The sequence below is a fragment of the Physcomitrium patens genome, chromosome 14, assembly GCF_059467195.1.
Source record: "Physcomitrium patens ecotype Gransden chromosome 14, ASM5946719v1, whole genome shotgun sequence".
Lineage (NCBI taxonomy): Eukaryota > Viridiplantae > Streptophyta > Bryopsida > Funariales > Funariaceae > Physcomitrium > Physcomitrium patens.
In genome coordinates this window covers 9,368,017-9,440,105 of record NC_143423.1, presented here as the reverse complement: position 1 = coordinate 9,440,105, position 72,089 = coordinate 9,368,017, and the positions used below count along the sequence as shown (strand labels likewise).

The following is a 72,089-nucleotide window of genomic DNA, read 5'->3' as shown; positions in this document are numbered from 1 at the left end:
TCTTTCAGTTTTTGTATAATTTCTTTCAACTACTATCAATTGACGACTTGCATAATAAATAAGGTGATCAAAACCTCGATCATCTTTCTGGCTTAATACAAAACCAAACACGATATTAGATGCATCCACATAAACTTAGAATGGTTTTGTCCAAAAAGGTGCTACCAATATTGGTGTTGAAACCAATTTTTGTTTCAATGTTTCAAATGCAATTGTACATTCCTTTGTTCAAACTAGACTGGTCCCATTAGTTAGTGTTTTCTTCAAGAGATTTGTGAAAGAAAGGCATATAACTACGAATAGATAGATAAATCATCGATAATAATTGACATGGCTAACAAATGCTCGAATACCAGTAACAGTGTCTGGTTGCTTTAATTCTACTATAATCTTTATTTTATCCAGATCTGTAGCAATGCCTGCCATTAAAACTATATGATGCAACAATTTACTAGAAGGCACACCAAATTGGTACTTTTTTAAATTTAAAGAAATTCTATATTTGGTACATTGATTCAAACATTGATCTAGATATTCTAAATGCTTGGCTCTCGTACTAAATGTACAAAAATCATCTAGAAATATTTCCATTGAAATTCATAGATAATCTTGGAACACTTGCATCATTACTCTTTGAAATGTAGCTAGTGCATTACAAAGTCCAAATGGCATAACCTTATAGACAAAGGTCCCCCAATCCATAGTAAAAGTAATTTTTAACTGATCTTCATTTATAATTTTAACTTAGTTATAACCAAAGAATCAATCAAGAAATGAATAACATTCATGTCCAGTGACAGCATCAAATATACTATCCATAAATGGTAAAGAAAAATAATCCATCTTGGTAGCTACATTTAATTTACAGAAATCTTAATAGATGCGAACTTTTCCATTCTTTTTTGGTACCATAAAAATTGATGAAATCCATTCACTAAAAGAAATTGGATAGATAAATCCAACCTCTAAGAGTTCATCTAATTCTTCTTTTCTCATAAGTGAGTATTTTGGATTTAGTCGATGTTGTCTTTGGCGTACTGGCATAGCGTTCTCTTCCAATATAATTCGATGCTCACAAACTTTAGCTAGAATTCCTTTCAAATCCACATACGACCATGCAAAAGTAATTTTATGCGTTAAAAAGTAATCCACCCAAATTTCTTTCTTCTTGCCTTTTATACCGTCATAAATCTAAATGATTTGGGAAGCCTCCCCTATACCTAAATTAATTGATTCACATCATGGAATTTTAGGAGTCTCGAGAATAATATTCTGCTCAATTTTAGAATCTTTTATAAAATCTGATAAATTAAAACTTTCCAACTCTAGTTCCATAGCACTAACATGATTAACATCCTATCTATTTATTTAATATGCAATCATATGATCAGAATCATCAATAACATCTGAAGGAACTAAATACTTTCTCGGTCCCCTGCATTGGTATTTCATTCTAGTGTGCTCGACAACTTACCTTGTATCAGCATAAATTGGGTCAAGTGTACCAATTTCTTCTTTTGTAGACTTATCTTCACAATCCGACGTGAATTCTAAACTAGCAAATTGAGTTTCTCCATGATATTGGTCAGGGTACATTTGAAGCACAATTTAATCATTACCTTTCCCAATTGTCAATGTACTACGGCCTCAATCATTTCGAGCTTTAGCTTGATACAACCACGGTCGCCCCAATAAAATTGGATATGACAATATAGAACTTCGCAATCAAAAAATAATATAATCAATTTTGTAGGTAATTCCTACAATTACTATATCAATACTTTGTAAAATACTAATAGGTTTAACTCGACTGGAATCAGCCATTCTCAAAACTATTGTAGTAGGTAATAAGTGATCCAAACCCAACTCCTCTATTGTAGCAGCATTCATAAGATTTATAGTAGATCCTCTGTCTACTTGCACTTCCGATACTAACACTCCATCAATTGAGACATCAATCAATGGTGCACCCGGATCGAGATTCAAACTTACTTCTTGGATTTCTTTATTTTCAGATCTGCAACGAATTAATGAGGAATTCAAGATAGTTCGGCACTCAGGTGCTATTGCCAATAGTTGCTTCATAGACATCATAGGTTGTATGGTGTCCAAATCTTTTAGAATATCATATAGTTTTGTATTAGTAGTAATTCTCAATATCCGTTTCTTCTTCCCAGTGCTAGACACTGATGCAAGTAAATTGGTTTTTTCTATATTAGAAATTAGTAAAGCTATTAGAACTAAATTTGACGGAGCCTCTAAAATCAGTTCTTTGAATAGGTAAGATTGTTCTCCCAATTGGACTAATATTGGTTCTTTGGAATTCACGCCTTTGAGAGGATATTTCCAAAAATTATGTAGAGAATGGAACAGCTTGAAACGAAACCGAAGCCTCCATAATCGGTATGTCATTGGGCTCCACAACCGATTCAAGTCTTATACTGAATAAGGGGCCTACATCAGGACCTAGATTGGATGGCCTCGTAATTGAGTCCAATTGGTCCTTCGCTTCAGGATCACCTAAATATTGAATTGATCCTTTTTCTTTTTGCTGACTTCTTGTATGGACAGCTTGGACTACTTCTACTCGATGAATTGGTGATTCCTGTGTCCCGTTATTTTTTTCTCTATAATTTGTACAATTGATTGTATCTTTTGATCATAATTATTAGGATTAAATGGAACATTGTATTGATAATAAAAATGATCTGATTGCTTATAATTTCTACATACTAGAGTATATTCGTCTATAAACCTTGGATTAGGGCATTCACTGGCATAATGACCAATTTATCGGCACCGGTAGCAACGTAGTGGTTTTCAGCCTATACCATCAGGTACACTTGGAGTCTCCACTGGAATATATCTATTAGGCCGATTTCAGATAGCCATAGTAAATGATCTTGGTTGAGCAGTTACTACTGGTCGAGAATTGGACTACTGAATTGGTATACTTTGGAAATTACTCCCTTGATTATTTCCACCATTCTGCATATTTGTTCCATAAATTGAATTATAATTAGTAATTTGAAAATTTTCAAAGCCACGATTAGGTCAATTTGGGCGATTATTATTCCAACTATCCATATTTCCAGTCTATACTTGATTAATATCCCATTGAGTTGACTGTATTAACGTCTAGTTATTGAACTGTTGTTGCCTTTGTAAATGCCAACAGTTTTGGGTAAGGTGCTTTCCTCCACATAATGTACATTGAACACCCGTTTGTCTAGGTAATGGACATTTCGTATCAAAATGACCTTGTTCCTTACAATTATTATACCATACATTAGGTCTTGTATTAGAAGGCTTATGTCGTTTCTCTTTAACTTTAGCTAAATTCATGGCCAATTCTTCTATCTTCTTTGTTAGATTTAATAACAAGGCTTCATTTGGATCTTTAACAGTTATATTTTTGAACAACTCCAATTGTTGATAGGTTGGCGATGTAAAATAAGATGTCATTGTTATTGGCGCTATTGCTTGGAGTAGAGTAGCATTAATTGGTTTTTGCAACATAACATTCTTCACATTGGAGGCAGCTATTTGTGGATAATTATCCATCAATACATTTCTCGGTTGTATTTGTTGGCTTCCTAAACTTGGAATCATCATAGCTCCCACTGTTAACAATTGGTCATAATGACATTCTTTTCACACCTTTGCTCGTGCCAACGATACTTCTATCGTAGCTGGTCGAGCCTCTTTTACAAACATTTTCAATTCTGATGGATGCAAATCGTTAATTAATATCGACAATATAAACACATCTGGTATTTGATTATTTGGCCATTTACAAAGTATATCTGTGACTCGGCCATAATATGACTCTATTGATTCCCCCGCAAACATCTTGCTCTTCATAAAACTTTTTCTAAGCCGATCTTCAAATCCAATTGGTCTAAAATGAGTTAAGAAGGCATTCCTCAAGGCCTCCCAATTGGACCGCAATTGGTACTTCTGGCACTTCCGCGGCCATTGATGTTATCATTGGTCTCCTTGCTATTTGAATTTGAATTTTTCTTCCTTTAGTTTTACTTGGACCTAAAATTCCTTTTTGTCATTCCCGTAGGAGATTTCTTATGCGTAATCGCTTCTATCTTTCTTTTGCTTGTCGATTAATTCTTTGATAATCTTCCTCTTCATGATTATCACTCATAATCTTTCATTCTTCTTTACAAAATCAATACTGCCTTGAATTATAACTCACATATTTGTAATCCTAAAATTGGTTCTTCTCACGTTCTCCTTCAACATATAATTCCATCTCCCATACAATCAATTTCTAACATTTCATATTGTTATTATTTCCTCGACAGCAGCACCAAAATGTTGTTCTCGTTGTGTTCAAGCTTCAATATACCAAAGCAATTGAACTAATAAAGGTGGGTTCGAACACATGGAAAGACTAGTTATATGAATTGGATCTATTAGTATCACAATTGATTGTACTCTAGCTATTTGAAATCAATTATCAAACTACAAAACACCAAGGTTTACTACTTCCATCTTAATTCAACACATAATCCATTCTATGACTATCAATTCAACAATACTTCCATATTTTTATCAGTTCATCTCCCACTTATTCTCTTTGCGGTTTATATATATTCAATTATTGATCTCCAGCTTACTTATTATATTTAATTTCTCAATTCATCACACAAAATTCAATATCTTTACTTAACACAACACAATTCAATAATCTCAATTCTCAAGGTCAGAGATTTTTTCCAAAACAGTCAGTCCAAAGTCATATTCCACAATATTCTAATCACAGTTTCAACAATACTTCTCTCAACCACAATTCTTCATAAACAAATAATAAAAGCAAAGAAAACAAAAAGAGGTAGCACCAACCTTACCACAGCATACGACTCTCACAGTCTGGCCCTCATAAATCAAACTTTGATTTATTCCACAGACTCACTTCTTAGTATTTAGAAACTATCCATTACTCTTCAACAACAAAGAAACAAAAAGAGGTAGCTCCAAGCTTACCTCGGCTTACAACTCTCACAGTCTGGCCCCGATCTCCTTTTTCTCAACCTCTTTATTCTACCAAAAGATGGACCGTCGGCCAGCAGATTCCAAAGGTTATGACCCTTTGAATTCTTAACCATTTGTTTTAGTAACAACCTACTGTTACCAACTAAACTGCTTAACTATAAGTCTAATTTTCAAGGTTGTCAATAACCAACCAATAACTTACCACAAAGTTTATTTACATATTCTACAATTATATTCTAGCATTTGATGAATGGTATTTTTTGAAATTTTTTTGACAAGTTTGTTGTCTGTTATCATGATGATATCTTAATCTATTCTAAGATTCTTAAAAAATGTAAGAAACGTATATAATTGATCTTGCAAAAATTACAAGATATAGGATTATAAGCCAAATTGGAGAAATATATATTCTATGAATAAAAAGTAGAATTTCTTAAATATATTATATCTAATGAAGACTTATTGATGGATCCAAAAGAAGTTCAAGCTGTAATAGAATAGGAAACTTCAAAGATAGTAGGGGATGTACAATGTTTCCTTGAATTTCCTAATTTTTATTGGATATTTATTAAAAATTACTTCTAAGTTGCTACTTCTCTCATTTGGTTGATATCTAAAGATAAATTGGAATGGAAAACTGAATCACAAAGAGCTTTTCAAGATTTAAAGGTAATTTTTATTACAGCTCTAATTTTCCTACATCTAAATTTTACAAAGGCCTTCTATTTGAAGATTGATGCTTTTGACTTTGTATTAGGAGTTGTACTATCACATATAGAAAAGAATAGATAGCATTATCCAATTACATTCCATTCTAGAAAGTTTTCAACTACAAAAATCAATTATAAGATGCATGATAAAGAGCTTATTACGATTGTAGATTCTTTTCAAAAATGGTGTCATTTATTGAAAAGCACTACACATCCTAAGATTATATATATAGATCATAAGAATTTAGAATATTTCATGTTAGTTTGAATTTTGAATTGTTACTAAGCTTATTAAAATAAATCATTATTTTTTTTTGATTTTGTGATTATATATCAATTAAAAAAGTAGAAATAATTATCACACTTTATCAAAGAAATTATATCTTGCTCCAAAGATAAAAAAATAAGTATTTTATTATTAATATACCACTCTTTTGAAGTTCAATTTTTTTTTCTATGTGCTACTTCTATGATTATACCTATTGATTTAAATTTTCTTGAAAAAATTTGTGCAACATCAACCAATAATTCATTAGTTTATAATATCAAGTAGCATCCTAATAACAATAAGTTCAATTTTGTAGAAGATCTTTTGTATTTTAAATCTCATTTATATATTCCAAAAGGTTTGATACGACTTTGTATTTTTCAATCTCATCATGATTTTTTAATTATAGGGCATTTTAGATTTAATAAAATATTAAAACTTATTTCTAGAGATTTTTGGTGACTTCAAATATGGAAGACCATAAAAGACTTTGTCATCTTGTATAACATCTATTTAAGATCTAAGAATTCTTAACATTGTCATTATAGACTTTTATAGCTACTACAAATCTCAAAGAGACCATGGTCTTTAATATGAATGGATTTCATCATTGATCTATTATCATTAGATACATTTGATACTATTTAAATTGTTGTAGATTGACTTATAAAGATTGTATATTTTTTCCCATGCAAAAAGATAATTTCAAGAAAAAAATGGTAAGATCTTTCTTGATAATATATATCAATATTATGGCCTACTTGGTGATATCATTTTTGATCAAAGACCTCAATTTATATCAAATTTTAAGAAATATTTTTTTGAGATATTGAAGGTGCATATCAAATTATCCTTTGTTTTTCATCCTCAAATAGATGGTCCAACAAAACAAATCAATCAGGTTTTGGAGCAATATTTATTATATACCATTAACTATTAGTAAGATGATTAGACCTTATATTTTTTTTAATAAAGTTTACTTATAATAATATCTTTCATGCTTTAACTTATCAAATATCATTTTACTCTAATGATATTTATAATTACTACGATTTAAAGCTTGATTTATTACGTATATCAAAAGATAAAAATCTAAAAATTGAAGATCTTATAAAACAATTGTCATAGCTCCAAACAACTTTAAAGCTCTATTTACAAGCAACTCAAGATTCTTATGAAAAACATCTTCAAACAAATTTAGAAAAGAATCTCTTATTTTTTAAGTTGGAAATAAAGAATGGCTTCTTCGATAAAATATCAAGACCAATTGGCTTTGCGATAAGTTAAACTACTAAAGATTGGAGCCATTTTTTATTCAAAATTAAATCAATCCAAGGGCTTATTGGTTGAAACTACCTACATCTATGAACGTACATCTAATCTTTTATATGTTTTTCTAAAAGCTTATTCAAAATTAACTATTTTAAGAAGAATATCACTATCATTGCCTTGCATTGAAATAAATAATCATTCGGAGTATAAGGTAGAAAAGATCCTTGATTTTTGACAAAGAAGAGACAAGTTAGAATATTTTATTCATTGGCGGAGCTATAATATCAATGAGTATATGTGGGAACTAATAAAAAATCTAATGAATGCATTGCAAAAGAAATAGGAGTTTCATCAATGCTATCTTCAAAAATCCAACTTTATTTTAGGATGACTTTTTTATGAAGCTATTGTTAGGATGTTGTATATATATATATATATAAAAAATAGATATGAAATTAATACTCCTTATAAAACTCGAAATTAGAAGAGGAGGTGATATTATGGACATCTAATAAAAAGATTCTAGAAATATTATTAAAATATTCTATTATATTATAAAATATTCTAAAATATTCTTAAAATATTCTTAAAAGATTTTTAAAACATTTCAAAAGGTTTTAAAAAATTTCTAGAAAGATTAAAGAAATTATCCAAGAAGCTTTTTAAGGTTGCTTGATCTTCAAGCAACATAGAAATTTCTTATGAAGCTTCCTAAGATTGCTTCATCTTCAAGAAACATAAAAACTTCTCAAGGAGCTTCTTAAGATTGATTCATCTTTAAACAATATGAAAACTTCTTGAGAAGCTTTCTATTACCTAGTATATATAGAAATCAAAGCTGAGGAGATCTTTAATCTTAATAATACATCTCTTGGAGTTCTAGCTCATTTTTCTTGGTATTGGTCTTATATTCATTTAATTAAATCAAGTTCTTATTATTTTTTTTAATTAAAACTCTTCCATTCAACTTCTTATTTAGTCTCTTGTATAATGAATATGTGATATCTATAGCAATCATAGTTCATAGAATATTAAATCATTTGTTAAAGTATTTTTAAAAACTTGTGATGCATATGTAAAATAAAAAAATATCATTATCTTTAGATGAATTATAAAGTCGATTGTATGTGAAAAAAACTAACATAGCCTTCAAAAAATCTCAAAAACTTATTGATAAAGCTCTTCTCATGTGAATTTGAACCATCTACTACAAATGACTAAGAAGAAGCCATTTGCATCATCAAGGCTGAAATTGAGGCCGAGCAAATGGACTTCAAGGACCTCACCACCATCAACGCAGACTACTATAAGGTCCATTCATCTATCAGCAATATCGTAAGGAATGACATATCTCAAATGTTTGTTGTGCATCTACAAATATGATTATTTACCAAGGCTATATAAATTCAAATCACAAAAAAATTTCAATTACTAATAATCAATTATAAAAATTATAATAACTAACTATATATAATTTTGATACTAATACTAATTCAATATACAAACTTAAGTAGGACATAGAACTTTTTAAGTTAAAAATATCTCATAAAATTATATATTCTCTTACTTAGCTCTAATACTTATGTTTGTGGCATTTAAATTATAAGAACCTTAAATATTCAAAAACAAATTATCTAGTCTTATGACTCTCTTCTATTCTTATAAAAACTCATATGTTGGTTGAAAAGTAGACCTTCAACCATTGACATTCAACCATTCACTTGTATATGTACAAATTCATATTTTAGTTGAAAAGTAGACCTTCAACCATTTTTTTTCTATTCCTATACAAGTATGTAGTCATTGTTACTAAGATAAATAAATTAAAAATATAATTTATAAAAGAACAACAATTAAAGCTATAAATTCATTAGAATTCATATCTATATATATATATAAGTGTATATGTATGTATGTGTGTATGTGTGTGGATCTTTTTTAGTTAAATTTTTGGCTTATTCATATTATTTTATCATATTTATTGATTAAAAAAATTAAAAAATTCTATATCTACTTTATAATCTCAAAAGACTAATTTCTTGACATGTTCAAGAGATTGCATGTGTTGATTGAAAAATAGACCTTCAACCACATCTTTTTGCTTCAATATAATTAGAGTAGTAAGTTGTTGTTGCAAGAATTTATTATCTACCTACAAGAATATGAGATTACTTGTTAACTATCTATTGCTTATATACTTCAAATACAATGGAGTATTTGAAAGGAAAAAACTAGATAATATTGAATAAAATCAAAAGTATACTAATCAACAAAATTTTATCTTTATTCCTTTGAACTGAAATTACTTACATTGATATTCAACTTATTAACTACATTCTTATCCAAGTTAATTAAGTTATGCCTCTTAATTATCTATCTTATCAAAAAAAAATAAGATGTTAGTTCAATAATGGTGTTTGGATTTTTTTTCTTTCATATGCAAAGTTAATACATAAAAAAATAAACTTGAATATAGATAAGAATTTGAAATTTGTCTAAAAATTAATAATGAATTTAAAGGTTACAAAGTGTATCTTTTTACTCATTATAAAATCTAAGTCACTTAGTATGTCTTCTTTGATGAAATATGCTTTTTCAAATTAGATCATATAATAACAATATTTAGTCTTGAAGCCCTTTAAACAGTCTATTCATATGATGTCATCTTTAATGACAACAATGACTATAAAGATGCTAGACTTAATACCACAATATTATCTATGATTACTATACTATTTCTTAATAGCAATAAAGCCCCAGACATATTTATATTCATTTCAAATTCTACTTCATCAAATTGCTCTACATCAAATTTAGATCTCATATTTGTTTCAAAAGATACTCCTATCTCAGCCATTATATCCAACTTTATGCTCTATCATACAAAATTTGAAGATATTGATATTTAGTCTTCTTACAACATTAAAAATACTTCTTTTATTGAAGCAAATCTTACTATAGACTATCTTGATGACTTAATAGAGAATCCATGAAGACTCAAACATTAATAAACCAAAGTAAAAGTTTATAATAAACAACACAAAAAGGATAGAAACTCTGCCATATAGATGTCAAGATTGTGTTTTTAATGGTGATTTGAGGGAGGAGATACATATGACACAATCATAAGGATTTGTTAAAATTTAAAAAAAAAAAAACACCTTCTTTGCAAACTTTAAAAAGCTCTTTATAGACTCAAACAAGCATCTGAAGCTTGGTATGACAAAATCAACTTTTCTTTTAAATAATAGGATTTTTTCTAAAGAGAAGGCAATTACAATCTATATATTGTCAAATAAATTGACAAAATACTACTACTTTTTTTATATGTAGATAATTTACTATTCACTATCAACTATTTAAATTAAATAAATTAATTTAAATAATAACTTATATATAAATTTGATATGTTATGACTGAACAAAATAAATATTATTTTCTACCCCAAAAAAAAATATATCAAACTACTTGAAGATATCTTTATGACTCAACCCAACTATGTGCTCCAAGTCTTGAAATTTTTTAGAATGAAGAATTGTCCTCCTACTACAATATCAATGCTAGAACGGCTAAAATTAATGATCAATATGAATGCTAAACCATGTGCTTTTACATACTATCTATCTATGGTTGAAAAACTAAATTATCTCACATACAATTGCTTTAACATCTCCACAATTGTTAATATTTGCTTAAGATTTCTTCTTCTTCCTCAAAAATCTCATTTAATAGCAACTAAGCAAATAATTAGATACATCAAACATACTTCAAACTATCGCATCTTTTACCTATCAAAACTAAATACAAATATTATTGGATTTGTTGATACAAATTAGATTAGAGATATGACAGATGGTCGCACTACAATGAATTTTATTTTTAGATCAAGCTCCAATTCTATTACTTGGTTCTTAAAGAAACAACCTACACTGGCCATAAGCTCATTTAAAGTAGAATATATCAGATTATCTAATGCTTCTAAAGAAGTTGTCTAATTGGCCAAGCTCATTAGAGATTATAGCCTTCAAATCACAAGACTTGTTCTCATATATTGTAATAAGAAAGAAAATATTTGCATAGCAATGAATTTTAACATCAATCCCATAACAAAACTTATTTGTATGCATTACTATTTTATACAATAAAAAAATCCAAAGTAGCAAAATCATATTCAAAAAAATTCTTTGATTAGAACAAATTTTTGATATGTTTTCAAAAGCTTTGAAAACAAGTCTATTCAAAAAGTACAAAACAAAACTAAATTTTATCTTTTATTCTAAAGCTTTATATTTTAAGCTTCAACATATGCATTGTCTTACTTATCATCCCTAATTTTCTAACTAGTCACAAGGATCCTCATTGTTTATTAATTGTTCTACATCTACTTATAGCTAAAATTGAAAAGCTTCAATTAAAGCATCTTATTTATTGGTAGTTTATAGTGTTTCTTCTAGGTTCATCCTCTAAACTCTACCTTCATTGTTCTCCTTGACAAATCTTCTCCTCTAATCTTCACATATTGTTTATAATGGGTGCAATATTTTTATAATCCTATTATCAACCTTGAGTTGTGTGATTAACCTATAAATTAATATTTTGCCATTGATACCTTTGGTATTAAAATAAAAAAATATAGTTTTCTTCTTTGATTCTTTAATTTCCTCCAATAATATATGTTCTTCTTTTACAAACATCTCTATTTCTTTCTCAATTTTTTTACCAACTCTTTACTTTCACTTCTTTTTCCTACTCCAAAATTATTTTTGTAGGAACTTTCACTCCTAAAAATCCATAGAATTGAAACTCCACATGCTTCTCCATACTCCAATACAAGAGCATTTGGATTATAATATTGACACAGACATCAAGAAACCTACAATACTTTCTTGATAATAACTACAACAACTTGAATACAATCCTAGCAAAACAACATCAACAATCTCATCTTTATAACTCTCATATGACTTATTGAAGCATGCAAGATTATTTGCTTCGTAAACTCCTTGTTCTTCCATAATACAAGTAACAATTGTCAACCAAGACTAAAACACTAACAAACCAACTTGACACATGAATATTCAAATTACTCAACATAAAAGGAATCACAACAACACAAAGTTCATATAACTCCATCTATATGCAACTCACTTACACTTTCCAAAACCTAGAGCATCGGCACCAACTTACTTTTTATATAACATATCCTAATATGCAAACTTTATTTGTTTCCTTCCTCTTCCAAAAATGATTGTTTTAGCAAACACAATGATTAATTTGCAAACCAAGTAGAGCCACTCCTTTGTCACTATTCAATGTGACTATTCTTTGAGAAAAAAGGCAATTCTCTTACTAAAACAATGTCACTTGTCATCATGTCATCATTTGCTAAGTGACAAAACAAAAGAAACATCCATCTTGGAGATTTTCAAGGAATCACCATGATAAAAATAAAATTTCACTTCTAAATTTGATTTAAGCCACTCACCCTCAATGCAAAGTTTGAAGCAAGAGGGGATGTAGAACAATTAACACAACTCTGCCATCTCTCATCATCCATCCATAGATGAAGACTATAATTAGATCAACCTCATATTGTTGCCGTTGAGATCCGGAACTATAGGATCTCAACCCATGTACTTATACCCTGTGGTTTAATAGTGGTAATGAGTTGAATATATGTTATTGGTTGGTCTCCTTGAATCACTCTCTTGGTTCTTTATGTTTATCTTGTGTTTATTTCCTTACCATTGCCTATTCATATGATTGCAAAACCACTTCCAAATATCATGTTGAAGTTAATGCGAAGTGAGACTAGGGCTTCTCAGATGCAATGTCAAGAACTTTATAGAGTGGGTGCTCAAGGTGTAGTTTAATTGTAAACAGTGCAATTTATTAATTTTTTTATGACAAGATTTTGTTGAAACTGATTCCCTGAGCTCGAAGGAGGAAGCTTCTTATACTGCTATTTCCTGCACTTATTCAACTCAATGCATGTCACCATTTAGACACTGTTGATCATAGATTTCTTACCTTAAGAGATTCTGCCAAAGTCTGGCAAGGTGGAAGAGGAGGTTTCACATGTTGGCTTCATGAAAGGTCCTGTGAAAAAATTGCCACCTTCACAAAAAACCTTTCTGAAGTTTTTATGCAAATGGGCAGTATTCTCTAGCATTCCTCTAATTGATTACTGATCAGTTCTGGATTGTGCTTGTGCAATACTTATCAAGCAGCCTTTCACTACAAACCCTTTCTATTCAGATCAAATTAAACATATTGCAAAAAGCAATAAATGGTTGCTTAATCATATCAAAAACTACCAAGAACCTGTAACCTACTCCAGGGAGGACTGGCACTACGTTGACGTCTCAGGGAATACTTCACTTGCCTGAGCTATGAGTCGAATTACAAGACCACTGAGTGTTTGGCGAAGCTTTCTTCCAAGTAATCAAATGCTACCAAGCTCAGAATGTTGTGAGATACGGCTCTCATCTATGTTGTCAGGATTAGGAGGGCAGGCATAACAAAATTAACATTGCAGCAGCTTTGAATACACTGAGCATGTCATGACCCATACGGAAATTTTCCACCGCGAAGTTTGCCCATAGTCTTACCAGTGAAATGGGAGTTTGTGAGCTGGTTTAGAAACACTTTCTCATCCACCTCCCAAAGCCACAGCAGAGTGCAACAATATTCGAAGAAAGCCTTTTGCGTGCCCCCTGTTTTTCAGTATAACTCCTCCAATCATTCAAAAACTTCATTGCCAATGCCCTGCTTTGTATTTTATTTTCCTATAAGTTCGAAGTGATTTCACCCCATCCTGAAAACCCAACAACGTTTCCCACCGCTCATCATCATCGGACTAATCGGCACCTTTGATGAAGTATGCAGACAGAGTATGTCCATAATCTGTGTAAGCTTAGGTTTTGTAAACTATTTGGTGTTCGCTGAAGGATGGAAACCTGGTACTGTTAACAAAAGTTCCCTTGTCATGTTGTTCTTGAAACAAGCCAAACCCCTCCACGGATTCTGAGTTTTCATGAATCTACTTCCAATACGCAAGCAGAGCTAAACAAGAACTTAAGAGCATGAGCAGGTGAGAAATTATTTATATTACAACCATTAATTAACATCTTTTTCTCAGAAGTCTCTTGGTCCTCTTCATATTAACGATCTTTTCACATGAGACCCATTTCTCAAACAGTGAAATTCAGAATCCAAATGCTCACGATGTTCTTTCTGAAAATTAAGCACACTGTGTACAACTGTAAAGTATTCATTTCCAAACTAAATTGTGGAGAAATGCCTTATTTCATTAGTAAAGCAAAGAAACTCACCAGTTTTGCAGAACACGGAGGTCTCACACAACAGAGATCGTTGAAATGTCGAGAGGAGGAAGACATGGGTCTTGAATGGTCATTCAAAGGGACTTGCTGTAACAAGCGAGCTATTTAAAATTTGAAAGCTACAACTTCACTGCATGAATGTACACCACAAGGCTGTATTGGTTGATCAGACAGGTTGGAGTTGAAGTCGTCACTCTGATAAATTAATAGCAGTCCATTACCACGAATATTTACATTGAAGAGTCGCATATACATAACCATACCAGATATAACACAGGGGATACTTCAGTTCACACCAATGAATCCTAACGTATTATTACGTTACCTTGGAACAAAGGTATGGTGGTGCTATGCTGCTGCATTGATGGTTCTACGATCACATAATTTTATTACCTTAATTTCGCACTTGTAACCTTTATCCCTCAACCAGCACACACAAGGTCTTACAAATCTATCATTTGTCTTTGTACAAGGGAATTAAGAACCTCTGGTTTAATCGTAACGATTTTGAAGTTCCGATTGTATATCCTTTACAAGAGAAGCCATTCGTTGTTTGGCTGTGATTTCTGTGGTCAAATTCAACCACTCATTGCATTGTTGTTCCACCTCCTCTCGCTTATGCTTAAAATGCTCGTAGATAAGGTTTGAAAACATGGAGTCAGGCTTTCGTAATGGTGCTAGCACGGCTAGTGACAGTGTGTGTTCCCGATGACGCATATTTTCCCTCTCAGCTTGATCTGTGCTTTTCTTTTTCTCATACCCAGGTTCATTGTAGTATGGGTCTCGTACAAATATGAGAGATTGGATAGATACCAACACTTGTAATAAAGTAGATTTACCAGGAGTCCATCCGGGTCCACTCCATGTACCCAACAGACTTAAGCAGATCTTACCCGTATCGTAAAGATTTGGATTAAATCGCACTTTGCCACCTCCAGTAGTTAGGAAGTGCACAGAAGGTGGAACTTGAGGATAATCTGTACAAATCAAGAGACTGAATCACTCTCAATGTTCTAGCACAGTTTTCCACAACAAAGGAGATTACAAGTATAATCGAACTAAATAGTGAGGCATGAAAATAAAGCAATTCAAGTGTTTCAAATCAATAACTCGTGCTTACCCGCAGGCAGAAATATGTCAAAGAGGAAAATCCCATTCTGGTATGGAGTACCATTCGGGCCTATGATCAAAGCTCGTAAGACATCCATACGATTTTCGTCAACACAAAGATGAATCCCAGATTCCCATTCCAAAGGTAATGTTGTTGATAATGATGACACCTCCTTCACCATATACAACATGCGCTTCTGGTTGTGAATTCCTCTCTTGTCAATAACCGTTGATTGGGACGCCTTTCCTGCAATTTGATCTCTATAGTGATGCCTATACTGCCCATTCTCATCCACCATTTTAACCTCTTGAAACTGTAGTGGCTTAAGTTTCTCTTTATAGATCGCAACTCTTGAATCCCCGTCTTTTACTCCTGATCTCTTTTGAGTCGGAACTGTATCATCTCCCAAGTCTGAAGTTTCAGGAGTCATGGTCGTATCTCCTTGCAGTAATTCGTAACAATCACATATGTCTTTGGCGAGGTTGATATCCATTTGAGCAGCCACATCAGTGGTTTCGTTAGCTTGAAAGCGCTGCAGCATGACCTGCAACATGAAATCGCATTGAAGTGGAGTTTTTTCAAAATTCAAGACTTCTAAATAAAAAGCATGAAAAAATTTGCATCACTTTCCAGCACTGGTCTTACCTTTGCCTGCCTGTAAGTGTTTTTCATTTTCTTGGGAACTGTGTTCTCGTCATCAATCACCTTATCACCATTCAGGTTGGTTTTATTTCTCTTGGATGCGACAGCACGGTTAGCCACCCAGACTAATTGATCGTCGGAAACTCCAGTCTTGTTCGATTCCGACAAAATGGAAGCCAGTTCCTCGCAAAGCTTTACTTCTTTCAAAAGTGTAATCTGCATTAAGGTCTGATTAGCAACTCTTCCCAATATCAACCAAAATGACTTCCAACAAATGAATCGACCACGAATTGATTAAAATGAAAGTAGATCCTACCATTTTGTTGTACAGGTTCCTCCTCTCTGAGATGTCTAACATGGAATCATTGGTGGCCAAATGGCATAACACGCTCCTCAAAGTGTTTCCCACTCCAAGGAACACACAAATTTCTGGGGGCAAAAGAGAGCGACGCCCTTTTTCGTCATAACATTTGTTTTTGTTCAAAGTAATGCCTAAATAGTCGAAGGCAGCCGAAACTCTAGTATCAAGTTCAGACTCCTTTTTTTTAGCTGCAACCAACATATGCTCTGCATTTTTATTGTTTTCTGTGTTATCTCCACCGTAACCTGTCGCATAAAATAAGTTGAGTTAAGAAAAATCATGTGGAAGCAAAAAAAAAAAAAAAAAAAAAAAAAAAAAAACTCATAACTTATGAGTGCGGACACTGTCTTTCAAATTCATTGGCGATACACATGCTCAAAAGAATAGGACCTGTTCCGGCGGCCCAGATTGTAGAAATACTAGACCTTGATGAGGTCTTGCGTTCTGATGTATCCTGCATTAATAAAAACCCATCTTTCATTGTGTAATGCAAAAAACCAAGTCGTGTAGAAATCACAAAAATAATTCATACGACATATTGTCTGTCAAAAAATCAACACATATGTTATCAAAAGACACTTCGTGACCGGATCAATAGCACAGAAATGAGATGAACTGAAACAGCTGGAGATTAAGATAAGCCAGGAGAAAAACTTGAAGAGATGATTAACATCATTAAATTGCAATAAAAGAAAACTTGGATCACCTGTTTTCCTCGTGAAAGGATTTTACAAGCCTCCTCGAGCTCCACCATACATTTGTAAACCATAAATCTCCATTTTCCCGTACAATGCGTATGCAATTTGTTTGGATCACTCTTGATTCGACTTACTGGCATTTGCTTCCCACAAAAAGCACACCAGGCAGAGTCACAACTTGTGCACAACCAGAATACTCTGCTTCCTTCTTCGATGTATCCCACTGAGTGCAAACACGATGCCACACACATTAGCTATTTTCATTTCTTTCTTTCTTCTCCTTCTTTTTCTTTTCTTTTTTTAATTTTTTAACCTTTTATTTTAAAAAAGCATTTCTACAAGTATTATTATTTATAGCACAAACCTTTCCCTTAAATTTCTATATTCCAACATCTACAGATAAGCGTGCACGTCAAGGACTTGTTGTACAAACCTTGCTTTTATACTCTTCTGTTAATAATGACCAAAATTAAGCAGCTTAATATAGATCAATTCAGATTTTTTCATCGCCACTTAAACTTCAATTCCATAATGCACAGCGTGTGCGCCCATTATCCTCTCAAATTACTCTATTCAACATGATCATTAGATTAGGATTCTCATCGACAGAAGGCCATAAAGAGCAACTCAATCAACCAATCGTTAAAAGTACCTTCAGGTATGAGCAGATCTTTCATGTTTTTCACGGATAGGATTGCGCTAGGCTTCTTCTGATCACATTTAACATTCCAACAATGCATGCGATTTTCTTGAGATAACGTCGGCCTCGTAAGAGGCGCAAAATAATTGCTATAATTCGAGCCAAGCCATCTTCCATAAGACCGCACTCTTTTTTCTCCAAGAAGTTCCTTGAAGTCTCTCCAGGAAAGTTCCCCCGAGCAACTGTCCAGAGAAAAAAGAATTCATGAGTGTTGTGAATAATCAGTACAAATTTTTACTGGAGCTACTCAAGCCTCTATTTTGATGTAAGGAGAATCTAACAACATCTCCCTCACAAATTTGTGCAGGACATCCATCACATCAGAAAATAGAGAAGGGAAAAAGGTTAGGATCAATCGCATCCCAGCCACTGTCAGATTCTTCAACACACAGCGCACTTCCCAGTGACACGATTACAGCAAACTTTTAGCTTTGTATCTCACTTGTTTGATTTTGGATGAAGAAACCTGATCGGATGTCAACTGAACTCAACAATTGGAAACTGAATATTATAAAGAACCCACATGCAATGACTGAGATTAGGGCATGCAGTTGTGTACCTGGGCTTGGGACAGCGGGAGCGAGTTGCAAGAACCTCTAAAGAAGGGTTATTGGGTTCTTTCACAATCTTAGAGACGTGTTCTTTGATACAACTACGACAGAATCGATGTCTGCAGCTTGTAATGAATGCCTCCTCTGCTTTTGATAAGTGACAAAGACAGCATTCATCAACATCTTCTGCGCACAAAATGTGAAGGTTATTTAACTTCAATCGACACCCACCAATAGCTCCATACATCGATCCTAATCATTGACAACCTAAAATAGTTATGAACCTGATTTCCCAAGAGCAAATACTTCTTGGTGCAAATAATTGACTGAATATTTTTTCTATAGTTTGGAGCAGTTCTTCGTTTAACTAGATAAAACTTCACCGAAAGAAGCAAGTATGCAGATCAATGAACAATTTCCTTTCCAGATGACCACTACTTACCGTCACCAAAAACATCGATCAAGGTGGACTTGAATATAATCATGGTTGCAAAGATTATTGATTTGACGAGTATGGTAATAATGGACCAATTTCTCAAATTTTTCTATGCGAAGCTAAAAACGAGTATGACAAAAAACATAAAAAAATAAAAAATCTGACGCTTGGTCTTCTTGACGAATCAAACACGAGAGGAAAATGTAGGAATTCACTGTATAGAATGAACGTATTCTTTCAGGTAAATTGATCAGCACCATTGACACATAACTTCCGATTAATCATACCCTCATTACTAACAAAAATTAACCATTGTATAGGATAGAGGACAAATTCTCAGAGAAACTGAACACAACGACAGCAAAAACTCACTGATAGCATGTTAACTTGCGTAACATGCTAATTTCGCAAAATAGCGCCTGCACAAGTTTCGAGACGAGAGAAGTGACCAATTTCATGCAAATTGCGAGTATAACCACCAGAAACTACAACGTAAGATGAGAGTCGAAATCCCTGCACTATTTTTAACGTCACCAGTCATATGTGTTCGATTCCACTATTCAATATGAACGCTGTGCAGTACCACTCTTGTTAACGTCACACGTCATATGCATTCGATTCCACTATTCGATATGAGTATTGTGCACTACAACTTAGTGCAGTGCGACTTAGTAAACCTTATAATATTCTGATATTGGTACGGTCATGTGCAGAGTATCAAACCTTGACTCAAAACTATCATGTATCAATACACGCCGAACATGTACTAACTCGTGAGAGCTGCACATGCGTATAATTTAAAATGCTCAACACCACAAGAGTTCTATTCAACGAACAACAACCTATGTGCAGGAGAGAAAATTATTATGCGTGTAGAATCAACTATCCTTCAATCGATCCGTGCAGAAGAGAAAGACGACTAATTACTTTTACGGAGTCCATGCGAAAAACAGCCAATTTACAATTGTGTGCAAGCGGTTCAGATGAGATACCTTCGGCGTTTCCTCTAGCCGAAAGATAAGTTTCTTCAGCCTCGCAAGAACACTCAACATCGTTCCCGTCCACTGCACGCTGCCGACAAGTGCTCAATCCCGTTTCATCGCAGACATCGGCTTTCTTCGCCAAATTCTTCGACGAGATACTGTCGAAATGCTCTATGTCGTTACCGATCGCGGATAATTTCGGCCACGCGCCGTCTACCTCTTTTGTCACGGGTCGATAACAGCAGGAAATGATGTTACGCAACTCCACGAACAAGCCGCTCTTGCCACTCCCAATTCCACCTGCATGCATCAGGCCTCCACCTTCCTTAGCCCCTTTCTTCAATCCTCGCCCTCCTTCCATCATTTCCGCACGCTTCTTGCCCCTGTTAATTCCGCTCGAGCAAAATTGAGGACCTACCGCCATAGCCAGAAACTGAGCACACTGTGTACAAGTCCCTCGCGAAGCCCACTCCTACGTTCTTGGACCAAAAACAAGTTGGCTCCCCAGTCTCACTAATCCTTTCATAACTCCCTCGTCTTCACTAATTTTAGGTGCCAAGCCACTAATCTTCACTTGCCACTCCCACTCCTCAAAACACCCGAACGGTTTAGTGAGTCATGAGCTTCAAGCCGACTACCAATTACCCATAACTTTCTCCGACTGATATCTCTGACTAATAAGTAGTTACCGGATAGCGACTTCAATTGTGCAGCGTTGTGCCGACTAGAGCTCCATCCCGTGCCGACGCAAAAGTATTCCTTGGCTTTTTCATTGATTTCACCGAAAGCATAAGATCATTCCCGACGACGGTAAAATTTAACATGGGAATCGTTGAATCCACGCCCGGAACGAGAATAGAAAGTGTTTTTAAAGAACAACGTGGCCGATTTATTTGGGAACCCTGGTTTGACAATGCAGACGCTAATACAGACATTGGGAAAAAAGCATTATTAGTGTTCATCCAGCTTCTCTGTAGGAATCATACCCTAAAAATAAAATAATATAGATCTCTGTAGCATTGAACATTGAACTGACCTCAGATGTATGATTTTTGCAGACAACGTAGACTTTCTTCCAGAAATGATGTTATGATCTACCGCTTCTCTCTCTCTCTCTCTCTCTCTCTCTCACACACACACAACCTACCTACAACTTAGACTTCGTGTATTAGATATGCGTGTGCTTGAAAATCGATTTTCATGTTCGATCAGCTTACCACTTCATCTGGCTCAGCTTCTGCTGTTCCCGATACTTGCGCTGAAAGGCAGGAACCTGTTGTGAATATTCTATGAATCAGCCTCCAATATCAGGAGAAATATCTGCTGCGGACTTCGAGTGCCAATGTGCCTTCATCCATGCAGCTTGCTCACATCTACATGTCTAGGTTTACTGGAAAAAATCTTCCATGATAGTTTTTTGTTCGCAATGCATCAATCAAATCAAGTGTTGAAGGTGATTGAAGCTGATTTGAATCGCTCTCTCTATGTGTCTTCCTGAAAGACAATTGTCATTCCAAATGGTTGGTCGCACATGTATCGGGCATTAAAATCTGTATTGTAGGTAATGATGTCAGGTTCATAGCCTCTTTATTTCATAATCTCACTGATTTGCTGAACCCTCTGTCATCTCCCTTAGACAGCAATTGCCCCAAAAATTCCATTGAAAAGATGAATCAGATTCAGATCTTAACCTTTCCAAGTAGTATCATCACAATCACTCGTGAAATGCGGAAGCTGGCCATTTTAAATAGAGAAGAATGTCACCGCATAATATACACCTGCTGTTCAAGCCAATAATCAGAATTAAGATACCAAATTGCAAGATGAACATGGTAACATTGCAAACTGAACTGAAACTCTAGATGATCATTCGTATTCATCCTGACAGCTTCAAAGCCTGTAGGGTATCGATTGTCAAATATTGGTAAAATCGAAATGCTATTCATAATCTGCAGACACTATAAAAGGCCAAAAATAAACATTACTCGAAAAGTCAAAACAATAAAAACAAGAGTGGCGTAAGAGTTACAAGCAAGTGGCACAAACACACTTAGACATGGTCGGTTGCGAGCTTCCTTTCAACTCTGGAGGAAACTGCTCATGCAACTTTCACTTAAGTTGTATCGAGAACCCCAAGCACAAATGCAAGCACGTGAATATTATCAGTGAAACATCTTCGGAGATCCAGCCACTCGCAAAGCTCCAGCTGACATTCACTCACCACTTGAAATCACGCAACCAATGAGACCCCAAATTCAAACAGAACGAGGTCACTATCGTAGCATGGGCTCACATCCCGATCTCTATGACCGATGCAGACTCCAATCGCAAGCGATGAGCGGGGCAGCGGTCGATGCGGTTGCAGGGTTTGCTGCCCCCGATGCGGCGATACTTTTGCATATCCAGAGACTCCGTAATTTCTTCAGGCAGCGAAGCTCCAAGATGGTTAACGTTAGATCTCCACTCCCGAAATCTGCACTCTGTTGTTCTATCAGTGATCACCGATGGTCTTGTCAAATGCAAGGCGACTTAGATCGCGCTGCCGTGCTCTCTAATGCATTGCGTTTCTGTGTTTCATTTACTGTGGTGGTGTTGATGCGTGAAGGAGCGATTCGATGAATGAGGGCGGTGCATCTCCTCGCCCAACTGTGCTCCGATTCCTCGACGTGGATTTTGATGTATTTGTGTAATGGCAGGAAAGCTCCAACGCGGGGGACGACAGCGGACGACAGTGCCGGGAATCTACGAACACTCCACGGGATGATCTTCGGAGTGCCGGGAATCCGCGAATCTATAAATCTCTTGGAATCTGTTTTCCGGAATGAAGATTTGAAAGCACGTTTAAGTTGCTAACTATGATTCTTCATGTTTTTAAATTTGTTTCTACAAAACACTAATTGATACATTATTGATGTATAGACAATATAAACTAGCATTGGAGTTCCTTTCTTTGTTTCTAGAGTGACATGTTTTATTTTTTCATTCATGAAAGTAAAATAACATGTCATAAAAAAATTGAAATCCATTTTAATTACATAAGCATATTTCTTATTATTTTCGTGTGTAATTTTCATATGTTTTCAAAAATTGTCTACATGTGTTCATGTACTGGCTTTTTTCTTTTTTCTTTTCCCTTATTTTTTCATTATTTTTATTATTTTGGTGTAATACAAACTGGATATGTTTGTGTGATTCTTAGTTGTATTGTTTATATTGTCATTCATTGTAGCAACTAGTAATGAATATTGATTCATTGCATACAAAATCAACATTTGTAGCACCAAAAGCACCTGTTACAATTCAAAAATTATCTTACATACAAATAAACACATTTTTCCTTAACACACAAGATACATATAATTAATTTAAAAATAAAAATCATAATTATATGCAATATAAATGATTTTTTTATTCTCATATTAGTATGTATTATTAAAATACTTTTTGTTTTAAAACTTGGTATGAATGAATTCCAGATTTTAATACTATATTTTAAACAATCCTAGAAACTATATAAATAATCAAAATATATATATATATATATATATATATATATATATATATAATTTTAAATTACAAATATATATCTCTTTATTTAAGTAATCGTCTATTTATATCATAAAACAACTTTTTTATTACATTCATATATATATATATATATATATATTTATATATATATATATATTTATATATATATATATTTATATATATATATATTTATATATATATATATTTATATATATATATATATTTATATATATTTATATATATTTATATAATATCAATACATAATTTAATTTTTTTAAGGTGTCTAAATGCCCTTTTTCACTCTAACATTTATTTATTTATTGCCACAATAATCACATACACACTCACAACTACACAACTACACATATCCTGTTACTAATGGTTTGGTTAATAATGCTTTTATTTAATATGTTTCAAATATATTTTTGCTTAATAGGGCTTTTTCTTAGAATCAATAGAATTTTGTTGGATTTTATATGTAGATTCTTTGAAAGATAAAAAAAAAAAAATACAAAAAAAAAAAAAAAAAAAAAAAAAACTATTGTATATTGTAATCATAGTTTAGTAAAAATAATCACATCTAATATGTTTTTATAAGGTTTTGTTGATTAAATTACACTTTATGGAATATAATCTTTCTTAAGCAAATCCTCAAACTATCATAATATTTAAAATCCGTAATTTGAGGTTTAGTATACTTTTTAAATGTTTTATGATTACCTTCATTACTATCTAATACATAAGTCTAGTTTTAGAAATATATTGTTTTAAAATAATTAGAAAATATGTTAGATAAATTATTTTACTTGCCACTGCAGAAATAAGTAATTTAAATTTTCTTTACCATATAACACATTACGTTTTGCCTTTAACCGTAATAAACTCTTCTTTCAAAATTTACAACAAGTTCTTGTTAGCTTTTAAAAAAAACTAATCTTTTTATAAATATATATATATATATATATATATATATATATAAATTTAGAAGTGTTTTAGTACTTGTTCAATATACTTACATCATGTAATTCTGATGGATTCTTTATTAAGTTTTTAAAAAAACTATTTTAAATCAATTTCATAATTTTCTCAAACAAATTAACTTATATTATTTTTTAGGTTAGAATTTTTTCTTTTTTATATTTAAGAATGTGTAGATATATTTCTAAATAATTATCATGTCAAAAAATAAAAAAATAAAAAAATAAAAATTATTGCATTACATACAAGGAATAATCAACTTCACTCATAATAAAAATCTTCTTTGACAAAATACATGTTTTTTTAGTCAAATAGATGTCATAATTTCTTAAGATTAAGTTAAGATTTTTGATAATTTAATAATATTTTAAAATTTCAGACCACTATTTGATATTAATAAATAAACATATAAAACAAATATTAGCATTTTGATTACTTACTTTTGAAAAAATATGACTTCTTTACACTTTACGAAGTGACTCATTCTTTCTTATAGAATATCATCTTTCACTCAATAGTTGGTCTCTTTGCTCAACATCTTGTCCAACTTTTATATCTTAAGTGGTATTTTTGTTTATTTTTTAAATAGAGAAAATCTTCTTATTGTTTAATCTTTTTTTTTTTTTTTTTTTTTTGGTTTTAATTCTTTGCAAAAAAACGTTTTTCAATATCTAGATTGGAAACAATAGAAGATTTAATTACAAATGCTATTAATCTTACTTTGACACATTTCCGAAAAAAATAACAAGTTCTTATTTGCTTTAAAACTCAACATTATGATTTTTAATAATCTTCTTGTTGTATAATAATATTAACATATATGCCATGGTATCTTTACAATAATCCAAGAATATTCCTTTTGTACCTTTTGCATAAAATTTCACTATATAAAATTTAATATCTTTGTATAAACAATCTGTAAATTAATATTTTTTTAAAGAAAGTAAGGTGTTTTTTTTTTTTTTTTTTTTTTTTTTTTACTTTAATCTTATATTCAAGACAAGTGTACCAATTAGGCATATACTTTATATTTTGTCTTACTTACATAATCTAAGTATTGAGCACAGAGAGTCTTTATTATTATTTCTACAATGGTCGAATTTTGTCCTTTGAACAACTCCATTATATTGGTAAGTTTATAGTCTTATGATTACTACTTTAATAAATAAATAATACATGAAAATTCTTAAACTTATATTCACTTCTATATTCTATTTGTGGTAATTAGATATTTATATATAATTTTTTATCTAAAAATATTGTAAATTTTTCAAATATATATATATATATAATAGTATTGATAAAGATTAGAAAATACATAGATCTTTATACTAATTTAGTTTTATAGCCCTAAAAATATTAAAACAAACTATGTTCAATAACATATTATTATGTGTTGCTACACTATTTGAAATTTAAGTTTTTAATTTTTTTTTACTTAATAAATTCTTTGTAAAATTATGTCTAGTATAATAAATATAAAACTGAGTTATAAATTATTTATCATAAATTAAAATTAATTTCTGTTTTTAATATTTGAATGACTATAGAAATAATATTGAAGTCTATATTTGTCTTTATGTAACACAAACTTTGCACATACCTTTATTTATACTCTATTCACATTTTTTTAAATAAAAAAATATTTTGTTATTTTATTTATTTCTTAGTAAATATATCTTAATTTAAGTTCTTTCTATATAAATATATTCAATATGGAAATCAATTATAAAACCTCCCATAAAAAAATTGAATTTATCTTAGATATTCAATAAAATAAAAATAAAATAAATAAATCTTAAATTTCATCTAATTTTTTGTCAAATTTACAAAGAAAATTATTATAATATAATATACAATTACAGTAACAACCGTGCAATCTACAAGGTTAGAAGTAGTTGGAATTGTCATATAAGTGTCAAATAACACACTCAAAAAGTAATACCTAAAACTGAAATCTATTAGACATAACAACCATAGACATTTTTTCACTTGACATAAAAATAGTTATCCTTAATCTTATAAGAAAAATATATCAAATATTTATTTTAGAATTTTTTTTTACCTTAATTTTGGTTATTTCTTGGATTAATCTTATTATCATATAGTTCATAGTAAATCCTTTATATTTATAGATTCCAATTTGATAATCAATTTGTCATGGGACTTTAAAAAATTTATCAAGAAGATTATCACAACATTAATATCTTCTAAAAGTTTGCCTTCAATTGCAAGTTGAATAGCAAGGGTCTTTTCCTTGTTGATGCATATTATCAAGTCTTTATATTTTATTTTTTTATTTTAAAATAAAAATTAAATATATTAAAAAACATATTAGAAAAAAGATTTCTCAAATAAATGTTTCAAATATTCATTTGAGTTTCAAGAGGCATTTTACACAAGAATATATAGGCAATATTGATTTTTTTCTAAATTGATAGAAAAAATATCACAATCTTTTTTAATATACCAAATTTACATGTTCTTTACCTGTCAGGGACAAGAACTCGATGAAAGCTAAAGAGTAAGTGAGACTTTTCTCAAAAAGAAATAGGACAAAATAGAAATATGTATATTAAGAAAGAAACTGGAATGGCTATTGCCAAAATACAAGAAAACTAGAGACCCTTGAAACTAGACTAGAAGCAAGAAAGGAGTTGACAAGAGTGAAGAGGGCTTCACTCTTGCCTCTATATATACTATCTAACTAGAAGCCACGTGGCGATGTTCTATAAGACCTCCAATATATGTTGACTTTCTAGGCCACATGCCTTTGCTTGCAAGGCAAGTTTTCTATGGATGGACCACGTAGTTAGCTTGTTCTTTAAGCTTCCAACATGCGTGGCACATGGCTAACTTGTTGACCAAGTTTCTAACCTAAAAGTCAACTATAGACTCCTATAAAGTCAAAGCAGCGTCTATGAAGCTTCTAAGAAGCTTCTCTAGAAGATATTACACAATTAACCTACTTTTACATACTTTTATCTATTCATATAGGTAATTATATGTATGTCCGTGACATTACCCCCCCTTCTAGGGACGAGTTCCACGAGGAGCGGTGATTATATATTGAGAAAATCTAATATGCGGCGAATTGTATTTGCTACATACTCTGATCTTTGTTCTCTTCGAAGATAGTTGATGGGTCCTCTTAGCCATCGATAGTGTCCCATTCCAGGGCGAGAAGACCACCCTGTTATTTGATCACTATTGAGGCCTTCATAACTTCCTCAATCTTGTGTCTTTTATAAGAGAGGTTTTCATCTTGGTTTTGATGGATGTCGTTGATGAAAAACTTTGACTTTAGCTGATGCATTTGCTAGATTCCTGGATGGCTCCCATGTGCGCTCACTAATATCATATCCGCGCCAATGAACAAGATATTCCAGCTTATTTCGGCGCCGCCTTGAGTCTAATATCTCTTCTACCTCAAATTCTTCATTATTATCTACTTCTATAGGAGGCGGTGGCATTTGTCTTCTTCCTTGTATATCCACTGTCTTATATGGTTCAAGAAGAGACACGTGGAATACAGGATGGATCTTCATTGACTCCGGTAGATGTAACCGATATGCAACTGGGTTGATCTGTTCAGAAACAGAAAAGGGGCCAAGCCTACGATAGTCCAATTTGTCACAAGGTCGAGTGGTCTTGATATTGCGACGAAGTAGCCATACCTTATCACCCACGTTGAGTTGTGGTTGCTCTTTACGATATACATCTGCATTTATCTTTTGTCGTTCTTGAGCTTTCTTCAACTGCGCCTTCATTATTGCATGTAACTCTGACAACCGATTTGCCATATCTTCTGCTGCAGGATTATCAACTTTGGAAAAATCAAAAGTATCAAGTCGTGGATGATAGCCATAATTGGCAAAGAAAGGTGTTTGTTGCGTGGAGGAATGTACCGTATTATTATAAGCAAACTCTGCCAATGGCAGAAGGTTTGTCCAATCATCTTGTTGGTAGTTGATGGTACACCTTAAATACTGTTCCAAGACTTGGTTTACGCGCTCTGTTTGTCCATCAGTTTGAGGATGGAAAGCTGAAGATAGCTTTATGTCCACTTTTAAAATCTTGAAAAGAGTCCTCCAGAATCTCGACACAAATTGAGTTCCCCTATCCGATATGATATCTTTAGGTAATCCATGATAGCGATAGATATTATCAATGAAAAGCTTAGCTGTTTCTTCACCTGTGATAGATTTTGTACATGGCATAAAAATTGCCATCTTGGTGAAACGATCTACTATCACAAATATAGAATCATAAGATCTTGAATTTGGAAGATCTGTGATGAAATCCATAGAAACAGAAGACCATGGTTGTTCTGGTATAGGTAATGGCTGAAGAAGTCCGTAAGGTCGATGTCGAGGAATTTTTGATCTTGAACAAATATCACATGATTGTACAAAGTCTTTGACTGACTTCCACATTTGTGGCCACCAAAAATCTCTTGATATGAGTTCCAGAGTCTTATTATATCCAAAGTGACCTGCTGCTGGAAAGTCATGACGTGCTTGAAGAACACGCAAACGTGCTTTTCCTTCTGGAACATATAGGCGTCCTTCAAAATATAATAGATTATTCTTGAACTCGAACTTAGAAGAATCATGAGACTTGGAAGAATTATTCTCGATATCATGAACAAGAGGGTCTGAGGACATACTGGACTGGATTTGCTTGAGAAAAGTTGAATCAACAGTCAGTGTTGATTTCACTGCTCGGAGATGAAATTGCTCCGGTTTCAAGAGGACCGTTCTTTGTTGCTCAAAAGCTGCATCTCCTTCTTTTGGTGCAAAATAAGAACGTCTAGACAGGGCATCGGACAAACCTTGTTGTTTTCCTGGCCGATAAGTGATAATGAAGTCGAATCTTGACAAAGACATACTCCAACGAGCTTGACGACGATTCAACACGCGTGCTGACATGAAATACTCGAGGTTCTTGTGATCTGTATACACAGTGACTGGACTAGAAGCACCTTCTAGATAATGACGCCATTCTTGAAAGGAATCCACGATTGCAAGAAGTTCTTTATCGTGGATCTCATAATTGATCTCGGCTGCTGAGAATTTTCTTGAATGAAAAGCTATCGGATGAAGTTTGTCATCTGTTCCCATTTGTGATAAAACTGCACCCAAGGCAAAATCCGATGCGTCTGTTTCCATAAAAAATGCCTTGGAAAAATCAACACGATATAAGACTGGTGCAGAGACAAACGATGTCTTCAAGGCTTCAAATGCTGCTTCCGCTTCTTGATTCCATTGGAATTTATCTTTACTAGTCAAGCGTGTTAGTGGAGTTGCAACTCGTGAGAAGTCTTTGATGAAGATCCGATAGTAATTGGCAAATCCCAAGAAACATTGGACATCTCTCACAGTCTTTGGAATCTTCCAATCCATGATTGTTTGGACTTTCTTAGAATCCATCATAAGACCATCATTTGAAATGATGTATCCTAAAAAGTCAACTTGAGTAGTGTGAAATACACACTTTTCCATCTTGGCGTACAATCCTGCATCTCTAAGTTTTTGTAATACTTGACGAACATGTATTTCATGTTCTTCAACATTCTTAGAATAAATCAGGATATCGTCTAGGTAGCAGACGACAAAATTGTCTAAGAATTCACGAAATACATCATTCATGAGATGTTGAAAAGCAGCTGGTGCATTCGTGAGTCCAAAAGGCATGACATTATATTCAAAATGCCCGTACCTGGTTCGAAACGCAGTCTTCCATTCATCTCCTTCTTTGATCCGTACTAGATTATATGCTCCTCTTAGATCTATTTTTGTATAGATCTTAGCTTGATTTAACTGGTCAAGGAGTCCTGATATCAAAGGTAATGGATACCTGTTCTTGATGGTGATCTTGTTGAGTCCTCGATAGTCAACACACATTCGTAAAGATCCATCTTTTTTCTTTACGAATAAAATTGGAGCTCCTGCTGGAGATTTTGAATGGCGTATGAAATTCTTCGCTAAATTCTCGTCAATATATGTCTTGAGTTCAGCCAACTCATCTTGTGATAAACTGTAAATTGGTCCAAATGGTGGCTGAGTTCCTTCCTTGAGATCGATTGAACAATCGTATGGGCGATGCTCAGGAAGAATATCTGCATTCTTTTTCTCAAAAACGTCTTGATAATCCTGATATTGACTTGGAATGCCACTTGAAGTCTTTACGCTTTCAGAAATAGGTGCAGCATAAATAGCAAAAGTTGATCCTTCTTTTGCTGCGTGTATAAATGCTTTTGCACCTATAGGTGTGAGTTTTACTATACTAGACTCATGGTTTTTTACTTTGTTAATAGAACTGTTACTAATGCTCTGAGGAAAATCAAGTTTACGAGAAATCCAATCTATTCCAGGATTATACTTTTCTAACCATGATAAGCCTAAAATTACTGGATTAGAGGGAGATCTAATTATATTAAAAATTACGCAACTACTATGACCATTTATTACTACATCTACAGGAAGTGTTTCGTGAGTTACATCTCCAGAAGACAACGGACGACCATCTATGACTTCTACGTGTACAGGTTTAGTTTTTTGTATTAATGATATTCTATGACATCTAGCAAATTCTTCATCTAAAAAACAAGATGAGGCTCCTGAATCTACCAAGGCAGAGGCTTTGTAATTATTAGGTCCTAAACGCACATCTATTATAAAACAAGGAGATGGTTTTGAGGAGAGGATAGGACCTTTATTAGAAGTTGTACAAGATTCCAGCCGCACGGTCCCTATTGTAGCTGGACGTACTCGTTTTCCGACATACTGTCTTCTTTGACAGCCGTACTCCTCATTTTGTAGTTACGTCGCTTCTTTGGACAATGTTGAGCAGTGTGCTTAGGTTCTCCACAATATAAGCACAATCCTTCTTGTCGACGACGAGACTTTTCTTGCTCAATAAGAGGTTTGAAACGTACCGCATCAATTTGCATATCCTCTACTTTCGAAGGTATGTGTTGAGGAGACGTCGGTGTCGCCATTGAATTGTAGTAACGTTGAGGCCCACTTGTGCGACTCTCGGATCGAAATTCAAAAAGTCGATTGTCGCACTTCACAGCAAAGTCAATTGCTTGACTCAATGTTTGAGGATCAGGTAAATTAAGCATCAATTTCTTTACCTCATATTGTAATCCGTAGAGAAATTGACTCACAAGTGCGGCATCATCCCACTTGATATCAGTTGCAAGTTGTCGAAATTGCAAAGCATATAATGTTACTGATCGATTGCCTTGTCGCAAAATACGGATCTTGTTGGTTGCAACACGAATTGCATCATGTTCTCCAAACATGGATCGAAACTTCGCCAAAAAAGCCTCCAGATTATCCAATATTGGATCTCGTCGTTCAAAAAAAAGATGAAAACCATGACAATGCTGAACCTGAAAGAAGTGTACCAATGAATCTTACTTGTGACCCTGGAGTTGGATAGCTCTGGGGTTGAAGTTCAATCACTAGTTGGACCTGATTGATGAATCCTCGAAACTTGGATCTGGTACCATCAAACTTCTCCGGTAAGGCAACTCTTGGTTCTCTAACACTCGAAGGGTGTTCCATTCTGGGAGAAGGGACATGGTTTGGTGCAGATGTTGAAGCAGCCCCAATCATCTCTATATCTTCACTTCCTACCATTCTTGTTGCTCCTTGTGGTGGTAAATTGAGTTGATGCATCGCAAGCATTAACTCCCTCAATTGTTCTTGCATCTGTGCCATTGCACTCTTCATTTCAACAAGCTCTGCCATAGTAGCACTTAGAAAAGAGAAGATGTCTAACAACGCTCAAAACAAATAGAAGAGAGGAATTGATAACAAAGAAAATACTAAGAACAATATCAGTTTAAAAGAGGGTAATCCGCAACTTCTAATGCGCTTATGTCTTATCAAGAAAAAGGGGTAATCCACTCTTAATCAAGAAAAGACAAAGCTCTGATATTGTAAGTGTACTCTTGTCAATCTGTCAGGGACAAGAACTCGATGAAAGCTAAAGAGTAAGTGAGACTTTTCTCAAAAAGAAATAGGACAAAATAGAAATATGTATATTAAGAAAGAAACTGGAATGGCTATTGCCAAAATACAAGAAAACTAGAGACCCTTGAAACTAGACTAGAAGCAAGAAAGGAGTTGACAAGAGTGAAGAGGGCTTCACTCTTGCCTCTATATATACTATCTAACTAGAAGCCACGTGGCGATGTTCTATAAGACCTCCAATATATGTTGACTTTCTAGGCCACATGCCTTTGCTTGCAAGGCAAGTTTTCTATGGATGGACCACGTAGTTAGCTTGTTCTTTAAGCTTCCAACATGCGTGGCACATGGCTAACTTGTTGACCAAGTTTCTAACCTAAAAGTCAACTATAGACTCCTATAAAGTCAAAGCAGCGTCTATGAAGCTTCTAAGAAGCTTCTCTAGAAGATATTACACAATTAACCTACTTTTACATACTTTTATCTATTCATATAGGTAATTATATGTATGTCCGTGACATTACCATTAGTTCAAAATTCTTTCAAAAGATATTTTATTTTTATTAATAAATTTCTAACAATGTAATATTGTTAATATTTTTATATTGTTCTTTTAATGATAGAATTTGTTTTTTAAATATGTTTTAATTGTTTTTAAGCTTTGTTTCTTATTAAAAGTATATTACAGAAGAAATAAAGACTACTATATATATATATATATATATATATATATATATATATACTTATATATTTTTGAAAAAATTATAAAAATAATTTTACTCAAAATCTCTTTAAAGTTCTTCAAATACATTGACAGTGACCAAAATAAATTCTTAAAATATCTATTTACAAATATTTTAAATACATACACCTCAAAATTTCTATTGTGTCTACTTCTTAGCAACATGTCTACTATTTAGTGCTTATAAATAAATATTGGTTTCAAAAATTCATCTTCTTATTTCTTCTCTTATAAAGATCCTCTTCTCACTGAGAGAGATCCAAGAAAAAACTCAATTTATTTTTAATGTAAAATAATATTCTTTTAAAAGATGAGTGAATTGATAAGCTCATATTACGAATTTAATTTTAAAAAAAAACTAAAACCAACAAATACTCTTCAAATGCTTTCAAAACATGGTCTAATAACCATAAGATTCTTTTTTTTACAAAAAATATAAAAAATTAATTACTAAACTTTTTTACTCATCAAATATCATTTAAATTTCTTTTAAAAAATAAAAAATAATCATAGTTTATTTTTTTATATTCAACAATCAAAAATTGTACCTATGTTAGAAGGTTTAGTCAATCTATAATAGAGCCTAATCTTATCCAAACAAAATGTTTATTACTAAATCTAACACTTAAGATTTTTATTTTAAATTCGAGTATCAAAATATAAAATAATAATAATAATAATAATAATAATAATAAATAATAATATATTTTTAATGATATATAACGACAATACCAATAATAACAACAATAATACCAAAGTTAAGATTTTTAAGTCTTTAAAAGATGTAGAATACTATAAAATCATATTTCTAATCAGCTTTACTTATAAGTAGCTAATACATTATTAATGTATATGGATTTTAATTATAAAAGATTATTTCAACCATTGCATAATCATAGATTGACCCTTTCAAACTTTATTAAATGCCAATTCCACCTATTACATAAACTCTTGCCATAATTGCACTTAATTGTTTCTTTTCCTATTATTTTTTGAATACAAACAATCTAAATTGCAACCACATTAACATTTACTACTTATACATATTTATTAATTTAATTTTTTGCAAAAAATTTAAAATTAAAGAAGTTGAAAATATTATGTTATAAATATACAAAATAAATTCACATACACACAAATATATATATATATATATCAAATCAATAATAACAATCTTAATACTTTAACAAAAATATCTATCAATTAAATGCCAAATTTATATAAAATTACATAAGATAAACATAGAATTTAATGATTCAACATAGTAAAAACATCAAGGTTTTATTTATTTATTTATTAAAATCCCATCAAATGATTCATGATTGCCATCTCAAAGATTTGTTTGAATTTTTTAGTAGAACCTGAATGTTATACAATAATACATAAGACATTGAAATTCTTTTATCTATTAATCTTAGAAATTGTTGGGTAGACACTCCTCTTTTACTACATGGGTACCTCCTAAATACTCACAGTAATATCTTTCCTATTTTACTATTTTTTATGATGATATTTTTTGTTGATTATATTTTTAGTACTAAGAAGGATTATGAAAAATGAAAAAAAAGAAAAAGACTGATGTCTTATTTGTGTGCTTGAATAATTGATTTCATATATTAAAATTTCGATATATGTTTCATGTAAAAGAAAATAAACTGTAAAATTATGAAATCAACTTACAGACATGCTTGGGAATATAATAACATTCTTTTGTTTTTGTTTATATTTTGAAATACTAATAAATTAAGAGAACCACACATTGGTGTCCATACTATATTAAAAAAAGGGTGTCCACCTAGCTATCTCCTTAAACTTTTGTTTGTTTGTAAATTATGTCCCTACTTATAGCAAGTGCATACACTTAATGCACACACATAACTCTCAACACACAATCCATCACATTATTAGGTCTTATCCAAGCACAATTGAATTATAATAATTATCACTATAATTCGTTGGAAAAAGGGTTCATGAATTGTATTCATCCACTTCCAAGGCAAAGAAAGCACTCACTCAGGTAGTCATGCCGCACCAATCCGACAATGGATCTGGCAACGTGTACCACGCCACGTAAGCAGCACCCGTGGCGTCCGAGCTGGAGTCTGACGTGGCCCAGAGCCAATCCCAAACGGGAACGGAAAGGAATGCTGTTGCTGCATGGCCCCGAAAGTCGCACCCACCGGCGATAGTATTTAATGTGGGGGACGGCGCACGAAAGGCAACTCAACCAACCCGGCCCCGGCCCCCCGCGAGAGGCGGTGCAGGAAATAGCCGTGACACCGAGGAAGCTACAGCGCTCCCATCTGGAGCTCGATGGATTTAGCAGCCAGCCAGAGCAACTAGGATTCCTGGAATTCGGAATGGAGCTAGCACGTCAATACTCACTCACTCGCCCCACCCTCCCGACCCTCCTTCGCTTCACCACCCACTGAATGAATCCCTCCCTTCTCCCCTCCCCTTTCCTGGATTAGTACTACTGTTCTCGCACTGTTGCCGAAACATCTGCCCACTCCGTTCAATGTTTACCGTTGTCAGCGGACGGTTCGAGGGAGGATAGTTCTAGTTCTATCCACCCCGGTGTCGATGGAGTTGGTCGTGGAGTTATCGGGCTGCGAGCGAGCATGCTGTTGGTGGTGTTGTTTCTTTCTCCCCCCCAATCCCCAGGGTGAGGGTCTGGTGTGTGTGAGTTGAGAGGTGTATTTGGGACCGTTGTGGTTCAATTCGTGCTGGTGGGGATGATATAGATCTGTGGACCGGGGGTGGTAATAAGCATGGCGGGAGTGGGAGTTGGGGATAATTGTGGACAGAGATTTGTTGTTGGAGGTGCCTGCGCGTTCCCGCGTAACGTTTGATCTCCTGTGCGTTTGCGGTTTGGAGATCAGTGTGGAGAATGGCGGCTCATGATGGTTCGTGTCCTGTGGGCCTCACTCCCACATCGTCTGGGGTGTCAGACTGCCTCTCATCCTCGGACCGCACGGTGGAGATGATTCAGAGTGAGGAACTGAGCACAGCACTGCGCATCAACTTTAGCATGGATCTGGTTTTCGCTGCCAAGCGTCAGTTGGGGTTTCTCCGCACCATTGATAGCTTGCCCTGCCTGCACAAGGGACCAATGGTTCTTCGTGCTATACGCAGGTAATTTGCAAACTTCTCCTGTTCCAGGGAGAGGCGACGATTTGAAAAAGAAAAGTGTGCGGGATATGGTTCGCTTTCGTCTCTTCGGCATACATTGCGAAGAGAACAGTGACCTGTTGAGTTCTCTACCGTGTCCTGTCTTTTACCGGAGACTGGGACTACGGCTGTCAGTTGGGAACGGTGCCAGATGGTCCGTGAAACCCACGAGTGGTTGCCACCACATCCATCAGTCCCATCTGAAAGGGAATTGGCTCTAGATACGAAAAATTGGGTGAACTTGTCAGTATCTTCATGGATCGCATGTCTGAGATCAAGTAGTTTTAGATGTAGAGAAATGCAGTTGGACGAGAGGACTAGATCGTAGTGCTGTATTTCTTTTCGTTGCACGAGGTTAGTCGAACTTCCCAGTCGTATTGTCGCAGTATCCTCTATCGATAACTAAGCTTGATTCTAGATTACCAGCCGCATGAGTAGAGTCTCCAATGCACGAATTTGATGTCACTCAGGTACAAAAACATGTGCATTTTCTTGGAGAATCTCATGGATAATTTAATGTTGTTAGAGAGGAATAATCCATGCTGCGGGTTGACCTCAACATGCCGTCGCTTGGCAGGTATCAAAAATTTTGGATGCCTTTGGTAGCAGACTCTCTCAAGTTCGATGCGCTGTTGAACGTCGATTCAACAGGGAAAAGTCTTTTGCCACCATTGGATGTACAGTGGATATGGCACTGCCATCGCTTGAATCCGGTCAGTTTCCAATCGCTTCCGTTTCTAACCGCACTTTAAAGTTGAGGGGGTTTTGAACAATGAAGACTGTCCTGTCTAGCAGTGTTAAATGGAAAACTGATTTACGAATTGGACGTTATCAAACTGATTCTTGACTACTATCTCTTTGCAGGTGGTGTACAGGAGGTATTGCATTGCAAAGTTTGGCAGGGTAATTGATTGCCCGATTTTTCCCGACGTTGCTAGCGAGAGCTTGGCAACAGAAAGGTGCAAGAGACTGTGGACAATTGTCTATCTCAAAGAGCCTTACGACGTTATGTCCACTTTCTACAAATTTCCAGGGAGTACCAGTGGTTCCGGTCAAGTTTGTCCCGTTGATGATATCGATGGCTTGGAGGAGCTCATTGCTGCCGTTACCAAACAAAGCAGTTTCTATTACTACGTAGGTTCCGATCAGTTCGTTTGATTTTCTTCCGTCGTGTATACATTTACTTTCCATTTACATTGTTCCTTCAGCGTCACAGCTAGTCATTCTGTTTGAATATAGTTTCTACCATTTGCTATCTCACTTTTACTAAGTTATCCTGGAGTCCTCGTGTTTTCCAGGTTTCGCAGTCTTACATGTGGGAAGACAGCTCCTTGCAAGCTGCAGCTGATAGATATAAGTGTTTCTTGCATTTACTGTACAAATCAAAAGGAAGGATCACCTGCGTCCCGACTTTTGACATTGATCTGATTTGGCACGCACATCAGGTTTGCTCATACTTCCCACTTTCTCGGTGATGTGGTTCGTATGTTCGTGCTTCGAAAGCGAATTTCGCTAAATACCATCGTGGAGATATCATTAATTTTTTCGTTCGTTGTTGAGATAATTTCGTGCGTATCATTTGCAACATGAAACTACTCGGTTTCCATTTTGTTTTGTTGGATTTATATCTGTGACTGTTCCTCATTCACAACATGTTGGCTGCCAGCTTTCACCGGTGTCTTACGCGAAGGATACGAAAGCTTTGTTAGGATGTATTGCGGATCACGACGGCACCTTAGCCGAAAGAGGTCCTGGATCTAAATTGGAGAAAGATTTCGAAGACACAGCGAAGCTTTGGGAGAGTACTTATGGTCTCTCATACGAAAGGGCGGGGTGTATGTATCGCAACACCAAGCCTGTAAATGTACCACCTCCTCCCGTCTCGGATATCAGAACTAGCTTCGTAATTGAAAGACCCCCATCCATTTTACCGTGGGATTACCGCATGGCTGACCACAATCCCACCAAGTATCCCATTCTCACTCCACGACACGTCCTACAGGTACTCATCAGTTTCTAGTTTAACTCACAACGTCGTCCTCCGTCAATCGAGTTTTATGTCATGTGACTGTCTTCTTCATCAATATCTTCGTCATTCCTGTAGTGGTCATTATAAGTGAATGTTTCCAAATGTTCGCTCAATGCCACCACGATGAAAGGTTTGAACGCCCTCAGTGCGTGTGGTAGCTTACTTGGATCGCACCTAACATTATGGTCCTCCGTCCACTTAGGTTTGCATCTTGATCAAGTGTACCACGGCTATGGTGCCAAATGGTAGAGAGGGTGGGGATCTGTTCGTAAGGCTGAGAACGTTGGATGCATACACGTTACTGAAGATAGAGGCCCCCGTGCTTCCTTTTTCACACGAAACCCAATGGCAGAAACTATGGGTTCTCCAATGTGAGACCAAGACCAAAGGCATGGTGCTTGAACTACGCTACCACGTCGAAGGATGCATGAGGACGTTCCGCAAAACAAAATGCATAGGTCGTGCGAAACTTACTTGGCATGAACTTCAGAAGGCGCCGATGCTCTACCACGATGTCATGTTTCCCCTGTCGGCGAAACGGTTTAACTCGCCCGAAAGCAAGCAATCCTGCCAAGTTGGGCTTGAAGTGTCGATCACTCCACCAGTACAGGTTAGACTCCCCATGACCAATTTTTATTGAAAGTACGGGAGTCTTCTTTTTGTTAATTTTTTTTCTTTCCGCAAGAACCGGTGTTGTCTTACATATTTGTTCATATTCTTGTATTCCTTGAATCATGTTTTTGATCTTAAATTCTGTCCTTGACAATACATTGAACTCGTTGCCTCAGGCAGCATACCTGTTGAAATCCGTTCCAGACCGAGTTACGGATGATTCGGGGGCCATGCTATCCAGCGTGATATTGCGCAGGAGGCACAATGAACCACAATCTGGGCGATGGATCTCACGAACTGTCCTCAACCACGCTGGGAAAGAGACTTTTGTGATCCGCATTCGGTAATTGTGAACATGTCTTTAAGTTCATTTGTTTGAGGCTTGTCATCATGTAGAATGATCAAGTACAGAGAGTTGCGTTGCCATCGGAAATTAGGATTCCGGAGTTGATCTCTGCCTTTCAAATGTTATCAGGGCTGCGAAAGGAGCATGGACTAGTCGTGGCGATCGGCCAGTGGGTGTGGATTGGAACGAGCGGGTCATCAACGTGCATGGAGGAGGTTGGAATTATGTCTCCAACCACGTTGGTACTTCCCCCGAGAAAATTGTAGGGAGTGCAGTGCCTTTGGCCCATGAACTGGAAGAATACAAACTTAGCTGGGCGCTTTCTACCGGAGACACGTTGATAGTTTCGAGACAACTGAGTGATATCAACTGGGAACGCCATCTTGAATTCACCCTGAAAACCTCTGGTCGTGGAGCAGGCTTGGTAAGTCTAGCGGCCAATACACATGCTCATTGCTCATCATCAGAAATCTCTCGTTTGTTGTTACAGGTTGTGGCTTGTAACTATCTTCTTAGTGTTGTCCTTTGTCGTGTGATATACTCTGTTCTAAGAAAATCCTTGCATTGCCCGATGCTTTGTTTGATGAATGCAGGCACGACTGGTGAACGGTCGCAAGCAACAGTACGAAGTGCCGAACGCTTCCCCTCAGGAAGAGGAGGGTTTCGTCACACTCATCCGGTATGGGCCGCACACTCCTCAAGGAAAAGCAACTGCTCTCTTCAACTTCAGGATCTCGGCGATGGAAGTTGTCCCAGAGGAAGATGTGGTTCTCGTGCTGCTCCTCTGCACGGCTACAATGCGATCTATTGCTGATTTTGGGGGCTTGTCTGCTGGAAACGATTACACCCGGCGACGAATGAAAGAGAATGCTCTTGGATCCAAGGATTGGGGATCTGTCGTTCTAGAAAACACCACCTGCCACTCCCATTTGGCCCATTGGCACTGGAATGGTGGCCATATCGGAGAAGAAGAGGAGGTTGATTGTGAGAATCATTCAGGTGTGATTAACTCCACGCCGGATTGGAGCGGTTGTGATACATTGGTATCAACCTCGAGCCGAATAATGCCAACCCAGCCACCAACAGCAGCAGCGGCAGCTTCATCTGCTGACAAAGTAGTTGGAGGAAGAGTCGACTTCGTTCAGAGAGCTGGCAGCTCGCAAATGAATCACCACATCAATCACTCGAAGAGGCCAACATCTATTCCATAAGTACTCTGTATCATATTCGGATATTGTGGCACTCCGTTTTTTCCATTCTATCTGTCCGCGTCATTCCTTTACTGGTTCGGTAAACTTGCACTTCAACACCAGCTCCTGCAGAAGAGACACACAAAACTGGATTCCCCTCATGTACATTGATTGGGTGGGATTCAGCTGTTGGCACGACGACGCTTTTTCTACAATGATCCATGGGTAGAGCTGTAGTTGGGATCATCTGTAATGTAAATTCGTAGGGAGTAGAGGGCTGGAAATGATGGGTCAATTGTCAAGCCCTTCACCACTCACCTCATTTTTATGAAATTCATCAAAATCGCGTAGAGAATATTATTATCGGTAAATTAAACACCAGCAGTTAATATCACATTCAGCTGGCAGGTTATACGCGCATTATGTCAGGTAACTAGAGTAGATTATATGGACAGTGAAATCAAGGTGACTAGTCTTTTTTCACCACTCGAGAATTTGATTGATTGAATGCTGGCATTCAGGTTTAAATAAATTAAGAGAAATTGTCATTCAGAAGACAACTCAAAAGCTTTACTGTTGGCAATGTGCCCAAAATTTTCACATGCTTTTTGGAACATGTTCTGAAGATAAATGCGACACTTAAGCGGAGCATGTTTTCGTTTACTTAAGAACTTTCAATTGTCAGCAAATATTGTGTTATTTGCTGATGGGTGCAGGCCAGAAATGCTAGGCTGTTTTCCCAGTGTACATTGGGAGTGGCTACATTCACAGTCGACCTGGGTCGAATGTGAGAAATGGGTAGTCCTACATTCATATCATGAGCCTCAGTGCAGAACTTTGCATCTCTCATCCAGCACTCCACCTGTGAGGACGATGAGGCTTCTCCGGAAACCTTATATAATTGTACTACTACCAGTATCTGAATCATCAACAGTCGGTCATAATAAATCTTGCTGATTTGATCTATCGAGAGTAGCTCGTGCATGTATGGCACGTTCTCTCATGAAAAACACCCATTTTCCGAAACGATTCTGTGTAGTGGCCTGTAAGTTGCAGTACATACCATTTGCCTGTTATGAGGAATTCCTTGCACCAATCATAAAATAGGTACATCAGTGGTGTACAGTTGTCCAAGCTGTGACTAGGACATTTGAGTAAGCTATAGTTTGTTATTAACCCCTTTCGAAAACTTATGTTTTTCGAGGAACTCACATACTGGACAACTTCATGAAACTTTGACAGTTTGAAAACGATATGTTGGACGAAAGTGGCTAAAATTCCTTGATATTCCGACTATCCTTCGCTCCTTCGACGCGACGGTGGATTAAATGTAGTACGTCTATTTCGTGCAATTTGCATGCCAGCTGCACGTAAAAATTGAAAGCACAGCTCCTAATCGATCCCTGAAGCTCCGTAGCATAAGAACTATTAAGTGTGAAGAATATACTCTTGTTGTGAAACCCTTAAATTCCCGCCAAAATCCCACAATATCAGAAGGGTTTTAACAATGCGATCATTGGCAGCTCTCGCACTTCATCTGATCTATCAAAGGATCACTTAAGACATAGAGCAACTGGTCGCATCGCGCCACTTGAGATACAGTAATCCACCTTGGTAATGAGTGTAAGCCCCTGCCACAACCAAGATGTGAAACACCTGATGGCTGTTACCAATGATATCGAAAGTGCCGGGTCTCCATCGCTCCGGGATACGGGTCGCATAGATTAGGGCACCAAGCCCATACATGACACCCATAGCGATTTCCATATATAGTGTTTTGTACGCTATAGGCTCGTCCTGGTATAAGAGAACTTTGTGTACGCATGGGATGATTCCTGAGACTCCCATTGTGAAGAACAAAGAAGCACGGAACGCGCGGTACTCTGATGTCTGAAAAATGGGTAACAAAGAGGCTAATATCGTACCAATCCCCATCGTGGTAATGAGACCGAGGTACATCTTACACAGAACGGGATTGCACATGAAACTGTAGTACACCTGCCGAGTCATCCAATCCAACAAACAAGGAAGAATCAGTGAAATAAAATGTTAAACTGGGGACAATATGCAACATCTGGGTCTAACAACGGAGAAAAGCAGAAAATTCCAGCAATAGGGGATACTAGTCAACTGAGTACGTTGACACATTATGACTTAAGCCCCAATTGCTCATGCGACTAACCTAATGATGAATGACGACGTGCTCATTGACAAACGGTATCCACGAACTATTCACCATAAGTGCAAGACCAATGTAACCCCTCTGTAGGCAAGAGTTTTTGAAGCCCTAATGTATCTCCGATAATTCATTCATCTTCTAAGACAGTGAGATACATGATGAAAGTATTCAGACCACTGAAATGCTAAAGCCACCTGTATACGATGTATCCAAAACACGTGTGTATTGAATATAAAGTACGCATGAAAGATACGATTGAACATGTGGCATTTTAACCAAAGATTAAAAAAATAACGCGATTGAAAGTGTAGAATTTTTTCTGCACAGATTTTCTCACTTGAGAAATTGCAATGTGACTCTTCTGGAGACATGCATCTGAAAGCTGCCAATAAAATTTCGTTTCCCTGTACGATTTACAAGCATGTTGATTGAAATGAGGAGATGCTGAAACAGAGCACGTACAGGTGGATAAAACGATGCTGCTATAAGGGTTGAAATTCCTGCGTAGTCAATCCGCATTAATGCATAGAAAGCTGTAGCTGAAAGACAGCTGAAGAGATGACATATTGCGCTGGCCAATAAGCAAAACATCGCACCTGCCAGGAATACGAAAAAAGGCCATCGTGTGATGGGCCTCTGCACCGTCACTGGATCTTTAGTAACCTAAAGAAATTGTGATCTCTCTGTGTTATTTGTTCCTTTAAATATCATAGCGAAAGCAAGCATGAACCAATTGAAGTTGTGAAAGGGATAATGAGGTTACAAACAGAATCCGTCTCATTAGCGGTGATAGAAAAGGAAAGGGTGGCTTAGGTGAAGCTTAAACCTCACCTGTACACATCGAGTGCCGTCAAAAGTGCCAGGAACACAACTCGAGAGCGCTTCCGGTAGATGCAGATAGGAGGGCAGAGACTCCATGATTCCGGAATGCCATCTATGAAGAGTGTTGGGCTCCACAATGTTCGGCAAATGTGTTGCTGTATAGATAGTGAGACCCAGAAAGAGAAGAAATCCAACCAAATGACTGGCGCACCACCGCCACCAATCTCTCAGCATCATGAAGCAGGTTTAGAAAGGGACAGATATACAAGCAAGCTCTTTAAAATGTTCGTTCAGGAATGAATCAATCAACATTTGGAGACCTATCCGCAACCTAAAAGATTTCCGAGACTTCGTGTAAGTTCAGCATCGCAGATTTCCATGCCAAGCGTAATTCAAACCCAGCATTTAGTAGCGGGAGAATGGAAGGAAAGAGTACGTACGTCCAAACGTTGAAGGTTTCGTTGTGCATTTCAAAGATGGAGAAAAGGGCGCGTTTCACAGACCAATCGACACGATAATGACCCAGAATATAATTGTTGTCCCGAAGGTGTGCTGGTAAAGCTGAGAATTCCACGAGTTGGTGTTTAACACTGCCCCATAATTCCAGCACCGCCTTTCTAGGGCTACCCAAAGGGCTCCGCACCGCGTTCATTTCTTTCACCGTCTCAACCTTGTTTCTCCTCCTCGTGACACCCATCGAAGATAATTCCCCCGACTCGTCCTGACCTTCTGATCCCATTCTCCAAAACGATCAGTGTTCCCTTCCTACTCAAAACTCAACTCCAAGATTCCACACCGCAACACTCCAGACCAGACCACTCCCTACCGTTTCACTCCAACAGCAACACTCTCCGTTGCCGTCTATAGATTGCAAAACAAACAACCCCCCTACAACTGCCTTCAATTGCGTGTTGTCATCTCCGCGCCGCCTGAGCTGTACGTGTCGGACGCCATGATGGATACATCTGCTTCTGATTGACAAAAACACACTATCCCCTTCAAAAGCCCCACCCAGAAGAAGAAAAAAGAAAAAAGAAAAAAATTGACACCAAAGATCTCAAATCTCAAATCAAACTACCGACGAAAACTCATTCAAACCTCCACCAAATCCCTTCGTCGCCGCAACACACCATATCCCAGCCCATAACCACATCCAGAAAAACTAAGGCAAAGCGGAAAAACCAAGAGGGCGGAGGAGGAAGAGGAGGGTGGTGGAGTTACATACAAGCACACGATGCATCCATCGCTCTTTTTGTCTTTCCCTACGTCTCGCAATTCTCCCCTGCGGCGACAATCCCGATACGAATCAGCAATTCGAGGGAGAGAGAAAAGGGGTCGCTATGATGGAATCGGGCTCTACTTACGTTTACGATTGCGCTGGGAATATTATAATAGCAACATCGGAATACGCGAAAGGAATGCGAAATTGGCACAAAAAACAACAAACAACAACAGCAACAATAACACGAGGCAACGTGTGTGTGTGTGTGTAAGTGAATGTTAGGCAGGCCCCGCAACGCTAATGCTCCGCGCGGGAAGCCCCGAGCCACGTAGGTACCCGCCAGAACCACCATGGCCACCCACTGCACTGGCGCCATTGGGGTCGCCCGTGGAGGATATTATAATATGTAAATATAAATAAAATATCCTGCAGCCTTATCCCAGTGCCTTGATGACACGAGTCGCTGTCCCTTGCCTTTCTTCATTGTGAGGAGGAGGGCCATCCAAGTTCCCCGGGTAATTAGAAAGCAAACATTGGTTGTGTTGCCTTTTTTTTCTTTAAGGCTTCAAAATAGCATTATTATGTTGCCCACCCACTGTACTTTCTTGTACGTTTTTTTATACCAACTTGGAATGTTGTGTTTTACTTTTTTTTAGAATTGTTAACGCTACATTCCTGGTTGATATCCTTACACTCTATGGGACCTCCTCTTAGACAACTAGCTAACAACATGCCTCTTTCTTTTGCACGTTTTTTCCTTTTTATTTTTTGCTTAGAAAAGGGTGGTGGTTGTGAGAGATAGACAATGAATAAAAAAACATATTCCCAGCTACTATTTTAAAAGAAATCATAATATTTGTCTTAAAAATTATTTAACTCAAAATCTTGTTTTTTTAAAAAAAATTGGCAGATAAAAAAAAAATATATATATATATATATATATATATTGTAAAGTCAATATTAAGGTTACATATTGGGCTACTAAATGTGCCTTAAGCACAAAAGTGCTTTTTTAAGACAATTTAAGTTGTGTGGAGGTCATGTAAGATGTAGCAATATCAATTAGGGATGTAGTATTAACAATTTTATTTTTGGTAGTTTTCTTTTAAATTGTTAAAGTTATTAAGACACATATTGACATTAAGAAAAACATAATTAAAATATATTAGTATTTAAATAATTTATCTAGTGGATAAAAAAATTTACATTATTGGTTAGACATTATTAGTCAAATATTTATTTCAATGTCAAATCTTTAATGTTAATAAGAAGATTGGATATTTGTAAATAATGCTGGTCGTAATGATGAAAATTGAGAGTACAGAACCATATTTAGGATAAAATGCAAAAATTCATAAGAGGTGTGGTGGCCCTCCAATAATATTATTTATTCTATCAAAGATGTAAATAATTTTTGTCTTTTGTTGTTATTAATATTTATCTTTTCTTTTAAGCAATTTTTTTTAGAATTATACAAGCCATTATAGTTTCAAAATGGCATAATAGCACAAGAGATTTAAAGATGCATGTAGTGGTGTTAAAGTTGGCAATTACTTTTGTCATTAAAGTTTTGAAAGTAGATAATGTGTACAATGTGATTAGATATATTATTTAGTAGATGTTAAAGAAGTGACCTAAAATTCTGGTTTTGAGGTGATAAAGTTTGTATAATTACTATTCTAAATGACTACCATTGAATGCTTAGATGTTCTAGCTCATGCACTTTTATTCATTTAGATTATATTCAATTACTTGTATTTATAAAGAAATTATTTTGACCAAATACATGTGTATTATCAATATAGAGGTTCTATATTTATTAAAATAGAATATATTATTTTTGAAATGTATATTTCTATTTTACTTTATATATCATTTTAATGATTTAAAAAATTAATATCCACCATGCCAATGACTTCAATATAATGTAAGGATATGTTTGGAATTTTTCTAAAAATAATAAAGGTAGAATTATTTTCAAAATGAATTAAAAAGTTGATAAGATCTCCAATATTAAAATAAATATCCAAATTAGGTTAAAAATGGAACTTTGTGCAATTTGTGAATTTATTAGTTGAACTGTATGAAGTAAGTTTTTTTTTAACAATCAAATGATGAAGACAAATGAATATTAAATTACATGTGTACACAAAAGGCATTAAATAAACTAATACAAGTACTGTAATTTTTTTTATTTTTTATTTTTATTTTTATTGAAGTAGACTATCTTAGTTTAATATATTATTCTTTTCTTTTCTTTTCTTTTTTAAGAACCTAAAGAAGTCTTTTAAGTTTTTAGACTAAACCACTACTTCTAAGATTACAAGAGTTTATTTCAACATATGCAATGGAGTCTGAGAAGAAAAAAATCATAAAAAGAAGAAGTTATCTTTGCATATTATATCTCCCGATGAAACATTTCTGAAGAAGCAAAGAATTATCTACAAGTCCTCATGTATAAAGGGAAACTAATCTAAAATTTCCATGATTATTGGTACCAATAACAATTATGCCATTGAAGGACATCAAATCCAAAAACTATTGGTATTTTTTATTTTATTTTTAAATGTGTAACAAGCAAGTGTGTGTCTAAAGATTGAATTTATGTAATCTTTACAAACTATTGATATTTTTAGGTAACAACATGAGTATAAATGCTCATCTTTTCTATGTCAACTACCATTAAGGAAGTCCACCCAATTGTATGTAGAAAGTTGTTAATTATTATTCTTTATCAATGCCCAAAATAACAATATATATATATATATATATATTTATTTATTTTAATGACACTTTTAGGTCCTTTCATCTTTTAAACTTGCTGTGGAAGAGAGAGAAGATAACAAAAGACACTTTTAAAAGACCCTAATTGATGATGATAGAAAAGAGCCATATATTATGTTTGAAACAACATTTTGACAAGTTTCTCCAAAATTTATTGGTAGAGTTTAAAAAATAAGCCTTATATTGTACTATTGATGTTGTTAAAGAACAAGCTTTTGTTTAAAAAAGTTTTCATGAGCTTGGAGAATGTGAGTGTATGACACTTTTTATAAAAATATGTAATTTTATTACAATAATATAAATTCAATGCTTTTGTGTGGATAATAAAATCATTGATGTTGAAAAAGAAAGTCTCAATATTAAAATGTAAAAGATGTAGTAGTTATGAATTTCTAATTATTTATTTTGGAAAATATAAAAATTTATTTAAATTTTTATCAATAACTTTTGACAATTAGAATAAATCAACAACTTAAATAATCTTAGAAGTTGAGATAATTAGTCTTTGTAGGTAACACAAAGTTATTTTTTGTTTATAATTATAAAGACATCAAGAATATATTAGAACATATAATATGCAAGTTCAAATTTTTTTATTGATATAGATATTATATGACATCAATTTACATTGAACTTGGAATTTTAAAAAATTACATTGTTTATTGATGATGAGAGATAATCAGTTAAACACATAATATTAGATGAATGTGTCAATCTAATATTGAATCACATGGAAATTTAATCTAATATCATGTTTTAATAAGAAGGTTATTACTAATTTTAATAAACAGTCGTTATTATTTCAATGACATGTTATGAAAGCCTCAACATTAGCTTAATAACGTAAAAGATGTGACCATCTGCAATAATGTATGCTTTTAATTAACAAATTGAAAAAATATAAAAATATTGTTACACTGTAATATTATTTGTATATAACATTTTATTTAAAAAATAATCTTATATAAAAACGTATCATAAAGAATGTCCTTAATTATTATATTCAAAGATTTACATATACTTCTATATGAATATGTTACCACAAAAAAAGAAATACATATATATATATATATATATATGCATGAATTAAGTACTTGAATTCAGAACTCAGAACATATCTAAATTATGATTGTAAAAGAAAGATAAATTTTTACTAGGTTTTGCAAAGATTTAAAAGATTACATACTCATATACTTAACTTGGTATGAATTTCTTTTGAATATGAACATCGATTTGGTACCTACTACAAGTTTATAATTAGATACAGTTTGAATATTATATTGATAAGTCATTCAATATTGTGTTTTTGAGCATTTTGGGTTTTATTTTTTATTTTGTATTTTCATTTTTATCATATATGCAATTTTATCGATAAATGACTCTTGGTTGGTAAACTAAGTTTCATATCATTTATGAAAAAATAAATTGTGTTTTAATTCTAAAATTTTCATTTGAGTTAGTTTTTAAATAAATTCTCACCATTTCATGAAAAAAATACTAAATAAAACACCTGTCCCTGTGATTTTGTAACATATTTAAATTCAAATTACAAGATTTGGATACTATTAAATTTTATTATATTAAAATATGATCTAATATAAATAGAAATATAAATAGAATCTAATTTTGGTAGTATGTCAAAAGATCAACATATAAATGAAGCTAATTATTTTTTGAAAGTAACAAAAAAATTGAATTTTTTTGGAGATTAAAGAGAAGAACTTCTACCATAAAAAAAAATGAAAAATAAAAAAATAAAAAAATAAAAAAAGAGAAAATTAAGAAAATGCTCATCAAAGATGCTCTCCTTGCAATAATACGGTTGCCCTGATTCCTGAAGGGGTGGGGGCTAGCCGACTGTTCCAAAGCAGAATCGGGGTTCGAGGAGCTGACAGGTTCTACATCGGAACTGCTCTCGAGGTGAAACCCTAGCTCTGTATGTTTGGTTCGGGGGTGCGAGTTGAATTATATTACGAGGTTTCCAAGCTCGGCGCCGTTGATTTGACCTCGCACTCGCGCACTCTCTTATCGATCTCTATTTACAAGAACGTGTGCATCGGAGAGCAATCCGGCGTCAAGCTAGTGGATCAGTAGAATGCATTAGCATCGTGTCTGTATAGAAATTTGGAGAAGTGGGCACTATTCATTCGAGGGGCCTCGACGAATTTCAATTGATCTGGTGGTCTCTATTTTGGCAGTGAGGAGGGATTTCGATCGAATTAGGAGGATTCTGATTGAGCGGGATGACGATCAGGTTTGTGTTGTTGGTAAATAAGCAAGGTCAGACACGGCTGGCGCAGTACTATGAGTATCTTACCATCGAGGAGCGGCGAGCTTTGGAGGGGGAGATTGTCCGAAAATGCCTCGCCCGTCCAGACAATCAAGTTAGTAGACCACTGTTCTTTATTCTTGGAGGTTAAGTTTTGATTGGCTTGCTTGTTTGTTCTAGTTTTGAGGTGTGTCTTGGTAGGAAATTGCTACATATACCTCAAAAATGCCGTGATACTTTACGCTCGCGGTATTGTTATTCGTGTTAAACTTGGTGCTCTCGACTAAATCTTCTAGTTAGCTGATCTTTGTCAGCAGTATTGGTCCCATTAATTCAGTTTTTGGTCTACGTTAGGGTGTTTGCAATAAACAGATCAGGACATGGTTAAGCATGCTTAAGTTTAATTTAGAATAATTCGTAATACCTTGGGTTGTGTTAGTGTTCAGTTTTGAAATCTCGGAGAAACTTCTTCTCAATGTCAATCTTTGAGTAATTTCTTGATGATTGCGCTTTATTCCAGTTTCATAAGCGGTTTTTATCCAAATCTAGCAATCAAGTGGCACAAGAGTCAAGCATTATACGATTGATGCATCGATCATGTTGCTTAGACTTCTTTGTCGAAAATGTTGGGAGTCGGAATTAGTGGTGCCTGCAAATTCCTCTTTAGTTTAGTGTATGTACCTTTGTCACTTAGAAGGAAAGAAAATGGAACGGTTTCAGGGCAAATACGAACATACAATAATTCCTAATCAAATAACGCTTAGCTATCGAGTTTTTACATGATCTCACTTCAACGCTTTTGGAGGTAAAGTACTGGAGATGAGAGTGTTGATGTGGAAGGGCGTACTAACACTTGAAACATCTCATTTTCAGAGTCCTATCTAGACGGGTGTGATTCTTTTGTTAACACCCATAACATTATGGCATTGTACAGAGGGCATTAATTGTGCATTATTGTACATCTATATGTTTCATCACTTTCAGTTTCCGAAAAGAACATGACTTTGCGGTCAAGTAGAGTTAACTGGATTCTAGAGTTTATGTGTATCTGCGAGCTTACTTCTACAATTTCTTTTTGAGTGTAGTGTTCGTTCGTGGAGCATCGCAACTACAAAGTGATCTATCGCCGATATGCATCGCTCTTCTTTTTGGTCGGTGTTGACGGTGAAGAGGTACTATCAGCTACATCATAACGTGGTGTTTTGTTATGGCTTCATATTTTGCATTGTATATTTCTCTGCTTATTTATTCAGGCATGCATGGTGATCAAATAATTCCTTCCTCCTTCCTGAGCTGTTTTTTCCCTCTTAGAGTGTTTCCTCCATTTCTCTGAGAACACATCTTAACCAGTAAATTACAAGCACATTGTAAATCCTTTTGTTAAGGTACAATCTGTGTTAAAACTCCAGTGTTTTAGTTTCAAAATTGAGAGCTTCCCCACGTGCTGATTACTACATTCTATTCTCTGAGTCGCATGAGCAGAATGAGTTAGCGATCTTGGAGTTTATTCACTGCGTGGTGGAAACAATGGATCGTTATTTCGGAAATGTGGTATGTACTTATGGCTTCACAGAAGTGATTCCAATGCTTAAATGGATTGATAGGTAGAAAACTGTGATTGTTGTTTCATCTGTGTATGGTTCAATTCAGCGTCATCCATGTTATAACTCCTTTGTGCAATTCTTGCCCACCATTATGATTCTAGTTCACTGTGGCTGCGGTTATCTGTATTTTTTCTCCTGTTACAGCTTTTTGTACCAAAATGGTGAATATTCACTACTGTTTTTTGGGATGTCAGTGTGAGTTGGACATAATGTTCCATTTGGAGAAGGCGCATTTTATGTTGGAGGAGATGGTTATGAATGGCTGCGTAGTTGAGACCAACAAGCAAAACATTTTGCACCCTATTCAACTTATGGACAAAACAACATAGTGGACGTACACATTCGCACTGCTGTATCCTGAAATGTGCGCTAACCATGTTCTTCTTAATTACTCTCGTTCTGCGTTTCCATTATGTGAGATTCGTAGTTGCCAGACATGGGACGCATGTGAATGTGTTGAAGGGTTTCTTTATGCTGGTTTGTAAAGAGCTAAGTTGTAGATCGAGGGAAAGTTTGCATATTATTAGTCACTTTTCTCCAACAATGTATGTACTGCTTGTAATGGTAGGGAACCATTTGTCACATAAACCTCTCTGGGCCTTGCTTCTTCATGGGTATCATGTTGAACTTGCAGAGAACCTAGGTCTTGTTGAAATATTGGGTATGTCTGAAGATGCTTTGTTGAATATCGAACAAACGCTTGACCCCGATCATGTAAAATATCTAAGTTTACCGTGAACGTTTTTTTGAAGTGAAACTGAATAGTTCGTTCGGAAGCCTATGAAGTATAGTAAATTTGCATCACATGTAAAGACGTATTAAGAAAGCTTGTTTGAAAATGCTTGTATAGATACGGAGTTCAAGCAGTGTACAGTCTTCTTACTTGGTGTCGGTAACTTCTCTGACATCAAATAATGAGACCTAGTTTTCTTTCTTAAAATAAAAGGGGTGATCCCTTTTGTCCATTAACAAGGCATACTTCAGATTGTGGAAGCTTTAATTTGTAGTTCTATCTGTTGATTAGGTATGTGCACCTTGGAGCTTGTGATATAATCTCGCATATTATTTTTAGCCGAATTCATTTTTTCAAGTGAGTTCTTTAATCTAGCTATAACCAAGCTCCAGATAGTATGTTTCATAGGAAGATTAAGAATAATGTTTCCAATAGATTTATTCATAAAATAAAATATATAAATCAATATCATATGATTCTATTTTTTATTTTATTTTTCATTCACTTTCATCATTTTGTACCTCATTCAAAAATCATTTTATCATATTGTTTTTATATCTTCAAAAGCCATGTTCTTATTATATAGCGTCATAATACTTTTGATATGATTGAGAATTTTGCTACATTTTATTTGTTAAAATATTAATATTGGTCATGAAATATTTTAGAGATTTTGTTTGTTTTCTTTTTCTGTACTTGTCAAAGTTTGTAAAATTTTATTGTTGTTAATATGTGAACTCTTATTAAATAGGGTTTGTTGATCTTCGAAGAATATTTAATATGTTCAATAATGGATCTTTTCTCATTAGGATATTTATTTTATTAGATGCATAAATATTTTGAGTTATGTCATTAGCTATTGTAGCCATGTCATAATTTATGTGACCAATTTTGCTCAAAAGAACTTAGAAAATCTAAATTAATTAGCAATGGTTATTATAGAATTAGACTCTAATCAAATCATATACTTGGATTTTTTGGAAGCAATGTAATAGTTTTTTTGGATCCAATATAGAATGATTTAGAATAATATAAAATCTCAAATGTTATTTTTTAATTGTTAAAATAAGAATTAGATACTATGTAGAAGATATTATCTTAGAAAAGTTGCTAATGATTAAAGGGTAGTATAAGAATGAAAGTAAGTTACTAATGTGGCAGCTAGATTAAGAGGAATGTAGAATTTAGTTGGATGAAGCAAAGAAGGATGAAGATGATTATAGATGAAGTTCAACTACAATAGATGTAAATTCTTTTTATAAGTAAAGGGTATTGGAAGTGAAAAACATCTCATTTTATACTTCTCTTGTGTACAACATTTTGATTTCTACTTACTTATGTCTTGCTTGTTGTATTTTTTCAATAGGTTATGGGCCTACACACACTTTGTTGTGCCATTCAAGTAAGTTGATGTCATTCTCTAGTGGTTGTACTTGTGTAGAATACAACTTATGGTGTTTGCTAATAATAAAGTTTATAAGATCTAAACTTGCGTTTTGGCATAAGTGCTGATTTTGACCTTATGGATCTCTAATATTACTTTTTGGATTCTTAACTCCTATGATTGTGACTTTAAGACCTTATAGAAAGACCTTGATAATATTTTTTTAGTGGTATTAAAGTTGTTTTACTTACCTTGTTTGCATTGTAAAAAAATTGGTTTGAAAGAATGAATGATCTTGATAATAAGGTTCATTGAAATGCACATACTTATTAGAAGATTCAGAACTTGAATTGAGAGTGTTTTGAGTGACAAAGCACTCAATTGTTCACAAGTGGGTATATTAAAATTATGCAAGTATAAAATTATTTTGGTAATTTTGAGCACATAGAAACTCCTTTTCTTGATATTTTTTGATAGAACTCTTCTTAGACATAGTTTCTAATAAGGATGAAGGTTTGAGAGTGATTGAAAATTTTAGAAGGAATAATTTTTAATATTGGAAGGTCAAAATAGAAATTTTGTTGATATCTTTGGATCTTTAGAATATTGTAGATGAAAGTAAAGAACTTCCAAGCATACATGCAAATGCTAAAGAAAAGAAGGACTTCAAAAGATGTGAAGAGAAGGTTTTTGAGGTGATTTCCATTAATTTGGATTAAGCCAAATTTTCTCACATTATCTCTTGCAAAGGCCAATGGAAGTATGGAAGACTCTTTGTAACATATATGAAAACAAGAACTTGTCTAACATCATCTTCACAAGAAGGAAATTCTTCATTTGCAAGATAGAAGAAGGTAAAGACCTCATGGCTCATATCAATAATGTAAAGACTCTTATAAACCAACTTACAATTATTAATAAGTCTAAAAAAGATAGTGATATTGTCATGACCTTGCTTATGAGTTGTCTTGAGTCCTACAACTATGTCATTGTGACATAAGAGTCCATCAAGTTAAAAGAACTTACAATGCACTACGTGATGGCAAGACTTATCCATGAAGTGACCAAGAAGAAAGAAAAAGAACCTTAAAGTAAAGATTCGACTCTCCTTTCAAGTGAAGGTAAAGTAAGCTATTCTAATTAACTTAGAAATATAAGAACTTGCTTCATATATGAAAAACAGGTCATTTTGTACAAAATTGCTGCAAGACAAAAAAAAAAAAAAAAAAAAAAAAAAAAACCAAAAATGTATATGAACAATTTAAAGGAGATGATTTTACATTCATAGTAAGTAAAGGCACGTCTATGATTGCCATATTTAACTGGATTGTTGATTTGGATGCCAATAAATATATAATTCCGTACAAGTGTTTATTTAATACTTATGAAGAAATTTTGGCAAAAAATATTTTTATGGCAGATAATGATATGATACAAGCTATTGGAATGTATTTTTGTTGTAGTGGAGATTGTTGTGAGAGGATAAACCAAAGGGATTAGATTGAAGGATATCTTGTATGTACTTAATATTAAGAAAAATCTCTTTTCAATGAATAAATTAATTTTATATGGTTGTAAGGTGCAATTTGATAAGAATCAATGCTTTTCAAAGGTATTGGATAGAGGTGATATTGCCAAATGCTTTAGAAATGGAAATCTTAACTTTATCAAGTATAAGAAGGTGAATAGAATTGAAGTAACCGTATTTATTGAGTTTCTATATGAACAAGATAAATTTGGCATTTGGGATTGACGCCTTGATTATTTGAATGCCAAGAGCATGAAAAAACTCCAATCCATGGTAAGACTTGGATCTTTGACAATCATCCAATAATGCCATGCCTCTTGTTTCTGAAGGTTGTATCTAAGACAAATAATAAAATGTCTCATTTTCTAGTGGACTTGCAACATGTGTAAGTAAGCTATTGGAGATTATGCATTTGGATGTTTATAGAGCAATGGTGATGCCATCAATTAAAAGAAAAAGATATTTTGTCACTTTGATTGATGATTTTTCAAGGAATATGTGGATTTTTATCTTTAAATCTAAAAGTGAGTACTTTTCAAGGTTTAAGGAATTTAAGGCACTTGTAGAAAAATAATGTGAGTGTAAGATTATGATGTTGTACATGGACAATGGAAGTGAATATTTATTAAAGCAGTTTGATGATTTTTTGAAGATTCAAGGTATTGCAAGACAAACCTCTACTTTTTGTAGTCTACAATAAAATGAAGTTGTTAAAAGAAAAAATCAAACCATTATAAATATAATAAAAAATATGCTACATACTTAATATTTTTAATATGAATTTTGAATAGAAGCCATGGTAAATGTGGTGTATATAAAAAATAAGTTCCTTACAAGTGCACTTACATCAATGATTCCAAAAGAAGCATAGAATAGAAAGAAGCCTTGTATTTCATATATAAAGACTTTTAGATGCATTGCTTATGCAAAGATACCAGATTGTATGAGATTCAAATTTGATGTAAAAGATACAAAATGTGTGTTTCTTGGATATTATAAAAGTACCAAGGCATATAAGTTAATTTATTTGGATACCAAAAAGATTATTAAAAATTATGATATTAAATTTTTGGAGCAAAAAAATGATTGTAAATACTTAGAAATATATCCTAGTGGGAATATTAGTATGCTTATAGATACATCTTCAAATTCAACAAAAAAAAAAAATATAAAAATAATAAAGATGGTAGAAGTGTGAATGAAGATGAAGAGACAAAGAAGATAAAAGAAGAAGGATTCTACAATTCCTAATACCAACAATAAAGATGTTGATGATGATAATGATGATGATAATGATGATGATGATAAAGAATACTAACCTTTGATTGAAAAAATATAAGCTTTAAGAGAAAAGAAGCTTAGAAGAAAGGATGGAGTGCAACAAGATGAATCTTCTTCAAATGAAAGGAGATATCTTTGAGAAAACAAAGATCACATGGTGAATGATGGAAGAACCACATCTTTCCTCAAGTAACTGAAAAAGATGCTAATGTTGTATTTCTTGATGATTCATTGAATTTGCGTAATATAATGAAATCCATAGATGCTATTAAGTAGAAAAAGGCTATAGAAGAAGAGTTTAAATCATTCATGGATAATAGAATATAGGAATTGACTCAACTTCTATGAAATTAATCTTCAATAGGTTGTAAGTGGATGTTTAGAATAAAAAAGAATACAATGGAAAAATTTATAAGATATAAGACAAGATTAGTTTCTAAAGGCTTTTTACAAATTATTGATGTTGATTTCGATGAGATATTTTTTTATGTGGCTAAATTCACCACTATTAGAATCATTGTGACAATTAACGCAGCAATAGAATTTGAAATGTAACAAATGGATGTAAAGATGGATTTTTTGAGTAGAAAGTTCGAAGAAGACATCTATTTAGATCAACATCAAGAATTTTTTGAAAAAAGAAAACAACACCTTATTTGTAAGTTAAAAAATTCTTATATGGATTAAAATAATTATCAAGAATATGGTACCAATATATTAATACATTCTTTATAAATGAAGGATTTGTAAAAAATGAAGCTGATTATTTCTTATATGTGATGCAATTAAATGAATTCATATTGATTGTCATCCTCTATATTGATGATTTAATCATATTAAGTAATACCATGAAGAAGATGAATTGGTTGAAGATAAAATTAAAGAGGGAACATGAGATGAAAGATTTGGAAGAGCTCTACTATTATTTAATAGTGGAGTTTATAAGAAATTGTGGTAATAAGACCATTACAATGAGTTTAAGAAATTATATTGAAGAAGTGTTAAAATGATTCAACATGAAGGATTGTAAGCCCATTACAACACCTTTGGAGGCCAATTTGAAGTTAATGAAGGTTACTATCACGGACACAGAAATAGAGGCTCGAGATCTAACAAGAAGTTCAAGAAGAACTGACAAGAACTAGATTAATCAGATGAATACAAGAACAACACCAAAGAGGTGAGTTAGAGCTCGAAGAGATGTGTTGTCGAGACTGAAGAACTCTTCAGCCTCGATTCTAATATATACTCCTATTTAAGAAGCTTCTTAAGCAACTTCCACCAATTGAGAAGCTTCTCAAGTAACTTCCACCAACTAGGAAGCTTCTCATGTAACTTCCACCAACTAGGAAGCTTCTCAAGTAACTTCCACCAACTAGGAAGCTTCTCAAGTAACTTCCACCAACTAGGAAGCTTCTCAAGCAACTTCCATCAACTAGGAAGCTTCTCAAGCAACTTCCATCAACTAGGAAGCTTCTAGAAGGTTCTAGAGACTTACTTCTAGAAGGTTCTAGAAACTTGTCTCTAGAAGGTTCTAAGTACTATGTCCCTAACATCACCCCCTCCTTTAGCTTCGAGGTCTCTGAGAAGCAATGTTGTTATTAATCAGTACCAACGTAAGAAAATGAAGATCTATCGCATAACGTCTGCTATGAACTCCAACTGTTGTTCACGAGGCAAGTGGTTCATCGGCCCTTGAAGCCAATGGTAGTGACCCACGCCTTCGACTTCTGACCAAGCATGAACTTCTGTATCCTCATTGTGAAATTGTCATGCAAACACGCCTTCTGGCTGACCATCATAAGCAGGCTCGAATTCAAATACAATCACCAGTGATCGGTTACTCGGTATCTTTTGTCGTGGTCATGGTGTAGGTGGTTCTTCATCTCGGGGTCACCTTCGTGAGCTAGTCGATTGAGATAATCTGATTGGCATAGTATCTATCTCTTGGTTATCCATATCAGAAGATCAAACTATGGCTATTGAAAAAATTCTACTTTATCTTGGAGAAAATAACTACATCAACTATGAGTTTTGGTGGTGCTCTCCCCCTTTCTTATATTCTTGGATGAGCAAGCTTCAGAACAAAGCTATCGTCGAACCGGCTTAGGTTTATGAGGATGTTGTTGATGAAACTCGTATACCTTTTGCGACGCATTGGCAAGTTTTTCAGCTGGTTCCCATGTTCACTCATTAATGTCGTAACCGCACCAATGAACAAGATACTCCAACTTGCCCCACCTTTGTCGTGAATCCAACACCTTTTCAACCTCGTATTCCTCGTGATTCTTGATTTCAATATTAGGTGGTGGACATTGCACTCTTCCAGGAAAAGACGACTCTCGATAAGGCTCCAACAGAGAAGCATGAAAGACTGGATGTACCTTCATAGAAGCCGATAATTCCAGACGGTACGCCACTGGATTGATTTGCTTCTGGATGATAAATGGTCCCAATCTTCAATAGTCCAACTTATCACATGGTCGCTTGGTCTTGATATTCCGTCGAAGAAGCCATGTTTTATCTCCAATTTTGAAATTAAGTGTTTGATTTCGAAATCTATCTACAGACGCCTTGTAGGATTCTTGAGCAGATTGTAATTGAAGCTTCAACGTAGTTTGAAGCTCTGATAGTTGCTTTGCAAAGCCTTCAACTGCTGGATTGTTATTTGTTGACGGACTCAATAAATCAAGCTTCAAATGATATCCATAGTTGGAAAAGAATGGTGTGTATTGAGTCAACGCATGGAAGGTGTTGTTATATACAAACTCAGCTAGCGGCAGATATGCGGTCCAATCGTCTTAGTGATAGTTGATGCTACATCGTAAGTATTGTTCCAAGATTTAGTTCACCCGTTTCGTTTGGCCGTTAGTTTGAGGATAAAAAGTCGAAGAAAGCTTGATATCCACCTTCAGTATCTCAAAAAGAGATCTCCAAAACTTTGATACGAAGTGGGTTCATTGATCTGATATGATATCATCTGGTAGTCCATGATATCGATACACATTATCGAGAAAGAGCCTTACTGTGACTTCACTGGACGATGTCTTCTTGCAAGGGACAAAGTGTGCCATCTTTGTAAGCCGATCTACTACGACAAACATGCTGTCAAATGAATTTGATGATGGCAGGTCCATGATGAAGTCCATGGAAATTGAAGACCATGGTCGACGTGGAATCGACAATGGCTGTAGAAGTCGATAAGAGCGATGCCGAGGATTCTTGGATCTTGAAGAAATATCGCAGGAGAAGATAAAATCTTTCACATCCTTTCACATTTGGGACCACCAAAAATCTCAAGAAATAAGCTCCAGAGTCTTGTTGAATCCAAAATATCCTGCAGCTAGAAAATCGTGGCAAGATTGAAGAACTCGGAGTCGTGGTAGTCCTTTTGGAATATACAACTGCTCCTCAAAGTATAAAAGATCTTCCTCCACCTTGAACTTGTCGTCATTGGTATGCTGCTTGATATCAATGGCTACTGGATCTTCAATGGTCACAGTACATACCTGGTTCAGGAAGTCAGCATCAATTGGCACAATAGCAGCGTAAAGCCAAAATTGCTCTAGCTTCAACAACATAGTACATTGTTGATCAAATGCTGCTTCTCCAGCCTTTGGTACAAGATACGATCTCCTCGATAAGGCATCGGATAGTCCTTGCTGCTTTCTAGGTCGATAAGTGATAACAAAATCGAATCTAGATAACAACATACTCCATCGAGCTTGACATCGATTTAGAACTCAAGCCGACATGAAATACTCCAAATTCTTGTGATCCATGTATATGGTCACTGGGTGTGCAGTTCCTTCAAGAAAGTGAGGCCATTCTTGGAAAGAATCCAATATAGGAAGAAGTTCCTTATCATGGATCTCATAATTAATTTCAGCAGCAGAGAACTTTCGAGAATAAAATACAACTGGATGGAGCTTCTTGTGGTCTCCCATTTGTGAAAGTATAGCTCCCAAAGCAAAATCCAAAGCATCAGTTTCTAAATAGAAGGCCTTTGTAAAGTCTGGATGTATCAAGATTGGAGCCATAGTAAATGTCATCTTCAGGTCTTGAAACGCCTTCTCTACTAGAGATCTCCATTCCAGCTTATCCTTGCATGTCAATCGAGTGAGAGGAGCAACAACTTGAGAATAATTCTTGATGAAGATTTGATAGAAGTTAGCAAAACTAAGAAAGCATTGTACGTCTCTAACCGTCTTTGGAACCTTCCAAGACACGATTGCTACCACCTTCTTGGGGTCCATCTTCAAGCCTTCCGTAGTCGCAACGAACTCCAAAAACTCCATCTCCATTTGGTGAAATAAACACTTCTCTAACTTGGCATATAGTCCTTGCTTGCGTAGTTTCTCCAAGACCAAACGAATGTAATTTTCATGCTCTTCCTCGTTTTTGGAGAATATCAAAATATCATCCAAGTAGATGACAACAAAATCGTCAAGGTACTCTCGAAAAATATCATTCATCATATGTTGAAAGATTGTTGGAACATTGGTAAGACCAAAGGACATGACATTATACTCAAAATGGCCATACCTTATACGGAACATTGTCTTCCACTCATCTCCTTCCTTGATTTGTACGAGGTTGTAAGCTTCCCTTAGATCAATTTTTGTAAAGATCCTTGCATGTCCAAGTTGTTCTAAGAGACCAGAAATCAAGGGTAACGGGTAACGATTCTTCTTTGTTATCTTGTTGAGGCCTCGATAGTCCACGCACATCCGTAACGAGCCATCTTTCTTCTTTACAAATAAGATGGATGCCCCAGCTGATGATTTTGAATGACAGATGAAGTTCTTGGCTAGATTCTCGTCGATGTACTTTTGCAACTCCGCCAACTCTGTTTATGATAGATTGTAGATTGGGCCAAAAGGCGGTTGTGCTCCTTCCTGCAAGTCTATGGTGCAATCATATGGTCGGTGTTCTTGTAGCATGTCGGCATTCTTCTTTTGAAACACGTCTTTAAAATCCTTATATTGCTCCGGTATACTTGTTGTCGAGATCTTCTCTCCGGTAGTTGGAGCTGCATAAATGACAAACGGTGTGCCTTCCTTGGATGATCTTATAAACGCTCTTGCTCCAATGAATAAGGATTTCTCTATTCAGGGTTTTCTACTAGGCTTGCTCTTGGATGATTTTGTGAAAAAGGTCATCTTCCGCAACCTCCAATCTATAGATGGATTATGCTTTTCTAACTCGAAAAGACAAAGAATAATAGGATTTGATAGGGTTCTAATAATATTGAAAATAATATGGCTACTATGGCCCTTAAACGTCACTTCTACAGGTTTTGATTCATGGGTGATACTACTAGACAATAAAGGTCGCCCATCTATGACCTCAACGTGAACAGGTTTGGATTTTTGTACTAAAGGGATCTTATGATGCTTCACAAATTCTTCGTCTAAGAAACAAGCAGATGCTCCTGAATCTAATAATGCTAAGGTTCTCAGTTTTTGAGGGCCAATAAACAAAGGAATTGTAAAACAAAGGGCAGGTTGAGCGGAAAGAAAAGAACCTGGTTGTTGTTGCGATATTTTACTGTCCAGCCGCACAGTTCTTATTGTGGCTGGGCATCCTCATTTTCTTGAACAAACGTGCCCCTAGTCTTGACAATGTGTCGTTTTTGCTTCTTGGAGCAGTTTCCAACTTTGTGGCCTTCTTCACCGCAATATAAGTATAGACCTTCCTCCAAACGCCACTTTTTTTCTTCTAGAGTAAGGAATTTGACACGTACCGCATCAATTTGCATGTCTTCTACCTCTGAATGTGAATTCACGCTGCTTGCCGATATAGTTGGAGCGTGGCAAATCATATGTTGTCTTGAGCGTTGGTCTTGGTGACGTTGGAATAAGCGATTATCGTACTTCACAGCTTGGCTAATAGCTTCATTGAGCATTTACGGATCAGGAAGAGTTAGCAGCAAATCCTTCACATCTTCCCTTAAACCCCAGTAGAATTGATTCATCAATGCTTCTTCGTTCCAATTGATGTCGCATGCTAGTTGCATGAAATCCGATGCATAGATTGATGTAGAGCGCATCTCTTGTTGTAGTGACCAGATCTTTGTTGTAGCCCATCGAACCTTGTTGTGTTCACCAAATGCTTCCGTAAATGCCTCCAAAAAGGTTTCAAAGTTGTTTAGTATGGATGATCGTTTCTCAAACAAAGGAGCAAACCATGATAGAGCTTGCCCTATAAGTAAGGTTCCAACAAGCCCAACACATGACTCCTCCGTTGGATAACGTTCGGGCTGTAAAATTGTTATCAACTTGATTTGATTGATGAATCCTCGAAACTTAGAACGCGTACCATCGAACTTGTCCGGAAGGCTAACTTGGGGCTCTTTATGTTGTAGAACTAGCGGTGCTTGTCGAACTTGAGGCAAAGTTGTTTCTCCAAGTATAGAAGTTTGAGGCTGGTGCAACCTAGATTGTGCCATCCCAGATGTTCTATCATTATGAAGCCTTGCCACGACTCCTTCAATCTCTGTAGTTCTTTGCGATAACGTAGCAAGGACATTCATAATAGCATCCAACTTGGACTCCGAACTTTTTGTCATACTAATGTCTTGGCCTCCGACCATTCTAAGAGAAGGACAGAAATGACTCTACAAGAAGACAATATTGGTTTAGAAGAGGGTACTCCGCAACTTCTAAAATGCCTTAAGAGCTTTAAGAAAAGGAGTAATCCACTCTCTCCAAGAAGAATAAGACTCCAATATTGTAACAAAAGAAGTATCAATTTAGAGGAGGGTAATCCGCAACCTCTAAAACGCTAGTACACCTTCAAGCAGAGGGATAATCCACACTCTAACGAGGAAGAAACTAGCTCTGATATCAGAAGTGAGTTCAGTCTCGACAAACTATCACGGACACAGAAATACAGGCTCGAGATCTAATAAGAAGTTCAAGAAGAACTGACAAGAACTAGATTAATCAGATGAATACAAGAACAACACTAGAGAGGTGAGTTAGAGCTCGAAGAGATGTGTTGTCGAGACTGAAGAACTCTTCAGCCTCGATTCTAATATATACTCCTATTTAGGAAGCTTCTTAAGCAACTTCTACCAACTAGGAAGCTTCTCAAGCAACTTCCACTAATTAAGAAGCTTCTCAAGCAACTTCCACCAACTAAGAAGCTTCTCAAGCAACTTCCACCAACTAAGAAGCTTTTTAAGCAACTTCTACCAACTAGGAAGCTTCTCAAGCAACTTCCACTAATTAGGAAGCTTCTCAAGTAACTTCCATCAACTAAGAAGCTTCTCAAGTAACTTCCACCAACTACGAAGCTTCTCAAGCAACTTCCATTAATTAGGAAGCTTCTAGAAGGTTCTAAGTACTATGTCCCTAATAGTTACGGATGAAGAATTTGCTAAAGTTGAAGATAAAATAAAAGATGTTCTATACAAAGCAGTAGTAGGATCACTTATTTATGCAATGGTTGATACAAGGATGGATCTTGCATATGTAGTAAGTGTTGTGAATTAAAACATATCAAAAGTTAAATCAATCCATTGAGCAACTAGTAAGAAAATTATGAGGTACTTGAAAAGTAGTTTAAACTTCAAATTGTATCTTCAAAGAAATAATATTATATTACATAGTTATTATGCTATGAATTGGACTATAGATGCAAATGATAGAAGATCAAAAATATAATATATAATTTTTGTTGGAGTGGAAAAAATCTCATAGAATTACAAGAAACAACCAACAATTGTAAGGTCGATAATAGAGGTGGAATACATAGCAATAAGTCATAGTACAATGAAAGCAATTTGGCTAAGTTAAGTTTTTAAAGATATTGGACTTGTATAATTGGAAGCAATTCTAATGAAATGTGATAACCAATGATGTTTTTTTTTTTTTTTTTTTTTTTTTTTTTTTTTTTTTTGTTTTGCAAGGAATCCAAAGCATCACTCAAGAAACAAGCATATTTTTATTTAACATCATTATATAAGAGAGAAGATTGAAATGGGAGTGATTGACATAAAATATTGTACAATTAAAGATATGCTTCTTGATTTATTAACAAAAGTATTAATAAAAGATAGACATCAAAAATTGATAAAAGATTTAAAAGCCTTTAATCAATAACAATTAGAAGTATTAAAGTAAGAATTAAATACTATGTAGAATTTATTATCTTAGAAAAGTTGTTAATAGTCAAAAGGTAGAAAAAAAATGAAGATAAGTTATTAATATGGCAGCTAGGCTTTTAAGTGGTGGTTAGATTAAGAGAAATCTGAGGTTTACTTAAATAAAGTAAAGAAAGATGAAGATGATTATAGATGAAGTTTAACTAAAATAGATATAAATCTTTTCTATAAATAAAAGGTGTTGAAAGTGAGAGGCATCTTATTCCACACTTTTCTTATATGCAACATTTTAAATTTTTACTTGTATCTTGCTTGTTGTATTTCTTCAATAGTCAAGGCAATAGATTGTATTTGACATTATATATATATATATATATATATAATTTTGATTTTAAATATTAAATATATTTTATTTATTTTATATTAGTTGTATAAAATATATATGAATACATTATTAAGAGATAGTCTTTAAGAAATTGGAATATGGTTTATTTTACATAAAGATAATTAGTAAAAAATTATAAAATTTTAAGTAGTATATATTTAAAGTTTTTTATTGCAATCTTATAAGTCTTTAATTCTAATGAGTATTTTAAAGATGCTTTGGTCCTTTGATGTTTATAAAAATTTACTTATTAATTTATTTAAAAAATATGTTAGATGTACTTTGTATTTAATTATATTTAGTAGAAAAGTTTTTTTAAGCATAAAATAACTTTTAGCATTGGATTTTCTTCTAAAAAATTCAAAGTAGTTTTAGAATTGAAAATTTTATTTTTTCATTTAGGTCATAATATCTAGAAGTTTTTCAAAGAATTTCAGGTTCAATATTAATATTCTTTCTTCTTTTAAAATCAAATTTTTACCAATTATTTTATAATTTTTACAACTTATTTGAATATTTGTAATATAAAATAATTATTAAAATCAAATTAATTAACAACTAGTACTCTTTCAACCAAATTAATTTCTAAATATACCAAAATTTAATAAAATATCAAATTAATATTAATTATTATTAGTAAATATTGTGTATTAAAGATATGTTAAATACATTTATAATTTTAATAGTTGCTTTATTATATTTATATTTATATATATTTTAAATATTTTTAAATCATCAATTTATTGATTTTGCCAATGAAAATTATAAATATAAAACTAACAAATATTTTTTCAATGGTCTTTTTTGGATAATAATTGTTTTTTAAAAAATTGAGTTTTTATTAATATTTGCTTCTATATCTAAATTTATTTTTGAAATTTAATTTTAAAAAAATTGATTATAAATGTGAAAAATTATTATTATTTTTTTAATATATAAAATAGATTATTCAAAGTATTTTTTTAATCTTTATCTATTGAATATTTTAAATTATGTTTTAGATTGTAATAGAAAATTATAATTTTTTTTCTAATAAATAATTTAATTGGTCTTGCTTAGTTTTATTTAAATCTAAATTTGAATCGAGTTTAAAATTTTTCTTTAACATTGTATCAAATACACTATCTTCTACTTTTGCTAAAAGCTATTATACTTATTGATTAAATAAAATACTTAATAGCAATAACATTTCAATCATTTGTCTTGCTAATGTTGATAATGATATCAAAATGGAGTTCGTAATCTATAGTAAAATCAATCCATATAGTTGTTGGCAAGCTTTGATAAACAAAAGAAAGTTATACTTCATATAAGAAATCTTTGAGTACATTATTAAATATAACTTCTTCCAATTTTTTATTAAAAAAATTATTTATACTGATAAGAGGAAAATTGGACTAAATTAGTTTCTTAAAATTTTATATATAATTTTTTTTATAGTCCATTATATTTGGGCATTATTAAAAATAAAACAAAAAAAGTTATACTTAATAATATACTCGAAGCAAAGCATTGTATCTCAATTTTATTTTGTTTTTAAGCAAGTTGGAATAAGATGTCATTATTTTTGAATACTTACAGTAAATAGTATATAGAACTTATCTTATAAATAACCATCTTAAGATGTTTATAATGCTTTTGCTCCTTTGCAATATGTAAGAAGCTTCACAAATATAGTGTCTTCTTTAATGGTAGTAGAGTTAAAAAATAAATTTGGATACCACTTTTTTACAAAATTTTCAAACAAAAAATTGACTGAAGATTAAATATTGTATACAGATGTTTTAGACTTCTTGTTATAAATAACCTATGATTAATTTTTATTTTATTAAAGCATATAAGTTTCCTTTGATTTTATATTAATATTTATTTAATGGACATAATTTAGGATTAGATTTTAAATTTTCTCATTAATAGTCTTTTCTTGCCTTGTATTAATTAAAGATTAATTTCAATAGCTACTTGCTTTTATTCTTTTATCAATAGTGGTTGTTTAATAATGATCATTTTTTGTAATTAAATTATATTTCTATATTTATCATAAATTTATATAGTATATTTTTTTGTGATAAAAAAATTCCAATGTTACTGGAAATGATAAATCAATATATATTTTTAAATTAATTTAAAAATATAGGATTATATGAATCAAATTTGATATGCTTGATAGAAGAATAAGTCTATTTGGGATTAAAGATATTAAAAAACCACTTTGCTCTCTTGATGATAGAGTATTTGTTGATGCACTTTAAAATTTATTTAAATTTGTAAAATTGATTTATTTACCTAAAAATTATTTAAGTACACTTTCTTCAACTTAAGTTTAAGCTTGGTATAATAGAAGACTTGTATTTTAATTAAATTTCTATTTTAATTGACTTTGGTTTTTTTTGATTAATTCTATGGTTTAATTTTATGGTTTTATCTTTTCTAATAGAATCCTTGCTTGACATCTTTATAGTTTCCAACTGACCATGATCAAAGTTTATATTGAAATGATATTTAAGCTAAAAAAGAATCAATAAGATGCTTTTTGATAATTTTAAAAATTATGATTTTTTTAATTAGTTATATTTGAAGATATTGAGTCTATATTTTTAATTTCATTATTAATTTTATTTTTAATCCAAATTTTCTAAGTTTTAAGCTTCTAAAAGTGAGTTAATATTATGAATTTATTAATCCTATAGTATATATTCAAAAAGTATCTATATAAAATTAAAAAAATATTTAAATATTTAAATAAAAATATTTATATTTATGAGTATATATATATATATATATATATATATATATATATATAAAATTAATGATTATAAAAGAAGACTATTATTTTTCCTAAAAGTGCATATAAAAAAAATCAAAAGTCTAGATTTATTACATTGTTGTATTTTATAAAAAAATCCTCCAAGTTTCTATACTCATAGTTTTATATTTATCTAAAAGATCCTTATTAGTAATCAAAGAAAAGATTCTAATTTAAATTTATTTAAAATTTAAAATAAATAAATAATAATCAAAGAATTATTTTTATACAATATAATTTTAAATAGCGATTTTATATAGATTTAGTTTTAGTTTTTTTGTTAATATTTTTTTATTTACTTTAATTAGAAGTTAATCCTTATAAAATAATAATTCTATTTTTTTTGATAATACCTAATCTATCATTGCAAAATCAAAGATTATTGTTCATAATTTGGAAGAATATTTGAAGTGTACTATCAACTATTAATAAGATGATTGAATGACTTTTTTATCACTGGTAGAGTTTGCCTATAATAACATGGTACACTCTTCTACTTATCAATTATCTTTTTTTATTAATTATAGTTATCACCCATAACTTGATGCTTTTGACTTTTCAAGAGTTGATAATCTCGAGGTAGAAGATTTGATAAATCATTGGTCAGATCTACATGCAATAGTGAAGGCACAATTAAAAGAAGTTCAGGAACAATAAAAGATAAACGCAAATCTTAAAGAATAACCACAATTCAATGTGGATAACAAAGTATGATTACTTCATTGTAATATGAAGACTACTCGTATTTGTGACAAATTGTACTATTGTAAGCTTGGACCTTTTTATATTTTTAAATATATCAAAGCAATACCAAAATAGGTTGAAATATCTTATTTATTGGCATAGATATGATATTAATGAATGCATATAGGAGCCAAAAAAGAATCTTACAAATGCAACAAAAAAAAAAAGTTTTTTCATCAATGACATCTATCAAAACTTAGGTGAAGAATAACAAATCTTTATTATAAAAGGAAAAAAATCAAAAGAAGATAATATTCTACCTTCTATCCTTATTTATAGCTTTTATGTATATTGTGGCACTAAAGAGATAAAAAACCAATAATCAAAAAATTCAACTTAAGAACTATTATTTATTGATTTGCCAAATAGGACATTATAATTGTCTCAACCTTTAAGATGACGTAATCAAAATAAAGATCTTCAAAAATAACATGTTCTTCTTTGAATGAATGGTGAAATATAATGTGTTTGAAATCACAACCTTAGAAGAGGCTCGTGATATTTGGTGATTTTATTAGAGGTAGGAACAATTTCTGAAAATATTCTAAATATTTTATTTAAAAGAAGTTATGAAGATTTCAAGAATGATCAAATAATAAGGTGGATTTTTTGCCTTTGTATAGGACATTATCAATGACTGAGAGGACCAATCAACCATCTTCAAAGAAAACAAAGATCAAAATATATAGCAAATATAATTTGTTGCATTTTAGATTTCTTCAATATATGATGATTGTGCCTTATGGTACTCGTCCCTATAAGATAGGATACTATCACAAATATACATATTTATTCTAATAATTATCTATATAATTAGATAAAAGTAAATAAAAATAAATAAAAATAGATTAATTTTATAAAATCTTTTTACAAAGCTTCTTAGAAGCTTTATAGACACAATTTTGACTTTACACATATTTATAGTTAACTTTTAGATTAGAAATTTGGTCTATAAGTTAGCCACATGTCATACGTGTGGATAGCTTGTAGAACAAGTTAACTATGTCATGTATATATAAAAACTTACCTTGCAAGTTAAGACATGTGGCTTGTAAAGTCAGCACATGTTGGAGGTCCTATAGAATGTTATCATGTAGTTCCTAAGTAGATAGTATATATATAAAGGCAAAAATGAAGCCTTCTTCACTCTTGTCAATTCCTTTCTTGTTCTAGTCTAGATTCAAGAATCTTTAATTTTTTTTATCTTTTGGCAATAGTCATTTTGATTTTTTTTACTATATATATATATTTTTTATTTCTATTTTGTCATATTTCTTTGAAAAAATCTTCACTTAATTATTTGCTTTCATCAAGTTCTTGTCCTTGACATGTAAAGATTTTATAGCCAATTACATCAATAATTGTGAGAAGGTTTTGATAAGGTTAGAAGAAGTTCATTTAACCTTATTAAGAGAAAAATGAATATTTAGAATAGTAGAAGTTTTGGTGGTAGGACACATATGTGGATCATATGGATGCAAGTTAATATGAAAAGGTTGATATTATTAAAAAAAAATAAAAGAATATACAAACGCAATGAAATTCAAAAGATTTTTAGAAGCATATATTTTCTATCATATATAAATATCTCATTTTGCACATATAGCACATCCAATGTATGAGTTATTAAGAAAGAATAAAAAAATTCAATAGAAAGGAGAATGAAAAAAAGCTATGAAATTTTTTAAAGAACTTCTTTTTTACCTCCAAATTTGAAGAAAGTAAATTATGAAAATGAAAGGCTGGTGATATTAATAATTGATGCAAGTCCAATTGAAATAGGTTAGAAAATTGGACAAGATGATGAATAAGGAAATAAATATGTAATAAATTTAGGAGAATTTTTTTTGAATACTAAGCAAAAAACATATGTACAAATCAAAAGAGAATTATAGAATGTAATAATAGCTATGAAAAATAAAAAAAATTACTTGATTGGTGCATTGGTAGTTATAAAAATAGATTTTTTTTACCTTCACTAGACATGATTATAAGTTATTAAATTTATACTATTGCTATGTTAAGATGGATAGCATAAATCAAATCAATGAATCTAAAATTTGAATAAATTATAGGAAAAAAAATTCAATCACATGTTTGATTATTTAGAGTAAGAAATTATAATAAAGAAGATATGATTAATTTGAAAGATGATGTGGCTATAAAATTTTATACTAATACATTATCAAAAGAAAAATTTGTATGTTCGAATATACCATTGGAAATATTTTCAAGAGATTTATATGAAAGAGAGTAGAAAGATATTGAGGAGTATTTAAGGATATTAAAACAATAAATAGATTGGACATATCAAGAATTTAAGAAAATCCGTAAAAAAACCTATGGATATTTTTATGTGATGAATATTTATTGAAGCATCCAAAAAAGAGAAGAAAAGTACATAAATATATTATATATGATTTAAAAGTTCAAAAGAAGATTTATAAGAAATTTCATGAAAGTATATAGGTTGGACATTGAAGTATTTGAGTAATATTTTTAAGTTGAAAGAAAAATATTGGTGGAAGTACATGCACATAGACATAGCAAATTTTATAGGAACTTGTGAAACTTGCCAAGTGTATTCCAACATTTGGCATTGAGATGGATTAAATCCAACATATCCTTTAGCCTTACATTATAAATAAGTAGTGATTTAGTAGCAATGCTTATGAAACTTTAAAAAATGAAGTATTTGATACTTGCACTATTTTTTTATTAAATATGGTTGAAAGAAAAGAATTAAGAACAAAAGTTAGGAAAGATGTATGTTGATTTTCATTGAAAGTTGTTATTTGTTGCTATGATTGTATTAGAAAAATTGCAGCTTAGAGGAGAAAATTATATGCAAGGAAAGCACAAGAATATTTTAGTAGAATAGATTTTTTTTTTTTTTTTTTTTTTTTTTTTTTTTTTTAAAACAATATATAATCTAGATGATAATGATAAGAGTGAATATAGACATTTATTTATTGTTAAAGTATTAATAAAATCATACAATGATAAAACATATAAATGGTCTAAACTATTACCATTTGCATTAGAAATTGATTACATAACTTATAGTTTAGTAATAGATTATATGCCTTTTGAATTAACGTATGGATAAAAACCAATAATGCCAATAGAAGAAGTAGTACCTATATGGGATATATTGCCTTAAAAGGATGATTTCAATAAAAAAGAACTTTTAGCATTATTAATTCAACATCTAGAACAAAGATCTAATGATGTTGTAGCAACAATAGAGAGTTTGAAAGAAGCAAGGGAAAGAATAAAGAAAGATTTGATAAAAAAAACATCAACTATGACCTAAAGCAATTCAAGATGGTGATTGGATGTTAGTTTTTGATAGTAGCTTGGATAATCAACATAGTACATTAAAGAAATTTGCAAAGAGATAGTTTGGGTCTTATGTTGTCAAATAAGTATATGAGTATAGAATATACTTGTTATGAGAACTTGATGGTGCAAAATTAAAGATACCTATAGCAAGTAAGTGAATCAAGTTATCTAAACAAAGAGGTAAAGATATTTATTTTAATAAAGAATAAAATCCATTATTAGACATT

General features: G+C 33.3%; 4 protein-coding genes and 2 long non-coding RNA genes across 13 annotated transcripts; 3 read left to right on the top strand and 3 right to left on the bottom strand.

The window, feature by feature from the left end:
* Window positions 1-12,462: 12,462 nt before the first annotated feature.
* LOC149987845 (uncharacterized) lies at window positions 12,463-14,732 on the bottom strand. The gene is made up of 3 exons (XR_016506345.1): window positions 14,595-14,732; window positions 14,220-14,325; window positions 12,463-14,077 (listed from the first exon to the last, which is right to left on the bottom strand). It is a non-coding gene; the product is annotated as an uncharacterized LOC149987845 (long non-coding RNA).
* Window positions 14,733-14,778: 46 nt separating this feature from the next.
* Window positions 14,779-22,517, bottom strand: LOC112291656 (uncharacterized). Of its 3 annotated transcripts, none has more exons than XM_024539398.3 (12): window positions 22,379-22,517; window positions 21,777-21,866; window positions 21,303-21,579; window positions 20,095-21,007; window positions 18,675-18,852; window positions 18,068-18,297; window positions 17,424-17,638; window positions 17,108-17,171; window positions 16,673-16,962; window positions 16,360-16,572; window positions 15,724-16,258; window positions 14,779-15,580 (listed from the first exon to the last, which is right to left on the bottom strand). In XM_024539398.3, exons 4-12 carry the CDS (start codon window positions 20,507-20,509, stop codon window positions 15,096-15,098), a joined length of 2,625 nt encoding a protein of 874 aa, XP_024395166.1. In that variant the 5' UTR covers window positions 20,510-21,007; window positions 21,303-21,579; window positions 21,777-21,866; window positions 22,379-22,517; the 3' UTR covers window positions 14,779-15,095. The 3 variants fall into 3 exon arrangements, with proteins under 3 accessions (XP_024395166.1, XP_024395167.1, XP_073394879.1); XM_024539399.3 differs by having other exon boundaries at window positions 18,675-18,849; XM_073538778.2 differs by lacking the exons at window positions 21,303-21,579; window positions 21,777-21,866; window positions 22,379-22,517 and having other exon boundaries at window positions 20,095-21,172.
* LOC149987844 (uncharacterized) lies at window positions 22,361-23,360 on the top strand. The gene is made up of 2 exons (XR_016506344.1): window positions 22,361-22,536; window positions 22,782-23,360. It is a non-coding gene; the product is annotated as an uncharacterized LOC149987844 (long non-coding RNA).
* A 12,189-nt stretch (window positions 23,361-35,549) lies between these two features.
* LOC112291260 (glycine-rich domain-containing protein 2) lies at window positions 35,550-41,244 on the top strand. 3 transcript variants are annotated; one of them, XM_024538414.3, is made up of 9 exons: window positions 35,550-36,453; window positions 37,067-37,202; window positions 37,354-37,623; window positions 37,788-37,934; window positions 38,156-38,491; window positions 38,721-39,128; window positions 39,307-39,473; window positions 39,606-39,900; window positions 40,070-41,244. In XM_024538414.3, the coding sequence occupies exons 1-9, from the start codon at window positions 36,209-36,211 to the stop codon at window positions 40,685-40,687; spliced, it is 2,622 nt and encodes an 873-aa protein (XP_024394182.1). In that variant the 5' UTR covers window positions 35,550-36,208; the 3' UTR covers window positions 40,688-41,244. The 3 variants fall into 3 exon arrangements, with proteins under 3 accessions (XP_024394182.1, XP_024394183.1, XP_024394184.1); XM_024538415.3 differs by having other exon boundaries at window positions 35,740-36,959; XM_024538416.3 differs by having other exon boundaries at window positions 35,888-36,311.
* Window positions 41,245-41,731: 487 nt separating this feature from the next.
* On the bottom strand, window positions 41,732-45,149 carry LOC112291261 (heptahelical transmembrane protein 4). 4 transcript variants are annotated; one of them, XM_090255833.1, is made up of 6 exons: window positions 45,032-45,146; window positions 44,893-44,949; window positions 44,108-44,638; window positions 43,677-43,869; window positions 43,308-43,481; window positions 41,732-42,664 (listed from the first exon to the last, which is right to left on the bottom strand). In XM_090255833.1, exons 3-6 carry the CDS (start codon window positions 44,404-44,406, stop codon window positions 42,224-42,226), a joined length of 1,107 nt encoding a protein of 368 aa, XP_090111959.1. In that variant the 5' UTR covers window positions 44,407-44,638; window positions 44,893-44,949; window positions 45,032-45,146; the 3' UTR covers window positions 41,732-42,223. The 4 variants fall into 4 exon arrangements, with proteins under 4 accessions (XP_090111959.1, XP_090111960.1, XP_024394185.1 ...); XM_090255834.1 differs by having other exon boundaries at window positions 44,108-44,396; XM_024538417.3 differs by having other exon boundaries at window positions 44,893-45,149.
* A 4,504-nt stretch (window positions 45,150-49,653) lies between these two features.
* LOC112291016 (AP-4 complex subunit sigma) lies at window positions 49,654-52,134 on the top strand. Its single transcript, XM_024537939.3, has 4 exons — window positions 49,654-50,057; window positions 51,028-51,114; window positions 51,425-51,493; window positions 51,741-52,134. Exons 1-4 carry the CDS (start codon window positions 49,917-49,919, stop codon window positions 51,873-51,875), a joined length of 432 nt encoding a protein of 143 aa, XP_024393707.1. The 5' UTR covers window positions 49,654-49,916; the 3' UTR covers window positions 51,876-52,134.
* The last annotated feature ends 19,955 nt before the right edge of the window (window positions 52,135-72,089 follow it).

Coding starts and splice junctions, on each gene's coding strand:
- LOC112291261 (XM_024538417.3), bottom strand. CDS start 44,406: ATGGGATCAGAAGGTCAGGACGAGTCGGGGGAATTATCTTCGATGGGT. Junction 43,482..43,676: donor ACGGCACTCGATGTGTACAG/GTGAGGTTTAAG, acceptor GTGACGGTGCAG/AGGCCCATCACACGATGGCC. Junction 42,665..43,307: donor CAGCATCGTTTTATCCACCT/GTACGTGCTCTG, acceptor ATGACTCGGCAG/GTGTACTACAGTTTCATGTG.
- LOC112291260 (XM_024538414.3), top strand. CDS start 36,209: ATGGCGGCTCATGATGGTTCGTGTCCTGTGGGCCTCACTCCCACATCG. Junction 39,474..39,605: donor ACTTTTGTGATCCGCATTCG/GTAATTGTGAAC, acceptor AAATGTTATCAG/GGCTGCGAAAGGAGCATGGA. Junction 39,901..40,069: donor CTGGTCGTGGAGCAGGCTTG/GTAAGTCTAGCG, acceptor TGATGAATGCAG/GCACGACTGGTGAACGGTCG.
- LOC112291656 (XM_024539398.3), bottom strand. CDS start 20,509: ATGGCGGTAGGTCCTCAATTTTGCTCGAGCGGAATTAACAGGGGCAAG. Junction 18,853..20,094: donor GGCTAGAGGAAACGCCGAAG/GTATCTCATCTG, acceptor TTTTGTGCGCAG/AAGATGTTGATGAATGCTGT. Junction 16,573..16,672: donor GGAACCTGTACAACAAAATG/GTAGGATCTACT, acceptor ACCTTAATGCAG/ATTACACTTTTGAAAGAAGT.
- LOC112291016 (XM_024537939.3), top strand. CDS start 49,917: ATGACGATCAGGTTTGTGTTGTTGGTAAATAAGCAAGGTCAGACACGG. Junction 51,115..51,424: donor TCGGTGTTGACGGTGAAGAG/GTACTATCAGCT, acceptor TCGCATGAGCAG/AATGAGTTAGCGATCTTGGA. Junction 51,494..51,740: donor ATCGTTATTTCGGAAATGTG/GTATGTACTTAT, acceptor TTGGGATGTCAG/TGTGAGTTGGACATAATGTT.